The sequence below is a fragment of the Theropithecus gelada genome, chromosome 14 (genome assembly GCF_003255815.1).
Source record: "Theropithecus gelada isolate Dixy chromosome 14, Tgel_1.0, whole genome shotgun sequence".
In the NCBI taxonomy this organism is placed as follows: Eukaryota; Metazoa; Chordata; class Mammalia; order Primates; family Cercopithecidae; genus Theropithecus; species Theropithecus gelada.
In genome coordinates, this window is record NC_037682.1 from 78284272 (window position 1) to 78354629 (window position 70358).

A 70358-nucleotide genomic window follows, 5' to 3' on the forward strand; every position below is an offset into this window, starting at 1 on the left:
CTCCTTGGAGGCTGAGGGTTAGGGCTAAAATTCCAAGCTTCTAATCAAGGCTTAGATATTCTGGCTATCAGTCCCCATCCTGAAGCAGCTATCTAGGGGCCAAGAGTTGCTTCATTAGAACAAAAGATCCTCGCATCATCCTTATTACCCAGGAAATTCCAAGGATTTTAGGAGCTCTGTGCCAGGAACAGGGGCAATGACCATATATATTTCTATGGTGCCACAGGGTGGCAATAAATTTAAGACTGTACATTTAAGGGTATATACAGTTAATAAGTAGTTTGTAAGCATGATGCCAACAATGTTGTTAACCAAGGTTTTAAGGTAATGACAAATCATTAGGTTGCACTTGCATTTCATCGTAATTTGTTAATACTCACTAACTTCTTGAATAGACATTTTAATGACATCAGCATGCTTTCACTCAGTAATTACAACCCTCCCCTTCCCACTTCATCTAGCCCCAACACCATCTTACTCTGAGTCATTTATTTGATAATTAGACGTACAGACACCCATGAGAATATGTAGCTAAATAAAAATTCTGACGCTGTGTTCCTGATAGCTTTTCTAAGGAGGCAGAGGTAGATGCATTTTAACAACCATGGCCCCTTCATAAGACTTACAAATTCAGATGTCAACTTTCTTTGCTTTTCCTATTCTCCAACACTTAACATAGCAAAACATACTTTCTGGTACAAACTATAAATAAGTTGATAATTTAAAGGAATAAGTCAGACCTTATCAACCTATATACTACAACTCAAAACTGATACTGACAGAGTAATAGAAAGCAAATCATATACAATCTATAGATTGAGACATTCAGTCATTAATTCCCTCAACGAATATTTGTTGAATGCCTTCTATGTACCTGACTCTAGACATACAGGAGACCTATACAAGGTGTATAGGACATGAAGTGAATTCAACATGTAATCTGCTTTCATGAAATTCTCAATCTTGTTGAGGAGAGAAAAAAATCCATAATTAAAACTAAGATAAAAGAAGAGTTCTACTAAAGTGTAGGAAAAAGGCAACCAAATCAGGTTAGGTGGCTAGGAGAGATTTCCTGGCAAGCTACATTTGGAAGGATGAGCTAAATGAAAACAGCGAGGTAGGAATAAGAGGAGATTTTAAACAACAGGAAACATATATTATGAAGATCACAACTTAACCAGTAAGCTATGATTTATTACATGTCTCCTTAAAAATGTTCAACCTGTGAACATTCAGAAATACAAAGCTCTGCTCTGGAGCAAAGGTACATCAACTATTTCAGACATGCCAGGAGTTAGTGGTCAGGTGGGGTCATTTTAGTCCTAGCCATGTGACCACTGGGTTACTCCTTAGTCTGTGATAGGGTGGCAAACTCAAATGCCTACCATGAGTGAAGTCAGCAGAGCAAGGACTTGAAGTAAGCTGAAGGTAAGCTGGAGTGTGAGGTGTGAAATGAACCATATATGCCCCTTGCAAGGGTGAGTAGCCACAGTGCCAGCTGATGTTATGTTGTCAGAACGTGGCCTCAGTGTTGCTATGGCTTTCTTTTTCTCTCAACTTGCAAATGCTGATAACTAATACAAAATTTTAAACTGTTGTCTGCAAACATAGTCTTGGTCCAAAAGCTCCTTCAGCTGATAAACAACTTCAGAAAAGTCTCAGGATATAAAATAAATGTGCAAAACTAAGTAGCATTCCTATACACCAACAACAGTCAAGTTGAGAGCCAAATCAGGAATGTAATCCCATTCACAATTGCCACACACACACAGACACACACACACACACACACACACACTACCTAGAAATACAGCTAAGGGAGGTAAAAGATCTATACAAGGAGAATTACAAAACACTGGTCAAAGAAATCAGAGATGACACAAACAAAAAAACATTCCATGCTTACAGATAGGAAGAATCAATATCATTAAAATGGCCATACTGCCCAAAGCAATTTATAGATTCAATGCTATTCCTATTAAACTACCAATGACATTCTTCACAGAACTAGAAAAAACAATTTTAAAGTTCATATGGAACCAAAAAAGAGCCCAAATAGGCAAGGCAATCCTAAGCAAAAAAAAAAAAAAAAAAAAGCTGGAAATGTCACTCTACCCGACTTCAAATTATACTAGAGGGCTATAGTAACCAAAACAGCATGATAATGGTACAAAAACAGACACAGAGACCAATGGAACAGCATAGTGAACCCAGAAGTAAGGCCACACACCTTCAACTATCTAGTCTTTGACAAAGCTGACAAAAACGATGGGGAAAGGACTACTATTCAATAAATGGTGCTGGGATAACTGACTAGCCATATGCGGAAGATTGAAACAGGACTCCCTTCCTTATACCATGTACAAAAATCAACTGAAGATAGATTAAAGACTTAGGTTTCATGATGAAGACGCCAAAAGCAATTGCAACAGAAGCAAAAATTGACAAATGGGATCTAATTAAACTAAAGAGCTTCTGCACAGGAAAGGAAACTATCAATAGAGTAAACAGACAACCTACAGAATGTAAGAAAATTTTTGCAAACTATGCACCTCACAAAGGTCTAATAATATCCAGCATCTATAAGGAACTTAAACAAATTTACAAGAAAAAAAAAAAAACCATTAAAAAGTCGGCAAAAAACATGAACAGGTACTTTTCAAAAGAAGGCATACGTGTGGCCAACAATCATATTAAAAAACTCAACGTCACTGATCATTAGAGAAATGCAAATCAAAACCACAATGAGATAGCATCTCACACCAGTCAAAAATGGTTCTATTTTTTTTTTTTTTTAAAGACAGAGTCTTACTCTGTCGCCCAGGCTACAGTGCAGTGGTGCGATCTCAGCTCACTGCAACCTCTGCCTCCCAAGTTCAAGTGATTCTCCTGCCTCAGCTTCCCTAGTAGCTGAGATTACAGATGCATGCCACTGTGCCCAGCTAATTTTTGTATTTTTAGTAGAAACGGGATTTCTCCCTGTTGGCAGGCTAATCTTGAACTCCTGACTTAAAAGGATCCACCCGCCTTAGCCTCCCAAAGTGCTGGGATTACAGGCATGAGCCACCGCACCTGACCCAGAATGGCTATTATTAAAAAGTCAAAAAATAATAGATGCTAATGAGGTTGTGGAGGAAAAGGAATGCTTATACACTGTTGGTGGGAGGATAAATTAGTTCAGCCTTTGTGGAAGACAGTGTGGTGATTCCTCAAAGACCTATAAACAGAAATACCATTCAACCGAGCAATCCCATCACTGAGTATATACCCAAAGAAATATAAATCATTCTATCATAAAGACACATGCACATGTATGTTCACTGCAGCGCTATTGACAATAGCAAAGGCATGGAATCAACCTAAATGCCCATCAGTGGTAGACTGAATAAAGAAAATGTGGTACATATACACCATGGAATACTATGCAGCCATAAAAAAGAACAAGATCATGTCCTTTGAGGAAACATGGATGGAGCTGGAGGCCATTATCCTTAGCAAACTAATGTAGGAACAGAAAACCAAACACCACGTGCTCTCACTTATAAGTGGGAGCTAAGTGATGAGAATACATGGTTACATAGAGAGAAAAAACACACTTGGGCCTATTGGAGGGTGGAGGCTAGGAGAAGGGAGAGGATCAGGAAAAATAACTAATGGCTACTAGGCCTAATACCTGGCTGATGAAATAATCTGTACAACAAACTCCCATGAAACAAGTTTACTTGTATAACAAACCTGCACATGTACTCCTGAACTTAAAAATTACATTTAAAAAACAAAATAACCTAAATAAATAGATAAATAAAACAAAAAATGGTATGTGGGCCAAACAAAAAAACTATGCAGGCTGAAGCCTGCAGAGGACAACTTTATGGCCTTTGATTTTTGTATAATTGATGTATTTGCTCTTAATTTTCAATGTTTTACAAAAATTACACATGTTATTATTAACCCTCATGTTCAGCAAGATCAAATGCATCTAGACTATTAACAATGTTAGTAGGAAGAGACATGCAATTAGTTTCAAAACAAAAATAGATGCGGTAAAAATTGAAAATGATAAATGTATGTACTGATGGGATAAATTATTCAGGAATAATGACAATTCCGAGGAACAAAGGTCTGATCATGCAATCACTCATATATCTATGCTATCAACAATAATAAAGAAGAAGAATAAAAAAATTGTCAGAAGGAAAGGCTTTATGGGTGTACAGCTAGAGAAGGAAGATTAATGTCAGATGCCGGAATCAAGTTAATTCTGGATAAAAACATCATTTGTTTAGGAACTTGAGGACTGAACATGATAAAAATGCACCTGCTGGAACTTTTTACATAGCCACACTTAAGTTCTGTAGTTTAAGGACATCATAGCTGCCAAGGAGATTTCTACACTTGCAGCCATCACCAAGGAGGGAGATTTCCTTCCTAAACATATGTTCAATATAGTGGAAACTAGTATATGAGAAAAGATAGCTGAGAGATTATACAGAAAGTAGGAGAATAGAGCATGTGTAGTCTGTGATGTTGAAGGCAAACTAATTTTTTAAAGCAATAATTATAAATGTTTACAATTCAAATAGTATAAAAAAGACACAGTAAAAACCAAGTTTTCCTTTTTTCCTATGCCCCCAGTTTCCTGCCTAAAGGTGACCGTTATTAGGAATTTAAATATTTCCTTTCTTACACATAAGTGCACATTATATGCACTGTTCTGTAACTTTTTTCCCATTTAATATATTTTGGAGATTGTTCTATATCAATTCATATAGGTATGCCTTATTTATTTTAAAAACTACATTATAGGCCAGGCGCGGTGGCTCAAGCCTGTAATCCCAGCACTTTGGGAGGCCGAGACGGGCGGATCATGAGGTCAGGAGATCGAGACCATCCTGGCTAACACGGTAAAACCCCGTCTCTACTAAAAAATACAAAAAACTAGCCGAGCGAGGTGGCGGGCGCCTGTAGTCCCAGCTACTCGGGAGGCTGAGGCAGGAGAATGGCGCAAACCCGGGAGGCGGAGCTTGCAGTGAGCTGAGATCCGGCCACTGCACTCCAGCCCGGGCGACAGCGCGAGACTCCGTCTCAAAAAAACAACAAAAAACAAACAAAAAAAAACTACATTATAGATATACTATAACTTATATAATCAATACCCGATTGATGGATCTATATTGTAGTATTTTGCTATTATAAACAATAGGTGTGCTGGTTCTCTTCAGAGAACCTATTTGGTGGAATTCCAGCCAGTGCCTGCAAACATAAACGTCCCTTAGTTCTTTTGGTCTTGAGAACAAATAAACTTAGAAACAGCCATTTGGAAATGAACTTGTTCATTACTAGAGAAGAACTGTGTGGAAGGAGGTAAATGTGGCAGAATGCCCAGCAGGAAAACTAAATAGAAAATTAGGCCAGGATTGCTTCTCAGCCTTTTGGCTAAGATCAAGTATAAAAATTAGGCTGGGCGTGGTGGCTCATGCCTGTAATCCCAGCACTTTGGGAGGCTGAGGTGGGTGGATCACTTGAGGCCAGGAGTTCAAGGTTATAGTGAGCTATGATTGTGCCACTGCACTCCAGCTTGAATGACAGAATGGGACATTGTCTCTAATAATAATAATAACTTTAAAATAATTAGCAAGCTCATAAAGGGCTTCATCTAATAACGTAAAGAATTTGACCTTATCCTAAAAGACATGCAGAGCCAGATTGGTGTTAAGCAGAATGACAGGATTATAAGAAACGTTTACTGTAACTACGATGAGAAGAATAGATTAGAGAGGAACCAGTAAAGAGAGAGAGCAGCCAAAAGAGGGACTATTCAAGTCATCCAAGAAATAATTTATGAGGATTTTAACTGAGGTGATGGCAATGGAAATGGAGAGGAGGGGATATGGTATCAGAAAATCATGATGGGATAACATCTACAGACCTTTGGCTGATCTGACAGGGGTCTGATTGGATGGGCAGAATCTAGGATGAATACTGTGTTTCTGGATTGGCCCACTTAGTATTAGTCATCACATCAGAAAGGAACAAGTATAGGGAGAAAGATGATTAGTTGTGTTTTGGATGTTTGACCATCTGGGGCCTACAGGTGGTTATATCCAATAGGCAGTAGAATATATAGGTCCAAAACTCAATGACAGCACTACATACCAAAAGCAGACATTCATGTATGTATATGATAGGTGAAACTGAGAATGGAACAGGCCACCTGAGGATTATATAACCTTAATAGGACAAAAGGAAAAGTGGGGAGAACACTAGAAAAGGAGACCTTTAGGTGGGAGGCAAAGGAAAAGGAGTCATGGAAGGAAGACAAGGCCTTGGATGAACATTCAAAAATTAAATAAAACTTACATTGGCATAATAAAGGTTTCAAAGGCAGATATTCTTACCAGAGTCTCATGTGATTGGTGACTTAAGGTCTGAGATGACTAGCCCAGGATTGTTCAACTATTAAAATAGCCAAGCTTTTCCAAAATTCTAGAGATGATTTTTCCACCTTACTGGCTCCAAATTCCTTATTATGCATAGGAATTTGAAAAATAAGGTCACAAACGAGAAAACCAAGAATTTGAGTAATAAGGTCACAGACTATCAAAACCAGGAAAGCAGAGATGGGAAAGAGATGATACCAGTACAGTACCAACCTCATCAATAACTCCTATTCCCATGTTTTTGTGCGTTAGGAAATAACATCTCAGAAAAGTTAAAACAACAAAACCACAACAAAAAAAAAAAACCCTACCATAAAATCCTAAAAAACTGCAATTTTCCTCCTTTAGCACTCACATACAAAGAAACATTAACTCTGCATAGGGATGTGTGTGCTCGGGATTTTAATAATAAAGCCATCAGAAACTAAATAGTATCTTTTTCTGTACTATGGTCATTAGAGGGAGAACCATGAGGCTACTTAAGCCTTGTTCTACCTCACAAAATGTTCTTTGTTTTATGCAAATGTACTGGCTGTGGGAGATATTAGATGTCGTTTTCATGAGTATGACATGAGTGTTAGAGGTAAGTTGACAATCTCCTTATAAAGATATTAGCAAAACAGTGTTATTATGGCCCTGCAACACCCTAGAAATATTTTCACTATAATCCATCTTGTGATAATTATACCTGTTTTACTGGAATTTGACCTGAAAGAATAGAACTTGGTCATCAAGTTTCCAATCTTGTTGAAAGGGTACATTTTTGCAGCTGACATGAAAAAAAAATTTTTCTAAGTAATGTGTAGGTTGGGCATGGTGACTCATGCCTGTAATTCCAGCACTTTGGGAGGCCAAGGTGGGAGGATCACTTGATCCCAGGAGTTTGAGACCAGCCTGGGCAACATGGTGAAACCCCATCTCTACAAAAGATAGAAAAAAAAAATTAGCCAGGCATGGTGCTGTGTGCCTATGGTCCTAGCTACTTGGGAGCCTGAGATAGGAGGATCGCCTGAGCCTAGGAGGTCAAGGCTGCAGTGAGCCATGCTCGTGTCACTGCACTCCAGCCTGGGTGACAGAACGAGACCATGTCTCAAAAAAACAAAACGAAACAAAACAAACAAACAAAAGAAAATACACAAACAGAAGAAAAAATTTAAAAAATCATACGTGTAGTATAAAGCTGAGTTATATACTGGTGTACTGCAATTGGGTAGATTCCAAATGCAGGTTTGAACAAGATTATTTCAAGGTCTTTTTCCTTATGTGGATTAGCGAGCTTGAGGAAGAGTTCTCAACCCAGAAGCTCCAACCTGTAAAAGTGGTTTCAGCTGGAGTAACTGTGTTCTCACCATGGGAAAAAGCCTTTCAGTCCTTGCAATAGCAAATTTCAGGAGCTGACCTCTTTTAAATCCTCTAAACAAGTCCATATAAATTAGGGTAGTAGGCAGAAAGATAATACTGATTTCATTCATTCAGAAAATGTTTGTTGAGGCCAGACACAGTGGCTCACACCTGTAATCCCAGCACTTTGGGGGGCCAAGTCAGGAGAATTGCTTGAGGTCAGGAGTTCAAGACCAGCCTGGCCAACATGGCAAAACTCCGTCTCTACTAAAAATAAAAAAATCAGCCGGGCATGGTGGCACGCACCTGTGATCCTAAGTACTCGGGGGTGGGGGCAGGGCGGGGGCTAAGAGAATAGCTTGAACCCAGGAGGAGGGTGCAGTGAGCTGAGACTGTGCCACAGAGCTTCAGCCTGGGTAACACAGCGAGATTCCGTCTCAAAAAAAAAAAAAAAAGAAAGAAAGAAAAAGAAAAAGAAAAAGAAAACATTCATTGAATGAATGTGAAGTCACTACAGATATCACAATGAATGAGAAATGGATTCTGCCCACAAATAACAGTCTGGGGTGGGGACGTGGCGCAGCTAATTAGCTGGGTTAAGGCTGACATTTCTGTTAGGAACTTGAAGTACAGGTATTTTGTGTTGTTAATCCACAGTCTTAGGAGTGTAGAACAAGAAACATGGCATGTAGCAAAGTTGGCATCCTAATGTGAATGTTGAAAGGCTCAGTTGGTATTTTCTCACTGCTGCCTGGAGCCACTTGCTCTTCCTCTTCCTGGTGGAAGGGTCCTTCCCTGCAATTCCAGCAACACTTTCAGGATGTGGCCTCTGAGAGATTACATATCTTTTAGTCAAAAGGGCAACTGGCTCCACTGAGAGCGTTAACTGGACACATTTACCAGAGTACAATGTAACTTCTAACTGTGCTTTGGCTTCCTTCTCTTTTCCTTCTCCTAAGGAAATAATCAGAGCTCATATAAACATGCACATGCAAGTATGTCAATATACATGGAAACATCAGGAACCGTCTAAATGACAAACAGCAGGGGTGTGGTTAAATAAATTGTGGCTACCTTTATGGTGTAGTACTATGCAGCCATTAAAATGGTTATTATAGGAAAACAAAGGAATATATATCCATCATATGCTGTTATAAAAATTGCTTATAAAAGTATAATGTGGTATAAATTATATTTTCCAAATATGTGTGTATTCATGTTTGTATGTGGACAGAAAAAGACTAAAAAAATAGAAAACTCTGATATTAATAGTGGCTATCTCTGCAAAGAAATATATGAGTTTTCTTCTTGGTGCTTTTCTCGTGTTTTCCAAATTATCCAAAATGTACATGTGTTACTTTCACTATTTGAAAAAATTATGTTTTTAAGAAGAAAAAACAAAAAGTGGTCTAGTTCTTCCTATTTTGTAGCTCTCTTTGACAAAGAAGTTTCACCAAATTCCCCAGGGGCTGGAACAGAAAGCTATTTTAGTGATGCCAACTGTGCCAACTCAAAACATTACTCAGAGAACTTGTATCTGAAGGCAAAGAAGAGTCACTTCCTATGCTGTCTTAGGGAACACTCACCAGGAGCTGCAGGAAATCTTCAAAGATCTTTCTGTTGTTGTTGTTCAAGGGTTTTTAATTCTGTTATCTCTGGGGCCTCACAAGCAATACCAAAGTCTCTGCCATATCTCCCAGTATACCAAGTGGCCATGTGTAAGTAGGTTTATTGGTGGCCTTGAGTAATATCCCAGAGTTTCTGAGAGAGACTGGCAAAATGGGCTCTATTTGGAGTCAGAACAGCATAATTTTAGAACACAGACTCTGTAGGCAACAGATCTTAGTTAAAATCCAAACTCTGAAGTGTATTAATTATATGGTCTTGGCTATATTACTTAATCTCTTTGTGTCTCAACTTCCTCATCTGTCAATTAGAACATAATAATATATACTTATAATGTTTCTACGATGGGTAAAAGTTATAATACATGTTAAGTAAGTATTTAGCAAACCATATTGCTCATAGTAAGCAACAACGAATGAAAGCTATTATATTACTATAGTAAGTAACATAAAAGAGAGAAAAGTAAGTGTCATGGGAGATCAAGAAAACTCACAGTCCTGGTTGAAAAGATGGTAAAAGGCTTTGTGGAAGGAGAGAATTTAGATATTCTACTTTTTCTTTCTTTGTTTTAAATTTTATTAGAGATGAGGTCTCACTCTGTTTCCCAGGCTGCACTGTGTTGCCCATGCTGGATTACTCTAGCAATCCTCTCACCTCAGTCTCCTGAGTTGCTGGGACTACAGGTATGTGCCACCACGCCAAGCTCAGAACATTTAGATATAGCTGTGCTTTTAGTTTAATACCAAAAATTATACATGTGTGCTAACCAAAACCCTGGTAACTTAATGACTAAAATCTTTACTCAACTTTGTACATTGTAGCTTTTCATACCACTCAGAGTTTACATTTTAAACTTTATTTTAGGCAGTGTTATTACAAAATAGTCTGGTACAAATAATCACCCTGCTAAATCAGAAAAAGAGAGAGAGAGAGAAAGTAATAGTCTACATGGAAGACATAGTAAATTGACCTTATTAAATCTGTTTCCTCCTCCAAAACTGGGGTAAGGGGGTAGTTCTTAATGAAGAGTATTACCTCCATCCTCCCCCCGCCCACCCCAGGGTGTTTGGAAATCTGTGCATGGTTTTGTTCAGTTGTCACAATGATTGGGAGAGCTATTAGCATTTACGGGTTGGAGCCAGAGATGCTAAATGTCCTGCCATGCTCAGGACAATCCCCTACATCCAAAAGCTGTTCTGCCCTAAATGCTAATAGCACTTCTTTTGAGAAATACCATTAGAAATACTATTAGAAGGTCTCCAATGGCCTTTCCAGCTCCACAAGTTTGTTAGTGAATTCTATTCATCCCTTTGAACTAGCATTGCTTTAGTATTCTAAATGTCAAATTTAATTAACAGGAAGACAATATGAACCAACTAAACATCTGTAAGGGTTAATTTTGGCTGGGCCACTGTGTTCAGCTATTATTATTCCACATTATTCTGAACATTTCTGTGAGGGTGTTTGGATGAGCATGACATTTAAATCAGTGGACTCTGAGTAAAGCAGATCACCTTCCATAATGTGGGTGGGCTTTATTCAATCAGTTGAAGATCTGACTAGAACAAAAGACTGACCTTCTGAGCAAGAAGGAATTCTGCCAGCACATGACCTTCAGATTAGAACTGTAAATTTTGTACTTTCCAGCCTCCATAATGGCATGAGCCAGTTACTTAAAATAAATCTCTCTCTCTCTCTCTCTCTGTCTGTGTGTGTGTGTGTGTGTGTATATACAGATATATATATATACGTACATATACACTACTTGTTCTTTTCCTCTGGGGAATGCTAATACGGCATCCTTATTTCTGGGCATAAGATTTAGAAAATATAGAAGGAAAAATGAAGATAATGCAAATTATCTCTACTGTTTACTCTGGATACAGATTGCCATGGTCTCATTTTGTGCACACCTCAAATGCTGAAATGCAACATTTGAAGTATTTGGGTTTCGGGATGCCGATGCCTCTGAGCATTTTACTGAGCATGTTTTCCTCTGCACTTTTAAACTCATGTGTACTTTGAGGATTATAACCCATATTTCTGATCCATTTACACTTAACTCATCAAAATCTTGATTCACAATTATTTGACTTTCTGCACCTTATTAATGCTTGAACTCGCTCTATCAAGTCTTTGTTCTATCACCTTTTGGTCCCTCAAAGAAAGAAAATTAAGTAAGAACCCATGTTACAGTAAATTCAAGATATATAATTTTTAATTTACCCCTTTTTAAAGAAAATATATTTTTACTAATATCTTCGTTTGGAAAGACTTGTTGTTTTAACCCTATTGAAGATTTTCTCCCAGACGTGTTTTTAAATATACACATATCTTTGAATTAAAAGCAGCAAGCAATTTGTGCATAAAACATATTAAGTATGTTTATTTTCTTGCTTTGTTTATATGTACTGATGGTAGATTAATGTCAAGGTCAGTGAAATCACATGCAACCTATTTTAAAAGTTGTTTTTTTCATGTATTTTTCTTTTAGTGCTCATATTGTTTTGCAAAGTCCGTGTAATTTCATCTATGTAATTACTCTTTCAACACAAAAACTTCCCTGATGTTGGCTTATTTCAACACAAACAGTATTATATCTGATCCAACAGGCTAATTCTCCTGAGACATCATATAGTAACAAACCACTATGAACGTAAAAAAAAAAAAAAAATTACAAAGAAATTGGGAATACAGTTTTGCACTTCTAAGGGGCTAGCCTCATAATGCTAAGTTAACTTTCAGATCTCAACTTTTCTGCATAGTTCACAGAAAGAAAATAAAAGTGGCCGGGCGCGGTGGCTCATGTCTGTAATCCCAGCACTTTGGGAAGCTGAGGCGGACGGATCAGGAGATCAGGAGTTCAAGACCAGCCTGACCAAAATGGTGAAACCCTGTCTCTACTAAAAATGCAAAAAAATTAGCCGGGCGTGGTGGCGCATGCCTGTAATCACAGCTACTCAGGAGGCTGAGGCAGGAGAATCACTTGACCCCGGGAGGCAGAGGTTGCAGTGAGCCAATATCGCACCATTGCACGCCAGCCTGGGCAACAGAACAAGACTCTGTCTCAAAAACAGAATAAAACAAAACAAAAACAGAAAAGAAAAGTAAAAATAAATTTCAGATCTCAGGACTCTTTGGGCACAGACTTTAATTTATAGATAGGAGTGAATTTCTTATGGCTGATTAATAAACTTTCAGACAATGTAAAGATTTCAAATGTTGGGAGGCTGAGGCAGGAGAATCGCTTGAACCTGGGAGGTGGAGGCTGCAGTGAGCCGAGATTGTGCCACTGCACTCCAGCCTGAACGAGAGAGCAAGAATACATCTCAAAACAAAAAGTTTACAAAATGTTAAAATAACAACAAAACTCCCATTTATCTGGCTTTAATTCCCAGTTTTATTTCAAAATTAAGCATTTATCTGTAATAATCCAGACTTTAAGATAATAACAATTAATTAACCTGGTAGTAATTGTGGTCTATTTTTCAGAGAATTATGTACAATAATTATGTACATGCACCAGGCAAGCCTTTGCCTTCAAACTGCAATGTACTCAATGCTTAAAGGTAGAGAGGTGATCTTTTCAGGGAATCAATGGGAAGGGATATTTAAAATAAATTCTTTGATCTGACTGATTTTTAAATTCAAGCAAGCTTTTTTCTTAATACAAAAGTAATACATGCTTATGACCTAAATTATAAAGAGGAAGGAAGGGAGAGAGGGAAGAAAGGAAGAAAGAAAGAGAGAGAGAGAGAGCTTTCATTTGTGAATACAGATGCAAGAATGTTATGAGGATTAAATAAGATAAATTGTGCAAATGTGCCTGTATAGCGCAAGCCCCGTCAATGAATATTACCTCTCAGTACAACTTTCTGGATCCTTTTTGTCTTAGTGTTTAAACAGGGCCACTGCTGGTTTTGATTTACATTTGAAAAGAGCACTGAGAATCTCAGAAGATAGTCACTTAAAATATATTTTTCTTCAGACTTTTTCGTACTGCGTAAGAGGAAGATTGTGGATAAAATTTTATCATTCATAAAATCAAGGCTGGTAATTTAAAAGCAGGAGCAAACCTTTGTTTCAAAAATTGAAATATATTTATTGTTCAACAATTTTTCCTCCAATAATAAATGATTTAAGCTTTTCCGTATACATATTGTCTCACACACTTTTTCACACAAACATCTTTTGAAAGAACAAAATTATTTGGCTGGGCATGGTGGCTCATGCCTGTCATCACTTTGAGAGGCCAAGGTGGGAAGATTGCTTGAGCCTAGGAGTTTGAGACCAGTCTGAGCAACACAGACGCTGTTTCAAAAGAAAAAAAAAAGAAGGAAAGAAAGAGAGAGAAGGAAGGAAGAATGGAAGAAAGGAAGGAAAAGACAGAGAGAGAAACAGAAAGAAAAGGAAAGAGAAAATGTACAAGACACTGGAATTACATCCATTTTTTCAGCCAATTATTCCTTTTAATTAGTGATAGAGCATTGTTGTTGGTCTTTGCCCCTTAAGACTATATTTGGGTTTGGGAGAAGTTAAATTACATTATGCTTATCTTCTGAACACTAAAAGTTAAAAATTCCACCTACTTCTCCTCCTATTGTCTCTATCTTAATTAGAGATACCGTGATCCAGGAAGTCAGCTAAACTATAAACCTGAGTCCTCCTAAGCCCCTCATGTTCCACGAATTATTGAGTCCTGTTGATTGTATTTTTAAATATCTCTGGAACCAACCCCTTGCTTTTCATCTTCATTGGCACTGCTTTAGTTCAGATCTGCAGTACTGAAATAGCTGAAATAGCCCCTGAGCCCATCTCCCAGCTTACCCTCTGATCTTTGCCAAAGAGAAAACCCTTCTTTGGCTACCCATTACATTACAGACCAATGGCATAAGGTCTTTTATGATGTGACCCCTCCTAAACTAACAAGAAACATATTCATGAACCATTTGCCAAAATATTAAAGTTATGCTGTGGATACTTAGGAGGCTGAGGTTGGAGGATTGTTTGAGCCCGGGACTCTAGTCTGGCTACAGAGCAACACTTTGTCTTAAATAAATAAATAGAAAAGATGCTATTCCAGTGACTGGAATATGAATGTCCATTCTTTTTTCCTTCCTTCCTTCCTTCCTTCCTTCTTTCTTTCTTTTTTTTCTTTTTCTTTTTCTTTTTTTTTTTTGAGATGGAGTCTTGCTCTGCTGCCCGGGCTGGAGTGCAGTGGTGCAATCTCAGCTCTGCAACCTCTGCCTCCCAGGTTCAAGTGATTCTCCTTCCTCAGCCTCCCGAGTAACTAGGATTACAGGTGCCCACCACCATGCCTAGCTAATTTTTGTACTTTTACTAGAGATGGGGTTTCGCCATGTTGGCCAGGCTGATTTCGAACTCCTGAACTCAGGTGATCCGCCTGCCTCGGCCTCCCAAAGTGCTGAGATTACAGGCCTGAGTCACAGCACCTGGCCTGGAATGTCTATTCTTTAGGGCACTTTCTATTATTGAGGAAACCAGAAAGCTGAATTAGCACTCATAAGATAGCCTCTCTCTCTCTCTTTTTTCTTTTTCTTAGCAACAGGGTCTTGCCCTGTCTCCAAAGCTGCAACCTCGAATGCCTGGACTCAAGTGATCCTCCTGACTCAGCCTCCTGAGTAGCTGGGACTGCGGGCACACACCACCATGCCTGGCTAATTTTCTAATTGTATTTTTTAAGAGATGAGGTGCCCCCTGTGACTGAGGCTGGTCTCAAAGTTCAGGCCTCAAGCAATCCTCCCATCTCAGCCTCCCGAGTAGATGAGTCATGCATCCCTTTAACAACAAGAAATGCTTTATGCATTGCGCTACATTGCGCTACCATGTTGTTACTGCCATCACATCAATAGGCAATAGGAAATTTTCAACTCCATTATAATCTTACGGGACCGCTGTGCATGTAGTCCATCATCGTGTGAAATGTCATTAGGCAGCACATGACTGTATGTGGTAAACAAAGGCACTGCATAATTACAAGGGAGATTTCACTCAAGCTCTAAGTGATCCTAATCAACTTTTCTTTAGCCACAAGAGAGTGTTCTTTGCTAATGTTCGGAATGTAGTGTTTGCATCCAGTAGACTGTCTGTGTCTCAGACTTTTGTCAGGGTAACACTGACAAAAATTTTCTTTCCAAGCTAATTCTCACCTCTTCATGACGTCTTCTTATATTTCCACCAAGTTACTCCCCTACCTGTTCTGTCATAGTACTGTATTCTCTGTTGAATATTTCTATTATAGCACTAGGTAGCATTAAAATTATTTATGAAGGTTGTTTTCTAACAGAGAGCTGTAAGTATTAGTGTTTAAAAGGACCAGCACTTGGGTCAATGAGATCTGGGTTTGAATTCTGATTCTCCCACTTACTTGTTGAATGGCCTTTGTCTAATCCCTTAACCTCTGTGAGCTACAGTGCCTCTGTAAGACGTGGATAATATAGTACCAGATTTATAGTGATATTGAGAGCATTAAATGGCATGCTGTGTAGAAAGCATTTTGCACAGTACCAGACACACAGAAAACACTTAGTAAAGTAGGTCTTACTGATCATCTTTGCAGTTAGCTTGACAGTAAAGAATCCCATGTCTAGGACATCCATTATACAGCCTCACTTTTATTCTTAGTGGTTTATCTACATTGGTTTTGTTGTTGTTGTTGTTTGTTTTTTTATTTGGTTGGTTTTTTTGTTTGTTTGTTTTTTGCGACAAGGCCTCACTCTGTCACCCAGGCTGGAGTGCAGTGGCATGATCGCTGCAGCCTTGACCTCCCAGGTTTAGGTGATCTTCTCACCTCAGCCTCCCAAGTAGTTGGGACTACAGGTGTGTGCCACCATGCCCGGCTAATTTTTTTGTATTTTTATTTATAGACACAAGGTCTCCTTATGTTACCCAAGCTGGTCTCGAAATCCTGGGCTCAAGCGATCCTCCTGCCTCTGTTAGGATTATAGGCGTGAGCCACTGCGCCTGGCAGTTTATCTACTTTGGAAAGCAAAAGCACTCTCTCTCTTTTAAGATTTTTTTGCCATTAGTTAGTGAACAGATTTTCTAAGACAACTAGTCTTAGAAAAGACACTGGTCTTTTGTCATTTAGACCAGTGGTTGTCAAAGTGTGATCTTTGAATCAGCAGTACTGGTATCACCTGTGAGTTTGTTAGACATGCACATTGAGAGGCTGGATCCCAACCCAGTGTATCAGAGTCTCTGGAGATGGGGACCAGGCAACTGTGATTTAACAAGCTATCCAGATGATTCTGAATTCTGTTACAATTTCAGAACCATTGACTAGACAGTATTTTCCTTTAACATACAGTATTTTTCTTTAAAAGCTAATAACAGATTTTGTTTTTGTTTTTGTTTTTGAGATGGAGTCTTGCTTTGTTGCCCAGGCTGGAGTGCAGTGGTTCAATCTCTGCTCACTGCAACCTCCACATCCTGGGTTCAAGAGATTCTCCTGTATCAGCCTCCTGAGTAGCTGGGATTTCAGGCACCCACCACCATGCCCAGCTAATTTTTACATTTTTAATACAGACAGATTTCACCATGTTGGCCAGGCTGGTCTCGAACACCTGAGCTCAAATGATCTGCCCACCTCAGCCTCCCAAAGTGCTGAGATTACAGGCATGAGCCACCACGCCCGGCCATAAAAGCTAATGACAATATTTAAAAGCTAAATGTAGTATTTGAAAGCTAAAGGCAGCATTTTTCTTTAAAAGCTAATGTTGTTTTATACATCTAGAAAACATTATGCTGAGCAAAAGAAGCCAGAAACAAAAGAGAACATACTGAATTATTCTATTTATATAAAGTTCTACAATAGGCAAATTAATATGCTAATATAGGCAAAACAGAATAGTGGCTGCCTGGGGAGAAAGAGAGGAGAGGTTTGACTGGGAAGAGGCACGAGAGAACTTTCTGAAGTGTCGGAAAGCTCCATCTGTATCTTGATGGTGTGTGGATTATATGGGTGTATGCCTGTGTCAAAACACATGGAACTATATACTTGAGATCTGTACATTTCACTGTATATAAGTGAAATAAATACAAACAAAGAGTTAAAATAAAATAATGCCATTCTAATTCCTTCTGTATAAGTCTCATCAATAGGAGATATATAAGAAGGTCTATAAGATCCTCCATGATCTGGCCCCTTACCTCCTTTTCTAGCCTTATCTGTTACCACACTTTTGTCACCTTCTCTTTTCAGTCCTTCACCAACACTGACCTTTCAGTGTACCAATGGCATTTGTACCCTCCTTATATTCCTGCCCCAGGACCTTTGCACATGCTGTTATCACTCCCTAGAATGTTTCTTCTGCTCGTCTTAATGGGAGACTGGTTAACTCCCATTCTTCTTTTAGTTCCACTCTTCTGTTTCTCATTATACATGTCCATGGAAACTTTGTCCAGCTGCTGTGTATGCCTGTGCAGCTTGTTCATCTAAACAAGGGTTTCCAGCTGAGGTGACGACTAAAACTAAAATCAAGTTTGTGCTCCACTCACAAAGCCTTGCACATGGAGCAGGGTTGTAACAATCTGGAAAAGGGGGTGCCTTTTTCTAATTTACGAAAGTCATTGTTTGCTTGCCAAGCTTTACCTACTCTGGGCTCTTTCTGTTATATCCTTTCAAAAACCAGCACAAAGATACCATATGGGCTAGCAGCATCTCTGACCTTGTATTCCCCCTTCATACCACTTACCACAGTAATTTCACATTTATTTGATTAATGCTTGTTTGCCCTACTTGTGAATAAGCATGATGACAGCAGGAAATTGTCTGGTTTTGCTTATTGTCAAGTTTCCTCAGCACCTGGAACAATGTTGGGCACATAGTAGTTACCAGTAAATATATATATATTAAATCTATTTGTTATTTCTTTTTTTTTTTAGACGGAGTTTCACTCTTGTCGCCCAGGCTGGAGTGCAATGGCATGATCTTAGCTCACTGCAGCCTCCACCTCCCGGTTTCAAGCTATTCTCTCACCTCAGCCTCCCGAGTAGCAGGGATTACAGGCACCAGCCACCATGTCAGGCTAATTTTTGTATTTTTAGTAGAGATGGAGTTTCACCATGTTAGCCAGGCTAGTCTTGAACTCTTGACCTCAGGTGAGCCACCTGCCTCAGCCTCTCAAAGTGCTGGGATTATAGGCATGAGCCACCACGCCTGGCCGCCCCATTCGTTATTTCTTAATGCTGGATGAATATTCGGTTGCTTGAAGGTAGAGACTGTGTCTTATTTTCTTTTTTTATTGTCCCCTCCTCCCCATTGCCCCTGGAATTACCATACTGCTTTGCACGTAAATGGCATTCAGTAAATTCTTCCTGATTGATTTGAAAACGTTCAAAGAAGCCATATGATGTTCTGTTCATAGAAAACCAGATCTGCAAGCATATGATTACACATTGCATGAATGATGATGAACAGCTGCTATTTATGAAGCAGAAGAGACAAAAATGTTGAATGAATGAGAAATAGACTTCAGATGAAATGGGAAGGATTTAATTTAGCTTTTGAAACTCATTTCCTGATATGAAGCTTACAAGATACAAGGAGACAATGCCAAGGAAGGCTGTGAATTTTTTCTATATAACTAAATGATCTTGGAAAGTTCCAAGATGATCAACCACTTACTTGAAGGCTAAGGGGTATTTCTTACTGAATTCTCAACAGTCAAATATGAGATAGATATTTTAAAGTAAGTTTTTATTTTGGAATACTATTACAGAAAGTTTACTAAAAACAAAGATAGCATAGAGGGTTCCTGTATTGCCCTCATCCAGTTTCCCTCATTATTAACATCTTATATTACCATGGTACATTTGTCAAAATTAAGACTGAAATCTGTACATTACTATAAACTATGCTATAGATTCTTTGTTTGTTTTCCCAGTTGTATCTTCTTTCTGTCCCAAGTGAGATAGCTTTTTAAAGTTCTTTGATACCTTATAAACAAATCTGTGGTCTAAAGACCAAGCTCTGTGCATACAATTACATAAATTTAGACCTGCCTGGGTCCCTCATCTTGAGGTAAAAGTGCTTTGGCTTTCCAATCAATAGAACACAATCTCTAGTTTTGTCACTTGAACAGCTGTGTATCTTTGGGCATACTGTTTACTTATCCTAAGTCTTAGTTTTCTCATTTGTAAAATGTAGACCTATCCAACTGTGATGGTTCCTGAGATCTTTCACAGTAGGAGAATGCAGTGTTGAGAAACTTATGATTTTTTCTTTTTTAGAGAAGTAGGTCTCCCTATGCAGCCCAGCCTGGCTTTGATATCCTGGGCTCAAGCAATCTTCCTGCCTTAGTCTCTTGAGTAGCTGAAACTACAGGTACACATCAATGCACTCAGCAAAACTTATTTTTAATAGGTAATTAGACTTCTGTGGTTATTAAATTAATACCACAAAAGTAGTACTCTGCATAGAATACCTGTGACATTTTACATATCTTAAATTAGTAACAAAGACTCTCCTCTGAGCCCTCTTCTCCCTCATCCTGTCTAGCTTGCCTCGCTCAGCTATAGCAAGAATTCTGAGTCAGTTTAGAGAGAAACCCACACCCTTGATATCTGATCACCCTGGCCTTTTTTCAGCACAAATTCTGTTAAGTTGGTTTAGCAAAAATTTCCCCATCCGTGATGTCTCTTCTTAGTAATTTTCCAACCACCAACCCCTCCAACTCTGCTCCTTGACTATAAATTCCCACTCCTTGCTGTAATTTGGAGTTGAGCCTGATCTCTCTCCTATTGTGATAGTCTTGACATCTATCAAAATAGTCCTGAATTAAGTGTTCCTTACTATTTTAACAAGTGTCAGAATATTTTTTCTTTAATGTAGTAACAATAATGTAGTAATATAAACTAATTTCCATTTATCACCCAATTCATCAGAAACATTTTTAAAATGGTTTTTTAAACATTCAAGTTTTAATAAGCCTCTTTAAAATATTTTTGCTTTGTTACAGATAATATGAATGCTGTAAGGCATTTTTCTACCATATGCGTCCTTTATCCAAATGTTCAGCACTTTTCTAATCTTATGACTAGACGTTGACTCCCACTTCCCAGCTCCCACTAATCTCTCACACACGGAGTAATTTTAATTTGAAATGCTGTAGTTGATTATCCTTTACTTGTAGAACTATATTTCAGAAACATCCTTCCTTTTATTGGGAAAGATGTTCTCAACAAAGGGAAGGATGTTTCTGTCTGCTGATGAAAATGTCATACCAAAGCACATCTTACTTTCTCAGGAGCTTACTCTACTCTACTCTCATCTCTTCCTCACCAACTGAGGAGTGCTTAGTAGTGCCTGGAACATTGGAAGTGCTGAACAAATGACTGCAGTCATTGAGACCTCAACTTTAATTTTTTTCAGCTTCATTTCAAAGTCTTCACTGCAAAAACCTCTTATTCTGACCTGCCGTTGCTTTACCTCCTTTTCTCATTCTCAACCAAGAGTTGTCTCTTTATCTGCAAAAGAAAGAGTGACTTGCAATCTGCAGATAAGGAAACTGATGTCCTGGTTATAAAGTTATCATGCAGAAATAATTCATGTATACTGGAATTTTATGGATGGTGCACTCTAGGTGGGTAATGACGTCTAAAAGAGAAAAGATATACAACATCAAGTAGGTGCCCAAGAAATGGTAGGTCCCTTCCTACTTCCTCATTTTTACAGATGAGGACATTTTTACAGAAGCCCGAATAGATAAGTAGTCACAATCATGTTCTAAGAAAAAAAAAAAAGGGTGGCGGATGCCGTATTTTATTTTTCATCATTCTCCGTTTCCTGCTACTCATTCAGTTATGGTTTCATGGCCCATATAATAATTCCACAAGGCTCACCAATGTTATCTGCCACCTGCTAGAGAATAGATATAGTAACAGAGACAAATATTTTGGTGAAGTATAACAGTTGTGTTGCCTTCTAGAATTTCATTGTATCTAATGTGCAAAAACAAACAAAACATTGTCGGTTAAGTCTCACAGTCTCATAATAGTTGGAGATGAGCACTGATTCTTAGGCCTTGGCGCAGTTCAGGGCCTATCATACTTTAGCAGCTAAAAAGAGCACTTCGGCTGTAACTCATTGGAATCTAGCTTCGTAATTTTCGGATATTTCTATTTAAGTCTTAACCATTAATGGCAGCAACTGGGAAGGATAATCATTCATTACAATAAATAGTCAACAGAATAAATATCCGACAAGAATTTATGAAACGTCTAGAGTATAATCTGCAGCGCTTTGAAATCCACCCTGGGATTCGGAAACCGGGGAGAAAACTACCTGGTTCAGCAAACGAGAATTCAAACAGAGGAGGGGCTTGGAGGAGGCGGGTCTCCACGAACCCAGCGCAAGAGTACGCCACGGCGCCTGCGCATCCCCTGAAGGGTACTTTCCATTCGCCAGATGGGGGAAGTCAGGGGGAAGCAGGTTACTGTTTTTGTATTTCTATCTTCAAGGAAGAATTAGATTATGAATAGTTCTGTGAATTGTCAGGAAGCGCTATCATCCAAGTCCAAGATTAAGGAAACGTGGCATGCACAGCTAAAGCAAGAGGTGACGTCTTGTATCTTCCCCCATTTCGTGGGACATTGGTGGTGTAGCCCATTCCACAGACTTTCGCTCCCTAGCAGCGGGTCGGAGATCGAAGGAACGGGCCAATTGCGGCTGAAACGTCTTTGGAAGGAGGAAGGGGGTGAGGGAGCATCCCTTTGAGTTTCGCCTCTTCCCGAGGCGGTGGTGGGAAGGGAGACATACTTAATACTGCCCTCTTAATCCAACGGATCTTACATCGTGTAGACTGCCGGGAGGGCGGCGGGAAAAGGGCAAGACGGGAATTGGGGAAGGGAACGAGCCAGGAAGCCGCGCGGGAGGGCGCGCGCGCGCGCCCCTTTTTCAGCAGTGTGGCGGGGTCGCACGCACGCCCGCCTCGGCGGCTGGGCGCGATTTGCGACAGTGGGGGGGGCGGTGGAGGTGGCGGCGGCAGCGGCAACTTTGCGGCAAGCTCGGGCCGGGCTTGCTTGACGGCGGTGTGGCGGAGGCCCCGCCCCAGGCGGCAGGAACCTGGAGGGAGGCGGAGGAATATGTCCGAGAGGGAAGTGTCGACTGCGCCGGCGGGAACAGACATGCCTGCGGCGAAGAAGCAGAAGCTGAGCAGTGACGAGAACAGCAACCCAGACCTCTCTGGAGACGAGAATGTAAGTGCAGCTCCTGGCAGTTAAGAGACTCCGGAGTAAAAGTTTTAAATTCTTTTAAAACGGGGGGCGCGGGGACGAGCGGGCTGCTGTGGGGGGAGGGAGAGGTGTCACTCAGGAAAACGCGGGCGTGCGGGAGAAAATCGAAATTGTCTACGGGGATTTTGATGTGGGGCCGAGAGCAAACAGAAACTAGGCGAAGGAGAGTGGTTCTAGTGTTTGCCTGGGTCTGAGAGGTCTGCCCTGAAATCAGTTTGCTTGTGATGGGGAGTGTTTTGGCCTTTGGGGAGATTTAAGGGGAGAGTGCGGGTCTGAGATTCTAATAGTTTAAAAGGCAAGTTAGAGACTTTTCTAAGAAAGTTGGAAGGATGGGGCAGAGTTAGAGACCCTGTTAAAGGAGCGTTAAGGGTTGTCACTCTAAGACCCTTGTGGAATTTTCAGGTTGGAAAGAGATCTTCGATTTGCGGAGTTTGGGGGACTTTATTAAAGGGGGTTTTGTGTCCGCCTCCGTCCTGTCCGCGGAGACCGGGTGCGCCTGAAGGTCGCCTTTTCTGTAGGAGGAGCCGAATTGAGAGGATCGATTTTTGATTTGGGGGTGGGGAGTGACTACTTTTGAGGAAGGAGTAAGAGTGGGCGATTTCTTCTTTGAATGTTTTTACTTAAGATAAAGGGAGGGCGACCTGGAAGAATTTAGGCAACAGTGGTATAGGCAGATGTATTTAAGGATGGGCTCCTGGCTTCGCCAAGTGCGAGATGTTTTACAATCAGATTTTTTTTAAGTTCTGAAATGGATATTCGTAATCATTCGGTACCAACATTTAACCCAACTGAGTTTTAGTTGACTCACCAGTAAGAGCCGAATTGACATAAATAAGCTTTCAGTTTCATGTTTTAGGTTGATAACCAGTAGGGTCAACGAAATATCTTGACAATTTATTCAAAGATATTACTCCAAAAGGTGATTCTCCTTCTCATGATATATGACAACTTGTGACTATCTTAAAAATCCTTAAAATGTTTCAGAAGAGTGGCGTTAAGTTCTTCATTTTCTCAGTTTGGCTAGTTTTAGGAATAAATGTTACATCTTCCACATTTAGTTTCTAAATTCTATGTCATAATTCCTAGCTGGAACATGTAATGGTGTCATGACTAAGATGGGAAAGGATTCTTTTTGCAGAGACAAGATAGATATTCTTGGGATTGTCAGTTTGTGGGATCTTAGACTTGAAATTTCAGGAAGCTTGGGTGTTAAGTGTTACTTTTGTATTTTTCCCCCGATTGTGCGCCCCAATCTCCCTGTACATTGGGATCGAACATTTTTTACCCTCTTTTTATTATTTAGAGACCGTTCATTTTATTTCTGCATTTTCTTAAATTTCCCTAGGCAGATTAGAGTATTAAGAGCACAGATGCTGGATCCAAGTGATAGGTTAAAATTTCTGCTCTGTTATCTTGACCTTGAGCTTGACTGACATAATTGTCTTAGTTTCTTAAAAATGAGGATGGTGTTGTGTGGTATTTACCTCATAGAGTATTTGTAAGCATTAAATGAGTTAATATAGCTAAAGTACTAAGAAGAGTGTCTGCCCCATGGTAAGTACTATATACGTGTTATTTATTTATAATAATTACTACTACTTATTTATGATTACATAGAATAATATTTCTGGTCCTTCCACATACTTAATAATCAAGCAAAATATAATGAAACTGTCAAACCTGTTTAGAATGAAGAAACTTGCAGAAGACAAAATAAAGCTTATTTTCTTCTTGCAGACCCTTAAAGGAAAACATATTCTTTGTTGCCGTTTTAAAGCTGTTCAAGACCAAATGATTGGATTAGCTTTTGTTTTGGTTCCTCCATTTGGATAGACTTAATTTTGTGTCTGTGTGTGTGTGTGTGTGTGCGCGCGCGCGCGCATCCCTTGGAAGCCTTAATCTTGTAGAGTCTTTTCAAAATAACATTTTCAGATGTGTGAAATACAGGATATGAGGTTGCAAACAAATTCAGTTATAAAATTGTACACCATTTTATAAAATATTTCTAAAATTTTAGATGTAGCACTATACTATATGTAGTTTATTAGCACATTAAGTAACAAGATCTAGCAGTGGGTCAGATAGTAGTGATGGGCATAAACACTTTTTCGAAGTATAATATAAAAATATTTGATTTCCATTGGTGACAGAGTCACAACTTCAGTAACATTAAGCATGTATGTTACCTAGATAATAATAGAAGGAAGTGCTAAATTGTAAAGGTGGCAAAAATTAAGATGCAAATTTTTTTCCCCATTTGAGTTCACATGCCTTCTGAATTTCATCCATGTACTCCTGACTTAGGGGCAGTAGTAAGGTAAGGGAGTAGAGAACATTGTATAAAAATGAGTTCAGAAAAAATAAGAGCAATAGTTTTACTCTTCAGGGCGCCAGATAATGGCAAAAGGCCAAAGCAGATGGGGGAAGAATATGTTTTTGAGTTAGAGTTAAGGTAACTTGAGCAGTTACTACTGGTAATGTGAGTCGGAGAATTATAGGCACATATTTTAAATTTATTGTGTATGTTATCTGCCATTTTATTGAACTTTTTGAGATCATATGACTGCAAAATAGTTGGCTTCTGCAAGAGTACTAATGGATGCCTTGGTAGTAAGATCAGAGGACTGAATCTAGAGACTTGTCTTTTTGCTTAAGCAAAAGCAGAGATGCAGGGCATCTCTGTGGCAAGATGCAGGTACAAATTACTGCCCTGTGTCTGTTTCCTCGTTGGGCAAGTGAAGATGGTAGTACCATGTCTGTTGCACAGTATCATTCTTTACTTTGAGAAGGGAATAGGATGGAAGTCAGCCTGTGCATACATTAGACACTCAGCAAAGACTTGATTTTAGTTTAAAGATAAAATGGAAGCATGTTGGCTGTATTACATTTTCATTTGATTCCATCTTGATTTGCCTTTGGAGGAGATGGGTAAATTAAGTGGTCAGAAGTAAAATAAGCAATGTGCCCTATTAACGAGTGTTTTGTGTGGCCTCTTTACACAATGTAAAGCTCAGTGTTTAGCCAGAATGTAAAGAAACTGGTATATAAAAATGTCTTAGAGGTTTTAAAATTTCATTTCTCTAGTGTTAAAAGGTAATTTTACAGAAAAAATGGTAAGTGAACACATGTTAAACCTTTTACTCAGAGGGAACCAGGCAAATGTTAATATGGTAATGGTTAACCCGCAAAATCAAAACAGTACAAATTTATTAATATATGGAGTAAGGAATGGAGAGATGAGTTCCAAATGGAGACAGAAACTTTTTTTTCCCTTGAGTGGAAGGGAAGACATTTTGAACCTCTACTGTAGAGACAAAATTTACATGTCTATCAGTTATTCATAATGAAAAAAGAGTTGTGGCTGAGTACAGTGGCTCATACCTGTAATCCCAGCACTTTAGGTGGCTGAGGTGGGAGAATCCTTTGAGTCCAGGAGTTTGAGACCAGCCTGGGCAACATGGTGAAACTCCGTCTCTACCAAAAATTAGCTGGGTGTGGTGGCCAGCTTCTGTTGTCCCAGGTACTCAGGAGGCTAAGGTGGGGGGAGGATCACTTGAGTCTGGGAGGTGGAGGTTGCATTGAACCAAAGACACAGTGGGCTACAGAGGGAGAGCCTGTCTCAAAAAAGAGTTATAGCTCAGAGACATAGTGGAGGGCTATAGTCTGCTAACTTGGAAGGGTGTGCTATATAGATAATGCATAGTTTTCCACTGAGACACAGAATTGTTTTCTACATTTGATTTTAATTATGTGAATACAACTGAAAAGGTGAAGAGAAAAAGTGGTTAAAATACCATTTTCTATTTCTGTAAAGACTAATGACATTTACATTAAATTACAATTCAAATATTTGTTGAGTACCTACTGCTTGCTACACACCTATTTGATTTATGATATTTATTTAACCTTCTATATAAAACCAACTTTAGGAAGCAATAATTTAGAAATAGCCCCTAAAGCAGTGTTTCCTAGACTGTTTAATAGGCATTTCATGGAAAAAAAGGCTTCCTCTGGAATGTATTTTAGAACTGCTGCCCTAAGGTGATAGATTTAAATAAATCTTTTCTTTCCAAAGGAGACATTGGAATCTGTAATCAGGAGGTAGTGGAATCCTCTTCTGAGATTAGAGAGCTGAGATTAGAGGGCCACTCGTGTGTGAGAGAAGGTATGAATTAGGAGAATTTTCAAGGTTTCCTGCAGTCATTTCTTTCTTTGGAAGGATTTTACTTTAATTGTGATGGAGGGTCTCTGGAGTTCTGATAAATGAGTATTACTATCACTTTAGAACGAGACAGTTTTAACTTGTAAATAGCATAGAATATATGTAGCAGTTTTAAAAAATTCTAAATGGTTTGCGTTATAAGCAGAATTTGAATAACAGGATTTTAAAAAGTGACATCTAACGTAGAAGCCATTAACACTCCTGCTTCAAACGGCTACCCAGCTCCATGCTCCAGACTGAGCAGCAGTCAAATAAATTATGAAGACATATACATCAGTCAGATTTAAGAGTCACAGCTTTGGGGTGAAATTCCAGCAACCCTTACCAGCCAAGAGACCAGTTAGGCTTTTTCAACACTTCCAGTACCTTTTGTAAAGAGCTGTAAAGATAGTTAATCTTTACAGTGTATTAAAGTGACTGGAACAGACCAGTGCCTTATTAAAGACAGTATTACTCTTCCATTATTCTCATTAGTATTTATTTCATTTTCATTTTTGCTGAAATATAAAATATCTACAAACCTTCTAACGTGTAGCCGGATTTTGTTTATGCTTATGTGGAGGCATGAATACATTTTTTTCTTCTTGCAGAAATTATTTCTCTTAGGTCAGTCGGCATCTTCCCAATAGTTATTTACTGCTAAAAACAATATTGCTGTTTCATGTAATTTTTCCTCATTTATTGCTTACAGGATGACGCTGTCAGTATAGAAAGTGGTACAAACACTGAACGCCCTGATACACCTACAAACACGCCAAATGCACCTGGAAGGAAAAGTTGGGGAAAGGGAAAATGGAAGTCAAAGAAATGCAAATATTCTTTCAAATGTGTAAATAGTCTCAAGGTATGTGCAAAAAGACAGATCCTTTGGGCTGAATGCTAGGCTTCAGAAATTATTTCTCTGTGGCATGCATTTCGTACTGAGGATACTCTGTCAAGTTGTAAATATATTAAAGTTACAGTGTTTTGAAGGGTTTTTTTTTTGTGGTTCAGACTGCATATCTATTACAGTCCATTCCATGTTTAGTTGTTTGGTTTTGTTTTTTGTTGTTTTAATTTAAATATGTGACACTGGGTGTTGCAGGATGTTTTTGCTTTACTGTTTGTATTTGAATTAAAGATTTGGGGAACTATTACTCTTCATATTTTGGTAAAACTTAAAAAACATAAGCCACTTCTGGCATCAGTTTTTAAAAAGAACTGAATGTAACCCATTAACTTTGAGCAAGTATAAATTGAAACAGATGTTTTACTTTTGTACAGTTTCTGTCCTTTGTTTTATTTGTAACTGTTTTCAAATAAAAAGGTGTAAAAATTTTTAAACTTTTTAATATTAAATTTTTGGGGAAAAGATGGTTGGGGTTATTTAAGTTAATGTGTCCCCAATAGCATTTTTATTTATAAAAAGGGTTACTGGTGTTTAACATATTTTCTTTTATATATGTACAGTTTGTTTTTTAAATGTGAGGTTATTTTTTTCTATACTGAGGAAAAATGTGTATTATCTCGTACATATGTAAGTTAAAACCCCTGAATATCGAAATATATTTTTTTATAAGTAAAGTCTTGGGAAAGCATGAGAAACTATGACTGTAACATTTTTCTGTCTGTGTAGCAAAAATTCGATGCTCAGTGTGTCAGATTTTACTCCTGTAAAAGGAGAGAAATTAATCTCAGCCTATTTTTAAAAAGTGAATTATAGTTTCATGTGCATCCTTCTTTACATTAACGTACTACTTTTAAGTATTGTACCTGGAAGATGTTTTTAGCTGCCTTTTATACTTAAGGTAGTATTTCAGCGGCTGGGCGCGGTGGCTCACGCCTGTAATCCCAGCACTTTGGGAGGCCGAGGCGGGCGGATCACGAGGTCAGGAGATCGAGACCATCCTGGCTAACCCGGTGAAACCCCGTCTCTACTAAAAATGCAAAAAATTAGCCTGGCGAGGCGGCGGGCGCCTGTAGTCCCAGCTACTCGGGAGGCTGAGGCAGGAGAATGGCGTGAACCCGGGAGGCGGAGCTTGCAGTGAGCCGAGATCGCGCCACTGCACTCCAGCCTGGGCGACTAAGCGAGACTCTGTCTCAAAAAAAAAAAAAAAAAAAAGGTAGTATTTCAGAATCCTAAAGCTGTGGCTTTTCAAATGATGAGAAAATGAAAGTTGTACTTTAAAAGTGAAAACAATGCCTTAAACTGAACGTGAAAGTCAGTGTTAAATGCCAGAAGATGGCCAGTAAAATCCTAAAGCTGAAAAATAACTTTGTGAACAAAAGTGAATAGTTGTTCTTTGTCCATCTCCTATAGCCTCCTGGTAACTGTGAAGTTACAGTTTATTTCTTCCCCTAGTCCCCAGTGTTCAGATATTCTGGTTCTGACTAACAGAAAACAGTGTTTTGAGTGGAGTCTGCTATGCTTCACTTTACAAGGGAAAAATTTAGTCTTATAAAATTTAGTGAATGCCAGAGACGCTATTAAGGCCATTTGTTAATTTCCTATTTCAGAAAAATAAATTGTGTCCTTTTGTGTCCACCAAAATTATCTGGTTTATTGTGATTCAGCATATGATTGTCTTAAGAAAATAAAAGGCAAATATTATAAGTGTTTTCATAGGTAAGTGGTTATTACCTAACTTGTGATTTCAGCCTTTGGTTGTGATAAAACTTTATCATACACAATATTTTAAAATGTGAAAACTAGACTAGTAGATATCTTTTAATTTTAGTGTCAAAAGTTAGCTTATGTATGATACACAAAATAAGGATTGCATTTTGGAAAAAAGTTAGAAGGGGATAGGTTAGTTTACTATAATTTTCTGGTTTGTAAGTTACATTAATTTTTTTCTTATTTCATGATTATTTTATAGGAAGATCATAACCAACCATTGTTTGGAGTTCAATTTAACTGGCACAGTAAAGAAGGAGATCCGTTAGTGTTTGCAACTGTAGGAAGCAACAGAGTGAGTGTTAAGGGGTCTATTTAGTATTTGACTTGATTTCCAGATCTCGTGTTAATGTAATATTGAAATAGAATAGTTTCAAAGTACATTTTGTGAAGCTGGTTTAAATTGATTCTCTTATGTAAGTGAAGCTTTCTAGAAATTAATTAAAACTGGTATGCATGGCTGAAAATACATCTTTATTTAATATATTACCCCTAATTATTTATGAAACAGGTTTTATATTTGTATTTGTCTTCATAAATATTTGGTTGAAAGAATTGGTGTCCTTTCTAAAGTGATTTTGATATTTATCATTCAAATAGCATAAGAACTGGCTGTGATTTTTTAAAATTAAGGTAATTAATGACTCTGTAAATGAAAGCATAAATCCAGTAGATTTAAATAAGTTATTGGGATGTTTTAGTTATTTGCAGTAAACATTTGAGTTTGCTTTTTTTTTTTTTTTGAGACAGGTAATGTTTGGTGGTGGTTTTTGTTGTTGGTGGTGGTGGTGGTTGTTTTTGAGAGAGAGTCTTACTCTTTCCTCCAGGATGGAGTGCAGTGGCTAATCAAGGCTTACTGCAGCCTCAACTTCTGGGGCTCAGGTGATCCTTCCACATCAGCCTTCTTAGTAGCTACAGGCATGCCCTACCATGCACTACCATCCCTGGCTAATATTTTTGTAGAGATGGGGTTTCACCATGTTGCCCATGCTGGTTTTGAACTCTTGGGCTCAAGCAATCTACCTGCCTTGGCCTCCCAAAGAGCTGGAGTTGCAGTCATGAGCCACCATGTCCAGCCTTTTAAGGAAATTTTATAATGAGATGTAAGGCTCTAGGCCTTTTACTGTTTGACAGGGTCAATTCATTGACACTCTAAATATTTGTAAGTTACCACTGAAGTTGATAACATGAAATAATAACTTTTTATTTCTTTTTTTGGTGTTTAGTCAAATGTAGGTTTTAAGATACTATAGTCTGCTTATAGCTGTTTAGTTCCTAGATTCTTTGAAAGCAACAATTCAGAGGAAAAATTACACAGTTTTAAGAAAAGGTTGAGATTATTTTTTTCCTAGTTGGGAATGTAGCCATTAATTAAATTTGAATCAACTTTTAAGACTGTAAACCTAAGTTAATAATTAGCTTTGATAGTATTATACTTGGTATAGTTTGTGCTCCAGTATGCTGATTGCAGAGTTTAGGTTTTCTAACAAAAAGAATCCCTGTATTTATTTAAAGTGACATAAAGGGATGTCATATAGTTAATTGAATTATAAAAAGTTCTGCTGTTAGAATTTCTTTAAAAGGAAGAAAGAAAAAGAAAACAATTATCACATAAGACATAATCAACCTAGTTAGCAGCCATATAAAGAATTTTTTTTGAACATTAACATAGGAGATAATGAATTAATAGGTTGTGATGATATACAGGATCTTCAGAGGTCTTAAATACTATTATAAAATATTAATAGGTTTTTGCTAATGTGACTGACTATAAGCTATGAGAAAAATGGGACCGGGCACAGTGGCTTACGCCTGTAATCCCAGCATTTTGGGAGGCTGAGGCAGGTGGATCACCTGAGGTCAGGAATTCGAGCCCAGTCTGACCAACATGGTGAAACCCTGTCTCTACTAAAAATACAAACATTAGCCGGGCATGGTGGCGGGTGCCTGTAATCCCAGCCACGCGGGAGGCTGAAGCAGGAGAATCACTTGAACCCGGGAGGCAGAGGTTGCAGTGAGCCAAGATCACGCCATTGCACTCCAGTCTGGACAAGAGTGAAACTCCGTCTCAAAAAAAAAAAAAGAGAGAGAAAATGGAAAGGAATTTACAAAAGTTTAGTATTACAAAATTGTATATGGTGTATATATAGTTTTAATTTTAGAGTATGTGACAAATGAAAAGAGGTATCATACATGTTAAAGTTAATATTTGATTATCTGCACCCATGAGAAAATAATTCATTAGGCAAATTGTAGACTTTTAAGTATGTAACTAATATGTAAATACTCAAACTATCCAAGACTTATTTTTATTTGAATTTTTATTTTTTATTTTTGGCGACAGTCTCTCTCTCTCTTGCCGATCTTGGCTCACTGCAACCTCTGCCTCCTGGGTTCTAGCGATTCTCCTGTCTCAGCCTCCCAAGTAGCTGGGACTACAGGCGCACACCACCACACCCAGCTAATTTTTATATTTTTAGTAGAAACGAGGTTTCACCGTGTTACCCAGGATGGTCTCGATCTCCTGACCTCGTGATCTGCCTGCCTCAGCCTCCCAAAGTGCTGGGATTACAGACATGAGCCACCGTGTGTGGACTTTTTTTTTTTTTTTTTTTGAGGCAGAGTTTCGCTCTTGTTGCCAGGCTGGAGTGCAATAGCGCAATCTCGGCTCACTGCAACCTCCGCCTCTCGGGTTCAAGTGATTCTTCAGCCTCAGCCTCCTGAGTAGCTGGGATTACAGGCGCGTGCCACCATGTTTAGCTAATTTTTGTATTTTTAGGAGAGACAGGGTTTCAGCACATTGGCCAGGACGGTCTTGATCTCTTGACCTCGTGATCCGCCCGCCTTGGCCTCCCAAAGTGCTGGGATTACAGGCATGAGCCACCACGCCTGGCCTAATTTTTATTTTTTAATAGAGATGGGGTTTTGCTGTATCGCCTAGGCTGGTCTCAAACTCCTGGGCTCAAGCGATCCACCTGTCTCAGCCTCCCAAAGTGCTGGCATTAAGTGAGCCACTGTGCCTGGTCTCCAAAAACTTTTTAATTATGAATTAAGGGATGATAAACCACAACTACTTTGGGGTTTTTAACTTTATTCACTTTGAAGAGTTGGTGCAATCAAATAGATGAAATATAAGTTTAAAAGTTTGGAAATCAAAACCATTATTACTGGAGTATTTAATATACTCTGTGTATTATGTAAAGCATTCAGCTTTATAATGGCTTCTTTAAGCTCACAGGAAGTATTTTAAAGCAGTAGTTTCTATAGTATATTTAAAATATGGTTGTGATTAAAGTATGTTTAAAAGTTGGAGAGAGTATGTTTCTATACTTGAGATGAAATTTACTGTATTTTTATTTTCTTTAGGTTACCTTGTACGAATGTCATTCACAAGGAGAAATCCGGTTGTTGCAATCTTACGTGGATGCTGATGTATCCTTTCCTGGGTTTTTAATATCTTTGGTCAAAGGAATTTCTTTTCTTTTTTTTTTTTTTTCCCCCCCGAGACGGAGTCTCACTCTGTCACCCAGGCTGGAGTGCAGTGGCCAGATCTCAGCTCACTGCAAGCTCCGCCTCCCAGGTTTACACCATTCTCCTGCCTCAGCCTCCCGAGTAGCTGGGACTACAGGCACCTGCCACCTCGCCCGGCTAGTGTTTTGTATTTTTTTAGTAGAGACGGGGTTTCACCGTGTTAGCCAGGATGGTCTCGATCTCCTGACCTCGTGATCCGCCCGTCTCGGCCTCCCAAAGTGCTGGGATTACAGGCTTGAGCCACCGCGCCCGGCAGGAATTTATTTTCAATAAGTGCACCAAAACTTTTATAAATTAATCAATTCCCTAAAGTTAGTGTCCTTTCTTAACCTATTTCTTCACTATCACCCAAGAGAATCCTGGTATCTAGTTTTCCTGACCCTTAGAAATCCATTGTGGTATGTGTCAACTCAGCTAGGCAAAAAGAAAAAGAAGAAAGTCCATTGTGGGATTGATGTGCTGGTTGGGTGCAGATGTCTAGAGAGATAGGAGCGTTAGAAATCTAGTAATAGAAAATGTTAGCAAAGACTGGTTAAAACCTCCTTTTTCTTTGACCTTGTCTAGAATATATCATTTCATTGTAGTTATAATGATGAACCTGGGTTGTGACTGGTAGTCGTTCCAAGTATTTGATCAGTGAACCCTAGGAAGAAAAAAAAAGTTTAGGAAAAATAAAATATATGCATATTATATATATATAATATATAAAAAATAAAATAGGAAATAAGATATTGCAAAACAGGTTCATAAAGAAACGGAAAAATTTGAAAAGCCCAAGAGTTAGAGCAGTAAAAGCTAAATAATAGGATATTTCTTCCAGATCAATTTGAAAAACCTAGCAAACAAGGCAAGGACATTCAGTTTTCTCTGAAAGATACTAAAATGTGACCTGTTGTTGTATTGAGAATATCTCACAAAGAAAGAAGTGGAAAACTGAATTGTTCTTATTTAGATATTTATAGACGTATGGGGATAGAGCAGAGGTTAAACTACAGCTTGCAGGTTGGCCACCTGTTCTTGTAAAGTTTTGTTGGAACACAACCATGCCCATTCGTTTGTATATTGTCTGCAGTTATTTTGGTACTACAACTACAGAGTTGAGTAGTTGTACAAGCAGCTAAAGAGTAAACAAAATTGAGTGGAGAGACTAATTTTGTTTGATCATTTGTTATGGATTTTAGACCTCAAATTACCATTGTATATATTTGGTTGTATAAGGAAAATTGAAAACTTTTGTGTCAAAACCTTTAGCAGTTCTTTGTAAATTTCTATTATAATTATTGACATGTTTCTTTTTCAAAAACATTGTGTTTCTTAACTGTGGAATTTCTTAGGCTGATGAAAACTTTTACACTTGTGCATGGACCTACGATAGCAATACAAGCCATCCTCTGCTGGCTGTAGCTGGATCTAGAGGCATAATTAGGATAATTAATCCTATAACAATGCAGTGTATAAAGGTGGGTTTTTCTGGTTGAATTGTAGATCTGCTTCTTTTGAATCCACAACTGTAAAAGCTTGTAATGTTAAATTTAAAACTAATGGTATGAATGTAACATTTCTGATTTGATTTGTACTTTTCTTACTGCTCTCTTTAGATGAATCTTTTGAGACCTTTGTCACATTTGGGTAATGTAAATTGAGGAATAAGTGGAGAAATGTTAATATTTGTAGTGTTTTCTTTTTAAATAATTTACCTCCTTCACCCTTGTCTTGGTTTGCCTTGAGAGGCTCTAAATGAACAATAAGAGCGAGTCCATTTTCCAAGACACCGAAACTGGAGGGGGGTTGTCAAAGGGACTTTGTAAGGAACATAAAGATGAAGCCTAGGAAGTTGATAAGAAGAGAAGTTTTTCAAATCACTTTCATCAGCTGTTTTTAACTGTGGGGACACATCAGAATCCCCTGAGGATCTTTTAAACCCTACACATATTGAAGCTTCCGCTAATCCGATCAGAATATCTGCAGGTGGAGTTTTGAGCATCTTTTTTTTTTCTGCTTTTTTTTTTTGTTGTTGTTCTTAGACAGTGTCCCACTCCTTTGCCCGGGCTGGAATGTAGTGGCATGATTATAGCTCACTGCAGCCCGTCTCCTGGGCTCAAGTGATCCTCCTGCCTCAGCCTCTCAAGTAGCTGGGGCCAATTTTTAGTTTTTTGTGTGTGTGTGTATGAAGATAGAGTCTTGCTACATTGCCCTGGCTGGTCCTGAACTCCTGACCTCAAGCGATTCTGCCTTAGCTTTCCAAAGTGCTTGGATTAAAGACATGAGCCACCCACTGTGCCTGGCCCCCCCCCTTTTTTTTTTTTCCTTTTCACTTCAAGTTTGTTGGGTGATTTTGTATGCAGCCAAGGTTGAGAACCACTACTTTAAGTGAAACTATTTTTACGTTCTCTAAAGATTTATGAAAAAGAAAGTACTGATTTTGAGATGGGAAACTTGAAATGTTTTAAATTTATTGTAGCACTATGTTGGCCATGGAAATGCTATCAATGAGCTGAAATTTCACCCAAGAGATCCAAATCTTCTCCTGTCAGTAAGTAAAGGTAAGAGAAGCAAATGTTTCTTTAGTCTGTGCAGTTTGTCAGAATTAAGATGGAGTCACTAATGTCAAGAGAACCTTGACAAATAGGAAAAGCCATGAGAAGAGAGTTCACATGGTTGTATGTCTGATGATAATAACTCACAAAAAAACACAGCCACAACCTTGCACAAAGGCCATCACAACCTTACACAGAAAATACTGCCAGTAAGTGCCTTTCCACTCTCAGACTGGCATCACCCTTGTTACTGATTTTGTGGCCAATCTTATTTCAAAACAATTATGTAATCCTTCTCATTTTTTTTCTTTAAAAACCTCTGTCTTTCCTTTACCTCTTGGAAAACACATAATTTACTTTGGCATGTACATTCTCATTGCAGTGCTTTATTTCCATATAAACATCTTTGATTTTAGAGAGCCTGTTACTTAGGTTAACAAGTCCTGTTTTATTTCAAGTCTAGTATCTGATAGTTATTTTTCCTGATCTCTCTTCTCCCACTCTGTACCCTCCAGTAGGCCCCAGTGTGTGGACAGATAGTGTTCTAAGGGGGAAAAAGCCAAATTAAAAAAATTTTTACAACAGTAAATTTTAGTAGGAAAATCCCAGGCTATGTTAGCATATCCAAATCATTCTGTCCAATCGTATAATAATAAATACTACATATTAAAATTCATATTGCTTTTTTGTTTTTTAGAAAAGCTTTTGTTTTATAAAGGATTCCTTATAGAATTTCTTAAAAATGCTAAGTTTTCCGGGATAAGTTATTTGAAATATTGCCATAAAGGGAAAGCACTGCATTTTGGAAATCACTACCTTTAGGAAGAGTTGATTACTTTTTCTTGTCTCTTGATAAACACTAATTGGGGCTTAGATATTTCTGAGCAAGTGTATAGGCCATAATGCCTCACTTGTTCTAAATATTACAACTTTTTTTTTTCTCTTTTTTTTTTTTGTTTTTGAGACAGAGTTTCACTCTTGTTGCCCAGGCTGGAGTGCAGTGGTGCAATCTTAGCTGACCGCAGCCTCTGCCTCCCAGGTTCAAGCGATTCTCCTGCCTCAGCCTCCCGAGTAGCTGGATTATAGGCATGCACCACCGTGCCAGGCTAATTTTTGTATTTTTAGTAGAGATGGGGTCCCTGACCTCAGTTGATCCGCCTGCCTCAGCCCCCTAAAGTGCTGGGATTACAGGTGTGAGCCACTGCGTCCTGCCTCACTTTATTTATTTAGTTTTGAGACAGAGTCTCGCTTTAGCACCCAGGCTGGAGTGCAGTGGCTCTATCTCGGCTCACTGCAACCTCTGCCTCCCAGGTGCAGGTAGTTCTCCTGCCTGACCCTCCTGAGTAGCTGGGATTACAGGTACCCTCCACCATGCCTGGCTAATTTTTTGTATTTTTAGTAGAGATGGGGTTTCTCCATGTTGGCCAGGCTGGTCTCAAACTCCTGACCTCAGGTGGTCCACCCGCATCAGCCTCCCAAAGTGCTGGGATTAGAGGTGTGAGCCACTGCGCCCAGCCCAATATCACAACTTTTAACCCTAGTCATCCCCTGTTGTGTCAGTAAGAGCATTTTTGAAAATGAGATGTTTGAGCATGAATAAGAATTTTGCTGCAAATGATACTATCAAGAAAGTAAAAAAGTCTATCCAAAAGGAGAAAAAATATTTCTAAATCATTCTAATAAAGGACTTTGATTTTTAGTTTTTGTTTTTGGAGACAGGGTCTCGCCCAGTCACCCAGGCTGGAGTGATCATGGCTTACTATAGCTTCAACCTCCTCAGCCTCCCAAGTAGTTAGGACTACAGGCACGTGATGCCACACCTGGCTAATTTGTTAAAAAATGTGTTTGTAGAGATGAGGTCTTACTGTGTTACCTAGACTGGTCTCAAACTCCTGGCCTCAAGCAGTCCTCCTGCCTCAGCCTCCTAAAATGCCGGGATTACAGGCATGAGCCCCGATTCTCAGCTAATAAGGGACGTGTATCAAGAATTTTTACAACTCAACAATAAAAAGACAGCCCAATTTAAAAACGGTTGTGAATGACATTTCTTCAGAGAGCATACACAGATGGCCTCTGACCACATGAAAAGATGTTTAACATATTAATCATTAAGGAAATACAAATCAAAACCACAATGAGATACCATTTCACACCTACTTAGGGTGGCTGTAATAAAAACCTTAGATACTAACAAGTATTGACTGGCACAAGAAGAAATCAGAGCCCTCAGGCACTGCTGGTGGGAATGTAAAATGTAACTACTTTGAAAAACAATCTGGCAGTTCCTCAAAATGTTATAGTCACTAATCCTAGGTGTTTACATATGTATATATATCCTAGGGTTGTGTGGGTGGGGGTGTTCATATGTATCCCGAAGAGAAATAACATGTCCATACAAAAGCTTGTACAAAATTGAAATCAAGGAATAATTTTTTTTTTTTTTTGAGACAGTCTTGCTCTGTCGCCCAGACTGGAGTGCAGTGGCATGATCTCGGCTCACTGCAAGCTCTGCTGCCTCCCAGATTCACGCCATTCTCCTGCCTCAGCCTCCTGAGTAGCTGGGACTACAGGCACCTGCCGCTACGCCCGGCTTATTTATTTATTTATTTTTGTATTTTTAGTAGAGACAGCGTTTCACCGTGTTAGCCAGGACGGTCTCGATCTCCTGACCTTGTGATCCGCCTGCCTTGACCTCCCAAAGTGCTGGGATAACAGGCACGAGCCACTGCGCCCGGCCTAGGAATCATTTTTACAGCACTGTTAATTTTCACATGTATTACTACCTTTGGGGTATTTATGTGATGCATTTATATTCACAGACAGAATGAACATTGTTGTATTTGAAGCTTATATGTCTTTTCTTTACATTCTTTTTTTTTTTTTTTTAAATACTCTTTTAGAGACAGGATCTCACTCTGTCAACCAGGCTATAGTAGAGTGTTGTGATCACATATCACTGTAGCCTTGAACTTCTGGCCTCAAGCAATGTTCCCACCTCATCCTTCTGAGTAGCTGGGACTACATGTGCACACCACCATGCCTGGCTAATTTTTAAAAATTTTTTGTAGAGATATGGTTTCATTATGTTGTCCAACCTGGTCTCAAACTCCTGGCCTCAAAAGATCCTTACACCTTGGCCTCCCAAAGTGCTGGGATTACAGGTGTGAGCTATTGCACCTGGCCTGCTGTACATTCTTTATTAATGTTTAATATAACATTGCTCAAATTATAGCTGTATAATTTTTGAAGAAGGACTATCATTCTATAAAATTGTGCATGATATATGTAGTTATGTTTTTGGCTTACTGTAAAAATCATAAATCTCAGTCCCCTTTTAATTTTTTAATGTGAGTGTGGTGAAGGGAAAAGCTAGTATCTTGTTCTGTGGGATAAAATTGCTTATGTCAAATTTGTATTTTATCTTAAAAGTGTATTTCCATCAAATTAGGTTATTTACAGAAAGTTATTTGAGATAAATATGCTTAAAATATTTTTCAGGCCACATAAATATTTCTTAACTTACTGTCTTAGTCCATTTTAACCTGGCATTAGAGAGTAAGAACAAGAAAATGAACTTCAAGCCTTTTTTTTGTTTAATAATTGGAATTAAGTCATTCATAAGGGTGGCACTCTCATGACCTAATACTTCTCATTAGATCTCATCTCCCAACACTGCTGCATTGGGATTAAGTTTCCCAACATGCTTTTTGGGGGGCTCATTTAAGCTGTAGCGTTCTGCCCCTAGCCCCCAAAATTCAAATCCTCACATATAAAATACATTCATTACATCCAATAACCCCAAAAGTCTTAACTCCTTCTGGCATCAAGTCAGGGTTACATCTCAATCAGATATGGGTGAGACTCAAGGCAGGATTCCTCCTGAAGTAAATTCTCCATCTGTGGGTCTGTGAAATCAGGCATCTTACCTATTTCCAAAATACAGTGGTAGGATAAGCATAGGAGAGACAGTCCCTTCCAAACAGGAGAGAGGGGCAAGAATAAGGGTAACTGGTCCCAAGTAAGTCCAAAACCCAACAGAACAAACAAGATTAAATCCAGGGCACCAGAATAATCTTCCTTGACTCCATGTTTTGCCTTCTGGGCATGCTGGGTGTGGGGTTTGGGCCCCAGAGGCCTTGGGCAGCCCCATCCTTATGGGTTTGCCACATGCAGCCCACATAGCATCTTATGAGTTGGAGTCGGGTGCCTGCAGCACACCAGGGTGATGGTGTGCCCTGGTAGTTTAGCAGTTCTGGGATTTGGGGGATGGCTTTTTCCCCCATGGCTCCACCAGGTATTGCTGTAGTGGGAACTGCTTTGTGGCTCTGCCCTTCTGAAAAGTTTCTGCCTGGAGCCCCAGACTCTTTGTGATGTCTTTTGAAATCTAGAGAGGAAGCCATTCCTCCACAGTTCCTGCGTTCTCTGCATCTGCACACTTAACACCACATGGACACTGCCAAGATTTGCTGCTTATACCTTCAGAAGCTATGGCCTGAGCTATACCGGAGCCCCCTCAAGCTGTGGGGTGACCAAAGAGCACTGCCTTGGAATAGGGGGAGCAAAGTGCTGAAGTGGCCCTGGACAGTGAATGTAGAGGTCCCATGGGTACTACTCTGGAAACCTTGTCCTCAAGGTCCTAGCTATGTCTTGAAGATCTCTGAAATGCCTTTGGGGTCATTATCCCATTTCTTGGTGAATAGAACCTGCCTTCTATTCCCTATTAATCTCCTTAGCAATTAGTCACTTAGCCACATCCTTAATATTCCCTCTTAAACATGCTTTTTTATTTTATTTTTTTTTTGAAGAGGCAAGGACTATGTTGCCCAGGCTAGTCTTGAACTCCTGGGTTCAAATGATCCTCCCACCTCAGCCTTCGAAAGCGTTGGGATTACAGGTGTGAGCCACCACACCCAGCCTGCTTTTTTATTCTTTATGTGGCCAGGCTGAGAGTTTACAAATTTTTCTGTTTTGCTTTCCTTTTTAATTACAAAGTTTACCTTTAGATCATTTCTCATTTTATGATAAGCAGCCAGAAGAAGCCATGCATCACTGTGAATGCTTTGATGCTCAGATTTTTCTTCTGCCAGGTGTCGAATTCATTGCTCTTAACTTCTGCCTTCCACAAAGTCCTAGGGCATGGACACAATCCTGCCAAGTTCTTCACAACTGTATGGCAAGGATGGCATTTATTTATTTATTTATTTAATTTTTTTGAGGCAAGGTCTCATTCTTGTCACCCAGGCTGGAATGCAGTGGCACAACCTCTGCTCCCTCACCCCCTCTCCTGCCCTTTTTCTATGAGACAATTCAGCATGAAGGCCCTCATCAGATGCCAGCACCATGCCAGCGATCCTTCCACCTCAGCCTCCCAAGTAGCCGGGACTACAGGCACGTGCCACCACACCCAGCTAATTTTTGTATTTTTTGTAGAGATGGGGTTTCACCATGTTGCCCAGGCTAGTCTCGAATTCCTGAGCTCAACTGTCCACCCGCCTCAGCCTCCCATGCTGCTGGAATTACAGGCATGAGCTACTGCACCTGGCCTGGCTTTTTATTTTATTTTTTTTTAAGACAGGGTTGGTCTCTGTCACCCAGGCTGGAGTGCAGTGGCGTGATAATAGCTCACTGCAGCCCCAAACTCCTAGGCTCAAGTGATCCTCTTGCCTCAGCCCCCCAAGGAGCTAGGACTACAGGTACACACCACCACACCTGGCTAATTTATTTTTTGTAGGGATGGGGTCTCACTATGTTACCCAGGCTGGTCTTGAATTCCTGGCCTCAAGTGATCCTCCTGCCTCAGTCTCAAAGTGCTGGGATTACAGGCATGAACCATCACACCCTGCCAACAGGGATACTTTTTACTCCATTTTCCAATACCTTCTCATTTCTGTCTGTGACCTCGTTGAATGGTCTCAGACAGATCATTCAATGTTCTACCATTGTTCTACCAACATTGTTCGACCAACATTCTGATCACAACCACTTAAGTAATCGCTAAGAAGATAAAGGCTCTCCCTGCAGCTTTTGTCTTTTCAGTCCTCACTGGAATTACCCTCAATGCTCCACTCACATCAATACAGGCTTTTTCTAGCCTGCTTCTCCAGATTCTTCCAGCCTCTCCTTATTACCCAGTTCCAAAGTCATTTCCACATTTTTAGGTATTTATAGCAATAGTCCCATTTTTGAGTACCAACATTCTGTCTGAGTCCATTTTATGCTGCTATAACAGAATACCACAGACTAGGTGACTGACTGGTGGATTCATTCATTCATTTCTTTCCTATTCCTATTCCTAGTGAAGCTCAGGCTTCACTAATTTTAAAATTTTTTGTTGAGACAGGGTCTTCCTATATTGCTAGGGCTAGTCTCAAACTCCTGGACTCAAGCATTTCTCCCATCTTGGCCTTCTGAAGTGCTGGGGTTACAAGCATGAGCCACCATGCCTGGCTGACTGGGTAATTTATAATGAACACAATTTATTTGGCTCATGGTTCTGGAGACTGCCGGTATCTGGTCAGGGCATTCATGCTGAATCGTCTCAGCAAAAGGGCAGGAGAGAGTGTGAGGGAGCAAGAGATTGAATTTATAGCCTCAGGCCCTTTTATAATCAGTATTAATCCATTTGTGAGGATGGAGTCCCCATGACCTAAATACCTCCCATTAGGCCCCAGCTCACACCACTATTGCATTGGGTACTGAGTTTCTAGCACATGCTTTTGGGGGGACCTATTCAAACTGTAGCACTTACCTAGCTAATTCTACATCTGATGTAAATATTTTAAGTTGCTATGTAATATGGATTCCATTTTTAGGCTTTACTGTGCATAACTTTCATCTAGACTTTAGTAGTTTTTCTTTCACAAGATGTTGAAAGTTCACAGTAAATAAAAAATATTCACCTAATTTTTGTATGTTTATATTAGATCATGCTTTACGATTATGGAATATCCAAACGGACACTCTGGTGGCAATATTTGGAGGCGTAGAAGGGCACAGAGATGAAGTTCTAAGTGCTGTAAGTTGAAAACTGCAGGGCAATGACTTTCAGGTTTACATAGCTGTGAACAGTCTCCATGAAACTCTTTCCTTGTAAGAAAGCGTGTTTGTTTCATGTAGCCTGTCAGGCAGACATTCACTTACGTTTGACATAGAAGATTTAATCTCCAGATGAAGGAATAAAACAAGTAAAGACTATATTTATTTATTTTTTAAATTACTTGCACTTTATCTATACCAATCCCTGGATTCTCATGAGAGCACTATGATCTTGCTCCTTTCCTTTTAATCTAAAATCACTAAGTTAATGTTTGTTTTGCTGTTTTGCAGTTATTAAAGAAAAAAAATTAAACTATGTAGCCATTAAAGTACTTTTCCATCTTTTCTTTGAAGTTGAAACATAAGATTTTTGCTTTTTGGAAGTGTTTTATTGTGCTCACACTGTTTTAGGTAACTTATTTCTAACCATTCTTTTTGGTTGGCGTGGTATAATACAAGACCAATAGTTAATTTTGTTTAAAGATAAATACCACCTTTATATTGATGTATTATAATCCATTGGTCTATTATACAAGTGTTTTTAGTCAGGTTTCAGATTTTAACATTATTTTAGCTTATGTTCCATATTTAACTCATTTAATTCCTGAAATTTCACACCTCTTAGGTTGTTTTCCATTAAACTGTGTAAAGGGGCACCATATTTTATAGCATGTAACATGTTCGTTGAAGGTACTAAAATATTCCTATGTTGACGTTTGGATTCCTTTGTGAGAATCATACCTTCCTTGGAATACCTTGTCAACCTGGATTTCCTAAAAGTTGCAGTAGCATTCTACATCTGGCTTTATGTGTGTAAAAGCCAAGTGAACTGTTCTTTATTAATAACTCCAAATTAGTGGTATTGTCTCTAAGGATGTCTTGTTGCTGTTGACAGTGAGGTAATTAGAAGTAGCACATCTGTGGATTCAGTAAACATCAAGCCTAAAGTTCTTAGGCTTGTATAAAATGGTACTCATAATTAATTCAAAGGCTGGGTTAACATACAATATTTAGGTTAGTAAGGAAAATATACTCCTTCAAGAGAACTCTCTACTGTTTTTTCTTAGAATGAGAGCAGGAGACAGTATATAGCTCTTCTGTTAATACAGGAGTTCACTGATAGGTGGATAGGTGTGTGAGATTTTCATTACTCATTTTTGTGCCTTTCGCTAAATTAAATAGCATCTCTGAGCCTTAGTGTCTGCCTATGAAATGAGGTTATTACAATAGATGATCTGTTGCATGCCTGTTAAAAATTAGTAAACAGCAAATGAAAAAAGTTAAAATCTGTTTTTTATCAGACTTTTAAAAATTCACTTAAAAGTGAACTCTAAGACTAACTTAGAAGTATAAAGTAAAATGTCAGCTCTTTAAGGATTCATGTATTTGCACATGCACGTGTCAGTTTCATTGGTCGGTTGAGTTTGGATAGGAAAAGTAATACACTATTCAGCTCTTCGTGTCAGAATAGTTATTTTACTTTAGTAATCAATTTACCTTCAAATGAAGCAAAATGAATATTTTAGTGTCATTGAATAGATAAAACTAAGATTAAGTAATTTTTTCTTGATTTATACATTGTAAATGCTTATATATTCCGATGGTGACAAACTAATTAAAACTGTAAATCTTGAAAGTAGTAAACTCTGATTTATGGCCTGTGTAGATGAAACCCAAAATGTAGTTTGTATTGTGATTTGAAATACAGTTTTCACCATGTTGCATATTAGGTGAAAATTGGATAAATATAATTTGGAACTGTAATTTATATAAAACTTTTTGGTTTTACATACAGGATTATGATCTTTTGGGTGAAAAAATAATGTCCTGTGGTATGGATCACTCTCTTAAACTTTGGAGGATCAATTCAAAGAGAATGATGAATGCAATTAAGGAATCTTATGATTATAATCCAAATAAAACTAACAGGTAACAGTTGTGGTATTTAAAACAATTTTCTGTTTTGTGCTGTTGAATATATGTTTTATTTTTTCTCAAAAGTGCTACATAAGCCCCAACATTGAGTTCAGAAGATCGTCTTTTAACTTTAAGGCATAATTTACACGCCATAAAATTCACCCCTTTAAGAAGTCTTTTATTTGCAGTGTTTGTGACTTACTTTTCAAAATCCCCTTTAAATTGTGTTGTCATCTTAACTTAGTAGTACATTTTACTTATTTCTATTTTGGTATGCATATGCTTGGCCTTTTAAGTTAGAAATGTGAAAGTTTTAAGTCACTTAAGCTTATTATGGACTAGGGAGAGTAAAGGACACTTTAGAATAATGTTAACATTTTTTAAATGATACTAATTCTAATTCAGGATGGTAAACCACAGTTTTAAACAATGGAGTTCTTAGCTCTAATTCATGATAATGCTTTTCTCTAAATGATGCTCACTTCATTAAATGTAGAGAATTCAAATGCAGGAGCCTCTCTTCATGGTACTATAGGTTGGGGAATTTTGCAGTTTTCTTAGTATGTTTTTGAAATGTCTCAATTCTTAATGCAGTAACTGTCTTTAGAATCTTACCAGGCTGTCATTAACACTTTCACTGTAAACGTTGTATGTCTGCATGTTAACTTTGTTGGTACTTTTGTTTTAGCAAAGATCTAGAGTTCATTTTCTGGTTATCAAGCCAGATTGTTAATCGATTATTAAATTTGTAAGCATCAGTAAATATTTCAATGCACTAACATTCATCAGACATAAGTGCCCTCTAAGGATTATTAAAAGTTTTACCTTTCCCCTTTAAAACACCAGGAACTAGTAGTACAATGTTAAGTTTATATTTTTAGATTATTTTCTAGGTATCTGGAATAAATACAAACTATATTTCACAGTTTTCAAAAAATAACAGTTGTACTTTTTTTTTTTGAGAGAGGCCATACAATTATAATATGTACTTGGCAGAAAACCAATTAATATAATTATAGCAGAATTAAGAATTTATATAAGATCATGAATAACATTTTAATGTTTTAACAAAATATCCCAGAATTTGCATTGGAAAGATTGTTTTGAGTTGATGGAATCCAAAGTGCTTTTTTACATATCTGAGGGAAAAGGTAAAGAGAGGACATATGAATTGCCTAAGACAACTAATTCAGGGCATATTATACTTATACAGCTATTTCTGATTTAAAACTGAGTATATTAGGAATGTTAACTATACTGTTAATTAAATAACTCCAGAATTAGTAGCAGCTTGTTTTGCTTTTTTCTCACAGATATCTCTAATGAAAACAATGGTGCCATTTAGTTTCCTAAATACAGAAATTATTTGGAAAAGTCCTAGGAAATTTTATTTTGTTTTTTTTTTTTATTTTTTTGAGACGGAGTTTCGCTCTTGTTGCCCAGGCTGGAGTGCAGTGGCACAATCTTGGCTTACTGCAACCTCTGCCTCCCGGTTTCAAGAGATTCTCCTGCCTCGGCCTCCCAAGTAGCTGGATTACAGGCACCTGCCACCACGCCTGGCTAATAAAATTTTTTTTGTATTTTTAGTAGAAATGGGGTTTCACCATATTCGGTAGGGTGGTCTTGAACTCCTGACCTCAGATGATCCACCTGCCTCGGCCTCCCAAAGTGCTGGGATTACAGGCGTGAGCCACCACACTTGGCCCCACTTAAGAAATTTTAAATTAGTAAGGTATCATTTTCAGAAATTATTGCTCAAGGCAGGACTCTAGAATTATCTTTAGCAGACTTTGGAATGATGTTTAGTTGTTCCTGGAAAGATGGCTATCTTTTGAAATAGTGTAGGTATGTTGACTTTCATAGACTATTAATGCTTAATTTTAAGGACTGAGTAGGTAGCTTAGCATATTTTCTGTGAGAAACTGATCAGGCCTTTATTATTGGTTAGGGTACCCAGAATTGAAGTGATTAATTTTGGATTATTTATAGTAAAAGGCAGGAAACTACAATGTTTGTAAACGAAGTATCTATCATAAGACAAAAATAAAATTTGTTAATAATGGGGAAAAATAAACAAAAGTGGAATGAGACTTTAGCTTTCAATAAATAGATAAGGTGGTTGGTTATGTAGGAACACAGAGGAATTAATAGTCTTACATTTTGTTTTTCCAAGTTTTATAAATCCAAAAATGAAAAAGAATATGATTCTACTATAATTTTTTCTTTTAACTTTTTACATTTCCATTCTTCCTTCAGGCCATTTATTTCTCAGAAAATCCATTTTCCTGATTTTTCTACCAGAGACATACATAGGAATTATGTTGATTGTGTGCGATGGTTAGGCGATTTGATACTTTCTAAGGTATGGTAACTGCAGTTAAGCTGTACTTCCATCGTGTGTGTGTGTGCGTGTATGTGTGTGTGTTGGAACTTGGCAGGGAGCAGTTTATGTAGTTTATTAAATTGAATGGCAGATGGGAAATTGCCTTTTTTAAAGTCTCATATTTTGATATATTTAGAAACTTGTTTTAAGAATAAAACATGCCATTGAAATACAATTCTTTGTGCTCCAGTAAGATGAGTATAGTTTTATAAGGTGATAGTGTTCTGTGATACTCAGTATTATTACAAGATAACCGGTAACTAAAGCCAACAGAATGGCTTTTGTTTTTATTTTTTTGTATCTCTGTGACTATTTTAGTAAAATTTTATTTACAAAAACAGGTGCCTGGAGTTGGCTTATGGGCTGTAGTTTGCCAATCCCTGCTCCTGTTGATGGATTTATACAGATGTTCCTCGATTTATGATGGGATTACATCGTGATAAACCCATCATAAGTTGAAAATGCATTTAATACACATAACCTACTGATTATCAGCTTAGCCCAGCCTACCTTAAATGTGCTCAGAATTATTCTACAGATTGGGCAAAATTATCTAACACAAAGCCTGTTTTATAATAAAGCATTGAACATCTCACATACTGCATACTGCTAGCCCAGGAAAAGATCAAAATTCCAAATTCCAAATACTTCAAAATTGCAGCTGTTTTGTACCATTTTGGTACAGTTGAAAAATTGTAAATCAGACCATTGTAAGTCAGGGACCATCTGGGTGTGTGTCTGGGTGTGTGTGTGTGTGTTTGTGTGTGTGTCTATTTTTTTGTAGCTGATAATTTAGAGAAGCTGTTGGTGATATTACATGAGCATTTAGGATTATCAAATTTGGTGAAATTGCTGTCCAGCTTCTTTTCTTGATGTGAATTTCAGGCCACTTCACATTTTCTTGGGCAGAGCCTGATTTACTTTTTTCTTGGCTTTATGTGTAAACTGTTTTTTTTCTTTTTTCTTTAAACTTTTGACCTTCAAATAACTTGATTCATAGGATGTTTCAAAGATTGTTCAGAGAGGTCCCATATGATCTTTATCCAGAATCCAAAGTTTATATCTTATATAACTGTAATACAGTATCAAATCCAGAAAATTGACACTGGTACAATGTGTGTGTATAGTTTTATGTCATTTTATCATGTGAATTTTGTCATTTCAAGAATGGTACAGTTTGGGACCTTTTAAGATTGTTTTTTTCCACTCAGACCCTTGAGATCCATCCAAGTTGTTGCCTGTATCAGTAGTTCGCCATTTTTATTGCTGAGTAGTATCCCATGGTATGGATTATCATAGTTTATTTAACTATCTATGGTAGGAGGTTTTGGTCGTTTCCAGTTTTGGGCTATTGCAAATAAAGCTGCTAATCAACAGTTGTGTCCAGGTTTTTGTGTGGACTTAAGTTTTCATTTCTCTGGGTAAATGCCTAGGAGGGCAATTGCTGGGTCATGGTTAAGTTTGTTTAGTTTTTTAAGAAACTGCCAAACTATTTTCCAGAGTGGCCGTGCCATTTTACATTCCCACCAGCAATGTATGAGAGATCCAGTGTCTCCGAATCTTCGCCAGCATTTGGTATTGTCATTATTTTTTATTTTAGCTGTTCTGATAGGTGTGTAGTGATATCTCATCGTGGTCTTAATTTGCATTTCCCTGATGGCTAGTGATGTTGAACATCTTTTTCATGTGCTTATTTACCATTTGTATATCCTTTTTGGTGATGTCTCTTCATATCTTTTGCTCATTTTCTAATTGGATTGGTTTTTTGTTGTGTTGTTTTTGTTTTTTTTTTTTTTTACTGTTGAGTTTTGAGAATTTGAATATATTCTAATATGAATCCTGTATCAGATACATAGTTTGCAAATATTTTCTTTCAGTCTGTGGCTTGTCTTTTCATCCTCTTTAATAGGGTCTTTCACAGAGCAAATGTTTTTAATTTTTATTAAATCCAGTATATTGATTTTTTAAAATTATTTTATGGATTATGCTTTTGATGTTGTGCGTAAGAACTCCTTACCAAACCATAGACCTTAAAGATTTTCTCCCGTGTTCTCTTGTAAAAGTTTTATACTGCTAGTTTTACATTGAATATGTAATCCATTTTGAGTAGATTTCCTTATGAAGGTGTGAGGTTTAGGTTGAAGTTCCTTTTTCCCCTATAGATACTCAGTTGTTTCATCAGCATTTGTTGAAAGACTGTTCTTCCGCCATTGAATTGCTTTTGCACCTCTATCAGAAATTGTTTGGCTATACTTGCGTGGGGCTGTTTCTGATTTTCTTGTTCTGTTTCATTGATCTGTATATTTGCCCCTCCACCAGTACTACATACACAGTCCTCATTATTGTAGCTCTATAATTTTTCTTGGAATCTAATAGATTTCTCCCATCTTTATTTTTTTCATAATTGTTTTGAGCTATCCTAATTCCTTTGCCTTTCTGTGTGTACATTTTAGAAAAATGTTTTCTACATTTATAAAAATCTTGCGGGCAGTTTTTTTGAGGAGAAGTTTTTGAGTGGAATTGTATTAAACCTGTATATATAATTTTGAGGAGAACTAATACTGTGCTGAGTCTTCTAATCCATGACTGTGGTATGTCTCTTCATTTATTTACATCTTCTTTGACTTTTGTCATCAGCATTTTATAGTTTTTAGCATATGAGTCCTGTTTTTGCTCTATTAGATTTATACCTAAGTATTTTTTAAGCAATTTATAAATCATATATTATTTTCAATTTTTATGTGTTCATAACTAATATATAGAAATATAATTGATTTTTGCATATTGATCTTGAATCTTGTGCCCTAGCTAGACTACGTATTCAAGGTGTGTTTTGTGATTTTTCTCTGTAGACTATCATGTGATCTGCAAATAAGGACAGTTTTATTTCTTCCTTTGTGATCTATATGCCTTTTCTTTTTTTGCCTTATTGCACTGGTAAACTTTCAGTCCTGTGTTGAATAGCATTGTTAGGAACAGATATTCTTGACTTGTCATTCAGTCTTTCACAATTAAGCATATTAGGGTTTTTTGTTGTTGTTTTGTTTTGTAGGTATTCTCTATCAAGTTGGAAAGTTGAGAACTGTTTCCTGTTCCTAAATTTTTGAGCGCTTTTTCATGACTGGTGTTTTGTCAGATGCATTTTCTTCATCAGTTTATATGATCATGTGGTTTATCTGCTGTTGCCTGTTAATATAGTGGATTATATTGATTGGTTTTTTGAATATTGACCCAGCCTTGGAACCCTGGAATACATTCCTACTTGATCATCCTGTGTAATTTTTTGTATTGCTGAGTGCTGTTTGCTAATATTTTGTTAAGGACTTTTGTGTCTGTATTCATGAGGTGTGATACTGGTCTGAACTTTTTTTTTGGTACTGTTTTTTTCCGGTTTTGGTATTAGTAATACTGACTTTATAAAACAGATTGGCAAATGACCTGTTTCCCATTTTCCAGAAGAGATTGTGCAAAATTAGTGTGACTTTGTTTTTTTTGAAACAGAGTCTTGCTCTGTTGTGCATCCTAGAGTGCAGTGGTGCAGTCTCAGCTCACTGCAACCCCCCACCTCCTGGGTTCAAGTGATTCTCGTGCCTCAGCCTCCTGAGTAGCTTGGATTACAGGCGTGAGTCACTCACCTGCTAGTGTTACTTTTTAATGAAGTCCATTAACTTAATGGTTATAGGGCTGTTCAAATTAACTACTTCATTTCGGGTCATACTGGGTGAGCTATAGTAGTTTGTGCTGTTTGAGGAATCGGTACATTCCATCTAAGGTAAAATCTATGTATACAGAGTTGTTTGTAATATTCCCTTATTATCCTTTCAACATCTGCTAGGTCTGTAGTGATAGCCCGTTTCTTTCTCTTTTTTTGAGACAGGGTCTTACTGTGGCTGTGGTGCAACTGGCTGTGGTGCTCACTGCAGCCTCGACCTCCCAAGCAATCCACTCACCTCTGCCTCCTGAGTAGCTGGGACTATAGGCGTGGGCCACCATGCCTGGCTAATTAAAAAAAAAAATTTTTGTAGAGATGAAGTCTTGCTGTGTTGCTAGGGCTGGTCTCATTTTTGAAATTGCCAGTTTCATTTTTGAAATTGGCAGTGTAGGTCTTTTTTTGGGTCAGTCTTGCTAGAAGTTGGTGAATTTTATTGATCTTTTCAAAGAACTAGCTTTTTACTGTTTGTTTTCTGTTGTAAATGTTATTTATATCTTCCCTTTTGTTTGCTATTGGTTTATATTGCTCAACTTTTATCAGTTACTTAAGATGGTAGCTTAGGTTGTTGAGTTTTTGAGAATTTGTTTTATGGCTCTATTTTAGATATGTTTGATGGGAACTTGAAAAGAGTATGTGTTCTGTTGGGTGGAATATTGTATAAGTGTTTATTAGATACTATTGATTGATGATGTTGTTGAATTCTTCTATATCCTTGTTTGTTCTCTGTCTACTGTTTTATCAACCATTGAGAGACAGGTGTTGAAATCTTCAGTTACAATGTGGATTTTTCTCTTTCTCCTTTCAGTACTGTCATGTTTTGCAGTTCTGTTGTTGGTGCATTCTACATTTAGTATTGCTATGTCTTTGGAATTGACTCTTTTTTCATTACATCATCTTTTTTCAAACTTTTACTTTTAATCTATGTATATTATCATTGAGTAAGTTTCTTGTAGATGATATAGTTGGGTCATATATTTTTAAAATATATTCTGCCTATGTCTTTTAACTGGTGTATTTAGACCATTTATATTCAAGCCTTAATATCAGTTATTATTTTAAGTCTGCCATTTTTCTTTTTGTCTTTTTCATTTCTCTCTGAGTTTTTTCCCCTCTAACTTTCTGGGTTATGTGAATGGTTTTTAGAATTCCATTTTTATTTATTTATATTAACTCATTTGTCTACTGTATTATCAGCATTTTACAATATTTTTTTTTTCTTCAGAAATAAGATCTTGCTCAGTCACCCAGGCTGGAGTGCAGTGGCACAGTCTTAGCTCTCTGAAGCCTGAAACTCCTGGCCTCAAGCAATCCTCCTGCTTCAGCCTCCCGAGTAGCTAGGACTATGGGCGTGCACCACCACACTTAGCTAATTTCTTTAATTTTTGTAGAGGTGGGGATCTTGCTATGTTCCTCAGGCTGGTCTTAAACTCCTGGCCTGAAGTGAGTCCCCTGCGTTGGCCTCCCAAAGCGCTGGGATTACAGACACAAGCCATTTAAGTGAAATTTAGAATGCTTCCTTCCCTTTACATCACTTCATTCTTCTCCATTTATAATTGTCTTAAATATTTATTTATATTTGAGAACCATATCAGGTTTTTTGTTCTTCAATCATCAAACACAATTTAGAAAACCCAAAAGGAAAAGGAGAGTATTGTATTGACTCACTTTGCATTTTCTGTTGTTCTTCCTTACTGGTAAATTCAAATCTTCTTAATTTTTTTGTTTCGAAAAGTTTCTTTAACCATTCTTTTAGAGCAGGTCTGCTGTTAACAGATTCTCCTATTTTTTCTTTATCTGAGCATGGCCTCATTTCTTCTTTATTTCTGAGGGATATATTCACTGAATATAGGATTCTGGCTTCACAGTTACTTTCTTTCAACACTTGACAAATGTTTTTGCTCCCTCTTTGGCCTCCATAGTTTCTGATGAGAAATCTGCTGTCGCTGGAATTGTTTGTCCTTTTTAGGTAAGATGTTCTTTCTGTCTTAATGCTTTCAGGATTGTTTTCTTTGCCTTTAGTTTTCAGATTGAGCAGGAGTGTATTTAGTTTGAGGTTTGAGTGTGATATGACTTGATGTGGATTTCTCTGGGTTTGTCTTGTTTGGGGTTCACTGACATTCTTGAATCTGTAGTAGATTGATGTTTTGTCCCAGGTTTGGAAAGTTTTCAGCCATTACTCAAATTGTTTTTCAGCCCTGCTCTCTTCCCTCATTTTGGGACTCTGATTATATGAATGTTAGATCGTTTGTTTGGTCCCCAGGACTGTCTTTTTTCTTTTTTCTTTTTGTTTAGATTGGGTAATTTCTATTGTACTGTCTTTAAATTTACTAACTCTTGACCCTCTCCTCTTTTGGTATTGAACCCATCAATTGAGTTTTTTATTTGGGTTATAATAGTATATTTTAGTTATAAAACTTCCAGTTCATTCTAAGTATGTTTGTGTTCATTGAAGCATTTTTATATTCCTGCCTTAAATCTATGTCAGATTTGACATCCGTGTTATCTCAGTGTTGATATCTGTTGATTATCTTTTTAAAGCTGATTTTTGTCTTTCTAAAGTTGATTTTTATGATTCTTGGTATGAAGAGTGATTTTTGATTGAAACCTGGGTATTTTGGGTATTACGAGACTCTGGACCTTATTTAGATCTTCTCTTACAACAGGCTTTCTCTGATACCTTTTCATCTGGGGAAGGGAGGCGCATTGTCTTGTGACAGGTTGGGGTGGAAGTCCAGGTTCCCCACTCGGTTGACTTGGTGTTGGTGCTTCATTACTGCTCAGTGGGGGAGGGAGTTAAGGCTCTCCGTAGGCCTCAGCTGATACCACTCTAGCTGGGAAGGGCCAGGATGCCTAATTACTGCCCCCCTAGTGGTCTCCATTGACACTGTGGGTAGTTGGTGGCTTTACCAGTGAGTGGCTATGAATGTCCTAACTCGATTAGGCCTCCTCTGATGCCACCCTAGCCCGAGAGGAGGAGGGTCACCCCATTGCTATAAGAGGTATGGGGAGAGTCATGGGATAGGCACTTGGGGTGCTTAGTTACAACCTGAGCATGGGTTTTTCACTGGGCTTTTGCTGGTTCAAGTGGAGATGGGTCCACAGATTTTTTTAGGGTGCTTGGCTGGAGTAGAGCATTGTCATCTGAAAATTTTGTCTTGTTAGGCTGCTACATTTTTTGGTTCCTTGGCTAAAAGGGTAGGCTTTTGTTGTTGTTGTTTTTGTTGTCTTCACTCATTAGCATTTCTGAGTTGCTGCCTTCTCTCGCATCCAGTCTGGTATACATAAGGCAAAAGAAAACCCAGGAAACTCAACAGTTATCGTTATGTTCCAAGGTTTCTAACTTGTTTGCCTTTTCTCTACCTTTCCAGGTCTTATGTTTGCTTTGTGTATGATACTCAGACTTTTAAGCAGATGGATAGGAAAAAATACATCTGCTCTATTGTTCCAGCAGCAGAAGTAAAAAGCCATTAGGTTTTTAAAATTTCTGCTCTTAGAACTTAGATCTCTGGAAAGGATTTCTGAATTTTAGGTGGTAGGCTGAACTGGAATATATTGGTGGTCTCAAATCTGACTCTGCATTGGAATCACTAGGAGAATGTTAGAAAAATAGATTTCCTAGACCTCACCTTAAGAAATTCTAAATCTGGCACAAGGCCCTGGGAATTGGTAGTTCTAAAAAGCTCTTAGTACATGATTTTGAAGTGCAGCCATCCATTAGCTCTGGCAACATCTTTTTACCTCACTTTGCTTTAGTTGTTCCATCTAGGGACTCCAGTACTTAAAAATTCTTTACCAGTGCAGTTAGTAAGAAGCACTTGAAGAGCTTTTTTATAGTTCTTCTGCTTTGGCCTTTCTCTTACAGACTGAATCAGTAGGGGCTGAGATGAGTCTTTCGAGAAAACTCCATAGACTATTGATCCAATTTTGCATTTAGCCAAGAGTCATCACACTAGGTGGTTTCTAAGGTCCTTTACAGTTAAAAACTTGAATAACAGATGTCATATAGCACTAGGATTTAAAAAGTCTAAATAAAAAAGGTAGAGAAGAAAAAAGAATGTGTTGTCTCCTCCCTAATCTTCAAGTGGCCATACTATTAAATTATTTAAATGCCTGTGAACCCCACAGGGCTGCCACCTGTGACTATATTATGTAGGCTGTCCAGTAAAATTCTAGGGGCACTGTTCACTTACACGAGGATTTCTGAATCCTGGTGCTATTTAGTTTAGGCCAGATAATTCCTTTTTTGAAGGGGGTTTCCTGTGCATTATAAGATGTTTAGTAGCATCTCTGGCCTCTACTCATTAGAGCACAGACACATTGCCAAATGTCCCTTAGTGGGCAAGCTACTGACCTAGATAATAATATGAATAGTGCCCACAGTTTTGCAATTTTTTCTCGTATTCTTTACTACTTACTGCTTAGGTGTGTGCATACAAATTTGATTTTATAGGATAGGAAAAGTATAAGTTTGAAGCCTATTTCAATCCTGTCCCCATATCAGTGTCTTGATGTTAAACAACTGCTTTACTTGCCTTCAATTGCCCTATTTATAACCTGAGTTCTAAGGCCATTTATGTGAGTTCATCAAATTTCCTAAGATACCTGTTGAGTATCTACTGTGTGGCACAGATACTGGATGAAGGAATAATAGTTAATAAGGTAAAGGAAACCACCTGTGATTAGAATTGAAATGGGAAACTGCAAACTAGTGAAGTAAGCAAGAGCCAGATTAATGCCGGATTATGAAAAGCCATGTATTCTAATTCTGTATGTTTGTAATTATACCTTTGCTATAAAACACTTCAAGTCTCTGGGTGTCAGAGTATCTAGAGCTGAACTTGGTTTAACTTGGAAGAGAAATGTTGACTTCCAAAATGAATATTTCAGAAAATGTGATTCTTTTGTATTATCGAATTCTGTTGATAATCAGATTTCTTGTCCTTAAGTATGGGCATTGAGTGTAAATATAAATGAATGTACATCACTGTACTTGATAGAAGGATTAACCAGGTTCTAAGAGCTGTGAATTCCAAAACAATAGAAAAGCCTTGTTTTTACTTTGTAAGATTCAGTTCCACATTAACATTTCTTTTTCTCATTTCTCTCTCTGTTTTAGTCTTGTGAAAATGCCATTGTGTGCTGGAAACCTGGCAAGATGGAAGATGATATAGATAAAATTAAACCCAGTGAGTCTAATGTGACTATTCTTGGGCGATTTGATTACAGCCAGTGTGACATTTGGTACATGAGGTTTTCTATGGATTTCTGGCAAAAGGTATCAACGTACTTTTACATTTTGAAATGATCTGACTTATGAAAGACCATTGTAATTCTAGCTTTTTCTGTTGTGTCCATGTTCTTTTTCCTTCACAAATCTACCCTGATGTTTTGTATTGATTACTTTGCCCTTTGATGTTATTCATCAAATACTTTGGTGTTACTCATTCTGCTTTTGTGGCTCTGCATATGATCTGCAGTGCTTACTTTAAATTAAATTGGCAGTTAGGTATCAATGGTGGAAATTAGGTATTTATGTTCCATAACATAAACATTACCATAACATTACTAAGACTTAATGTTTTAGTAATTAGATTGTCAATCTACGTATATAACTGTTCCCTAGAGAAAAATCAGGATAGAAGACAGACAAAATATTAGTTACCTAAAAATTTAAAGAAATATATTGTTAGGATTTTGTGGTAACAAATTACTTGGGTATTTATTTCCGTAAGAAAACTTTGGAAGAGCTTTCCACAGCTTTTGCTGTATTTCTTGAAGGCAGAAGAAAAAGTACCATGCTAACAACGTAAATTTGTAAGGCCCTTCATAAATTTTGCAAAATGCCTTCTTACTTGCTCAAGACACTTGTGATGTATTAATTGGTCTTATTCATATTTACAAATCAGAAGTATAAGACCCAAAGAAATAGTCAAGAGCACAGAGGCTGGAACTGAGCTTTTTCTGAAACCAGAAAGCTGTCTGAGGATTCCTCCAGTGCTTTAGAACCTGGTAATTTTATTAATTTGATGTTTTTAAAAATATGTTTATACAGATGCTTGCATTGGGCAATCAAGTTGGCAAACTTTATGTTTGGGATTTAGAAGTAGAAGATCCTCATAAAGCCAAGTAAGTGTTTAGAAATTTCTGTTCAAAATTTCAGGCTTTTTCTCCACAATTGTATGCCTATGTAGAAAAGATCATTTATATTTGCAGTGCCATCCTTAAGTCATTTTTAACATTTACGGTTTTCAGAGTTGAAGTTATTTTTTATTCCAATAATTTTTTTCCTAAGTACCTTGGTGACAAGTTATTTCTCATTTTTATACAAATTATATAGTGCTTGTTGAACTTAAAATATATCCAAATTTTATAAAATTTGAGACTGACTCTTAGTGAAGTATATTCTGGTTTTAAATGCTTTTCATATGAGTTGGAACATCTGCTTATTTTCTAATCCACTGTTTTAGGGTAGACACTGACAACGTTATGTGTGGTCTTTAACCTGTTGTCATGTTTTTTTCCCTAGATGTACAACACTGACTCATCATAAATGTGGTGCTGCTATTCGACAAACCAGTTTTAGCAGGGATAGCAGCATTCTTATAGCTGTTTGTGATGATGCCAGTATTTGGCGCTGGGATCGACTTCGATAAAATACTTTTGCCTAATCAAAATTAGAGTGTGTTTGTTGTCTGTGTAAAATAGAATTAATGTATCTTGCTAGTAAGGGCACGTAGAGCATTTAGAGTTGTCTTTCAGCATTCAATCAGGCTGAGCTGAATGTAGTGATGTTTACATTGTTTACATTCTTTGTACTGTCTTCCTGCTCAGACTCTACTGCTTTTAATAAAAATTTATTTTTGTAAAGCTCTGTGTTTAGTTATTTTCATTGTGGTGAAAAAAAATTAAAAGTAATAAAATCATGCCTTATCTTTTTATAATGCTTGTTTTTTGTAGTTCTCTTAACCAGAGAAAGTTTTATAATACAGAGATTAAGTATAGGCTCTAGAACTAAACTGAATTCAAATCTTGGCTCTGCTACTACATGACCTTGGATAAACAACTTCTCAATGCTTGGTTCCTTGTGTATAAAACAGAGATAATACTACTTGCCTCAGGGTTATTGTGAGGATCAAATGATTCGTTATGTGTGAGGCAGTTAGAACAGTATTGACATATAATAAGCCCTAAATATATTTTAAGTGTTTATAATTATTGGAGATTATATTTCCTATGGTTTTATATTTTTTAATGTTTTCTTATGTAATGGTTTCATAAGTAATATTTAAAATTCTACAGAGTTAGAACCTATGATAATGTTTAACTGTAACCTTTCTTTATAGTTTAAAAAAATATTATTGCCGTTAGATTTGCAACTAGGCCATTGGTAACCTTACAGGAGATGTCATTAGAGCAAAGGAGGAGAGGATATAGAAGCTTAAATTCAGTGGGTTGGATCATGAAAGAGATGGCAAGTATGTTCATGTAGTGAGTTGTTGCCCCTTTTCTAGAAAGTTGTTACTGGCTAAGAGAGATTAAGTAGATTGAGATCATAAGGTTGGGAATAGTTGGTTATTTTGTCTCCAACATAAGGCACATTGCATTTATTTGTGGGCAAAAATTCCCTAAAGAGTGAAGACCAAGATCACATGTGGAGGGTTTAACTTGAAGCAGAGGAGTGAAGAAAGCCTGAATGATCATAAAGCTAAGGTTGGAGGTGAAATGAGGCGAGCCAGAGAAAAATACAAAATACTGAATTTTGTCGGGTTTTTAAGAAGATTCCTGAACCTTGTTTCTATAAATATGTGTATTTTTAAAGTTTGATTTTGATATCTTGTACAGTATTTGAAACACTGCCCCTTCTTGAGCTATCTCTGAAGATTTTTACTTCCCTGGTAATAGTATAATGCTTAAGTCTGAGTAAACAGGAAAACTAACTGCCTTTTACTGTCTGCGTCCAATGGACCCTTCAATTGTTTTTTAGAAATTTAAATAGGAACTTTAAGAAGTAAACCTTTATAGCAAGTAAATTCTTATGTACAAACATCAAAAGACGAGGAATACTGGCATAGCTTTTTAGCAAAATGAGATTTCCTAGGTTCTTCTTGCAAAATACTGCATGATGAAATCCTTCCTGTTGCATGATTAACTAAGTGAGAATGTCATCTTTCCTTTTGGTTCTTAGAAATGTATTATTCACTACTCCATTCTTGAGGTTAGTTTTAATTTTTTTGGAGACAATCTCACTCTTTTGCCCAGTCTGGAGTGTAGTGGTGCCGTCTCAGGTCTCGCTGCAACCTCTGCCTCCCAGGCTCAAGTGATTCTCGTGCCTCAGCCTCCCAAGTAGCTTGGATTACGGGTGTGTGCCACCATGCCCAGCTAATTTTTGTATTTTTAGTAGAGACGGAGTTTCACCATGTTGGCTAGGCTAGAATATTGAGTGTTATAAAGTTAGTGCAGATGGGCTGGGTGCGGTGGCTCAACGCCTGTAATCCCAGCACTTTGGGAGGCGTGGGTGGGTGGATCACGAGGTCAGGAAATCGAGACCATCCTGGCTAACACAGTGAAACCCAGTCTCTACTAAAAATACAAAAAAAAAAAAAAAAAAAATTAGGCGTGGTGGCGGGCGCCTGTAGTCCCAGCTGCTTGGGAGGCTGAAGCAGGAGAATGACGTGAACCCAGGAGGTGGAGCTTGCAGTGAGCCGAGATCTTGCCACTACATTCCAGCCTGGGCAACAGAGCCAGACTCTGTCTTAAAAAAAAAAAAAAAAAAAAGTGCAGATAATGAAAGGTCCAGGAGTGAACTCACAGGCCAGTTATCAGCCACATTCTTTATACTCTTATTTTTGCCCCCTCCCCTTTCCCTGAAATACTGAGGAAGTAACATCTCTTTTCCTAATGGATGCTATCCAGAGGGCCCCAGTCACCAGTTATCTCATTAGCCTACTAAAACATTCTTTTCACTCAAGTGATCTCAAGGTTCTTAGAAGTTGTATCAGGAAATGTAAATCAAGAAGAAATTATATTCTCAAGGTTCTTAGAAGTTGTACCAGGAAATGGAAATCAAGAAGAAATTGTTTTTAATTGACAATTGTATATATTTATAGGGTACAATGTGATGCTTTATACATGTATACAATGTAGAATGAGCAAATTGGGTTAATATATCCATCACTTTGTTCCTCAAAGGAAAAGCCTCCAACTTTTCACTATTGAGTATGATGTTAGTTATTGGCTTGTCACACATGGCCTTTATTGGGTTGAGGAACATTCATTCCTTCTATACCTATTTTGTTGGGGGTTATCATGAAAGGGTGTTGAATTTTGTCAAATGCTTTTTCTGCATCTATTGAGATAATGTACAGTTTTTGTCCTTCATTCTGTTCATATGGTGAATCACATTTATTGATGTGCATATGTTCAAACATCCTTGCTTCCCAGGGATAAATCTCACGTGGTCATGGCAGATGATTCTTTTAATGTATTGCTGAAGATGATGGTTTGCTAGTATTTTGTTGAGTATTTTTGTATTTATGTTCATCAGGGATATTGTTTCTGCTAGTGTCCTTGGTCTGGCTTTGGTATCAGGCTAATACTGGCCTTGTAAGATGAGTTTGGAAGTATTCCGTGCTCTTCATTTTTGGGAAGAATGTGAGCATTGGCATTAATTCTTTAAATGTTTAGTAGAAACAGAAAAGCCCAGTCTTGGGCTTTTGGGAGACTTTATTTGTTAACAGTTGTAATATTTCCTCTTCCATTTCTGATTTGAGTCCTTTTTTTCTTATTAAGTGTTATAAGGGTTTGTCAATTTTGTTTAGCTTTTTTCTTTCATTTTTTTTTGTTTTCTATTTCATTTATTTCTGCTCTGATCTTTGTTTTTTCCTTCCACTAACTTGAGGTTTAGTTTGTTCTTTTTCTAGTTCCTTGAGGTGTTTGAGGTTTGGGTTGTTGGTTTGCAATCTTTTTTAATGCTATAAACTTCTCTCTTAAAACTACTTTTACTGCATCTCATAAGTTTTGACATGTGTTTCCATTTTCCTTTGTCTCAAGGTATCTTTACATATGTTTTTAGAGTTGGGGTCTTGCTATATGTTGTTCAGGCTTAGAGTTCAGTGACTTCGCAGATGCAGTTATAGCTCTCACGGCAGCCTCGAACTCCTGGGCCCAAGTGATCCATTCCTGCCTCAGCTTCCCAAGTAGCTACGACTGTAGGCATGCATCACTTTGCCAGGCTTTCAAGAGATCTTTCAATTTCTCTTTTAGTTTCTTCTTTGACCGAATAATTGTCCAGTGTATTTCTTACACAATGTCTTAGGAAGGATAAAACCAGCTTTGATATGTTGGCTATTATGTTTCTGAAAAGACAAGACAGGGTTGTTTTTCTTAACTCTATACTTGAAAGTTTCAAACATATAGAAGAGTGAAGAAAGTAGTGAATACGATGTACCAAGTCAAGCTTCAACAATTATCAGTACATAGCCAATACTGATTTATTTATACATCCACGCCAGATTGTTTTGAAGCACATCCCAGACTTCATTTTATCTGTAAAAATTTACTCTGTATTTCCAAGAAAGACTTTAAACAAAATATCAATACCATGCTCACACTTTAAAAAGTAATTTCTAAATTATATATGCAGTTTATTTAGAAGTATAAAGAAAAAAGTAAAAACTACCGTTTACTACCCAGAAATAATTGCTTTTTGTGATGGGATATACTTTGTGTGTGTAAGTTTAAAGAATTGTGATTGTCTGAATATATTGTTTATATGCTGCATTTTCAGATTCCCAGTAATTCTTAACAGATTATTCTGTTTGCATATCTTTTAATACATTTCCATGAATGTACCATTATCTATTTAATGCCTTTGTTGGACATGTTCATTGCTTCCAGAGTTTTGCTATTATAGATAATATTTTGATTAACAGGCCAGTACACAAGTCTTTGTGTAACTCTCAGGCTCATTTTATAATTAGATAGGATATTTCTTTCTTATTAAGTTTGCACCAAATTACACTTGGACCAACAGCATATGGTAGGCCCATTTCAGTTTTGTTGTTACTTGTTTCCTGTGTATTATCTCTGTAGATCAGGGTGCTTTTTCTGTAAAGAGCTAGATAGTACTATTTTAGGCTTTGCCATACAGTCTCATTGTAACTATTCAACTCTGCTGCTGTAGGGTGAAAGCAGCCATAGACAACTGAGTATGGCTGTGTAACAATAAACTTTACTAACCAAAACAGGCAGTGGCGGGGCATGGTGGCTCATGCTTGTAATCCCAGCACTCTGAGAGGCTAAGGTGGACAGATTGTTTGAGCCCAGGAGTTCGAGACCAGCCAGGCAACGTGGTGAAACCCCGCCTCTACTGCAAATACAAAAAAAATTAGCCAGGCATGGTGGTGCATGCCTATATTCCCAGCTACTTGGGAGGCGAGGCAGAAGTTAAAAAAAGAACAACAAACAACAGGCAGTTGGCTAGATTCTGTCCACAAGCCATAGTTTGATAACTCCTTCAGTGGATACTAGTAAACAAAGCAAAACAAAGTAAGACTGAAGGAGGCCCCTAAAGTTATTGAAGATTTAAGTCAACCGAATAGTTTACAAAGATCACCAGATAGACAATGAAGCAAGTTCTATGGCTGAGAGTTGAAACAACAATAATAATAATAAAAATAAAAACTTAGACCACCAAAGACTTTAGATATTGCAATTTTCAGATAATATAAAACAGCCACCTTATTTTAAAATTGCAACTCTCCCTCTCTGTACTTTCTCCTTGTTATTCTCCATTTCAATTACCACCTACTATACTGCATAATTTGCTTATTTGGTTTATTGTATTTCTTCTGCTACTGTGATGTAGTCTATATATATAAACAGCAGGGTTTTTATTTCACTGGTATAACCCCAGCACCTAGAGCAGTGTCTTTCATGTAACAGGGGTCCAATAACTATTGGTTGAATAAATGAAACAGAATTAGACAGTCATAAAAATAAGGAAACAGAGGCTATAATGACTGACAAGGTGAATATGAGAGGGAAACAAATAGAACTTTTTGATATGAAAAATACATTTGTTGAAGTAAAAAATTCAACTGATGGGTTAGACAGGTTAGTCACAGCTGAATAGAGATTAGTGAATTGGAGGTGATCTTTAGAAATTACCTAGAATGTGGCACAGAGAATCAAGAAAATGTAGAATATGAGAGGTTAAGAAATAAAGAGGATAAACTGAAAAGATCTAACATTTAATTGGAGATTAATATTTAACTGGAGATCCAGAAAAACAAAAAAAGAATGAAGTGACGGCAATATTTGAAGAGGTAATTATCTTACTTGCTACCAGGATACTTGAGTGCCATGTGGGCATGTATGATAGAGCTAGGAGAAATGGCAGGTGGTTCTGGCATCTTCCTTACCATCATGTCTCCCACTTTGCAGTCTTGGCTGCTGATGCGCCAGTCTGCTTCAGTCTCTACCAAGCCCAAAACTTCACCCTCTATCAGGTCTTGAGGAAAAGCAGCTTCCACAGTTTATTTCAAGCTGGATGAGGATCCAATTGATGCCATATCCCTGTTGTAGCCTTTTGTGGTGAGACAAGGCTCTCATCAGGACAGCAGGTTTTTCAAAGCCTTCTACACTGATGTGAAGGACAGTACGATGTGGAAGTTCCTGGGTTTTGCTTTTGGACAATGGGAACCAAGGGTGGCATCCCCACACTCCATAGTGTAGGGCCTGACACGATCTAAACTCCCTCCTCCAGTAATCATTCATCAAGAGTTTCAGTGTTGTGATAACCCATGAGTTCTCCACATAGTGGCACATCATGGAGCTCATTTCCTTCCTGGATTACAACTGTACCTTAGACAGTGAGGGCTCTTTTGGAAGTGCACACCTAGCTGACCTGCCCTCCAACTCAAAAGTGTACAAGACCTGTTCAGCAGAGGTGTTAAGCACCCCCACACTCAATGTCCATTCAGGCCAAAAGTATGCTCTTTGCCCCAAGGGAACCAAAGTCATGATAACTATGCCAGAGCGTGGGTAAAGGATACAGTGCGGATTCTTGGATTTCAGAACAAAGTCTTCCTGGAGCCCCCTGTACTTCATGAAACCTGTCTCCAGCTGGTTGTCAAAGAAACGTAGATTAATTCAAGAGGAACACAGGATGCTATTGGTCCTGTTTCTAGTCCTGAAGACAAGGTCAGCTATGTAATTTCCAGGGCCCAGTGCAAAATGAAAAGGCAAACTCCTTGGGCCAGGTGTGGTGGTTCATGCCTGTAATCCCAGCACTTTGGGAGGCCGAGGTGGGTGGATCATCTGAGGTCAGGAGTTTGAGACCAGCTTGGCCAACATGGTGAAACTTCGTCTCCACCAAAAATACAAAACTTAGCTAGGCATGATGGCATGTACCTATAATCACAGCTACTCAGGAGGCTGAAACATGAGAATCACTTGAGCCCGTGAGGCAGAGGTTGTGGTGAGCTGAGATTGCGCCACTGCACTCCAGCCTGGGCAACAGAATGAGACTCCGTCTCAAAAACAAAAACAGAAAAGGCTGGGAGAGGTGGTTCATGCCTGTAATCACAGCACTTTGGGAGGCCAAGGCAGGAGGACTGCTTGAGCTCAGGAGTTTGCAACCAGCCTACGCAACATAGCAAGACCCTGTCTCTACAAAATATTTTAAAATTAGCTGGGTGTGGTAGTGTGCACCTGTTGTCCCAGCTACTGGGGAGGCTAAGGTGGGAATATCACTGGAGCCCAGGAGGCTGAGGCTGCAGTGAGTTGTGATCACACCACTGCAATCCAGCCAGGGTGACAGAGCAAGACCCTATCTCAAAAGAAAAGAAAAAAAAAGGGAAAAATTAGGTTAAAGGTACTAATTATAAAGCTTTTTCCATTCTTTAACAATTTCTCAACTGGTCATGGTTTTAAATTTTGCTATTTAATGCCATTCTAAGTAAAGTTAAATTGTTAGCATGAATTTTAGTATTCATTATCATATTGTGTAATGATCATTTTATTTTTTTGAGACAGTTTCGCTCTTGTTGCCCAGGCTGGAATGCAATGGTGTGATTTCAGCTCACTGCAACTTGTGCCTTCCAGTTTCAAGCGATTCTCCTGCCTCAGCCTCCCGAGTAGTTGGGATTACAGCTGTGTGCCACCACGCCCAGCTAATTTTTGTATTTTTAGTAGAGATGGGGTTTCACCATGTTGGCCAGGCTGGTCTTGAACTCTTGACCTCAAGTGATCCACCCACCTCGGCCTCCCAAAGTGCTGGGATTACAGGTGTGAGCCACCATGCCTGGTGTAATGATCATTTTAAATACAAACATAAGAGCCTTTACCTCTTACATGAAATACTAGAAATTACAAAATTGGTATTTGTCTTATACACACAAATATTTTGTTCTTGCCAGGGGAGGGGAAACACTGCACAAAAGTAACTCAACTTTTATTTGAGACAAAGTCTCACTCTGTCGCCCGGACTGGAATGCAGTGGTGAAATCTCGGCTCACTGCAACCTCCACCTCTCAGGTTCAAGCGATTCTCCTGTCTCAGCTTCCCGAGTAGCTGGGATTACAAGTGTGTGCCACCACAGCCAGCTAATTTTTTTTTTTTCATATCATTAGTACAGATGGGGTTTCACCATGTTGGCCAGGCTGTCTGGAACTCCTGGCCTCAAGTGATCCTCCTGCCTCAGCCTCCCAAAGTGCTGTGATTACAGGTGTGAACCACTGTGCCTGGCTGAGATGACAAATAGGATGAAGTTTGGAGTGTTTAGAAGAAAAAAATGGGGTGAGAAAGGAATAAGATGTGGCTTTGAGTATATCATCTACTACAAAATACTGGAAAAAGGCTGGTAGAAACTCACTGACTTTAAGGAATGCAGCTCCTCGCCAGCAACAGAACAAAGCTGGATGGAGAATGACTGACGAGTTGAGAGAAGGCTTCAGATGATGAAACTTCTCCAAGCTAAAGGAGGAAGTTCGAACCCATTGCAAAGAAGCTGAAAACCTTGAAAAAAGATTTGACGCATGGCTAACTAGAATAACCAGTGTAGAGAATTCCTTAAATGACCTGATGGAGCTGAAAACCATGGCACGAGAACTACATGACGAATGCACACGCTTCAGTAGATGATTCGATCAAGTGGAAGAAAGGGTATCAGTGATTAAAGATCAAAATGAATGAAATGAAGCAAGAAGAGAGGTTTAGAGAAAACAGTAAAAAGAAACAAAGCCTCCAAGAAATATGAGACTATGTGAAAAGACTAAATCTACATCTGATTGATGTACCTGAAAATGATGGGGAGAATGGAACCAAGTTGGAAAACACTCTGCAGGATATTATCCAGGAGAACTTCCCCAACCTACCAAAGCAGGCCAACATTCAAATTCAGGAAATACAAATAATGCCACAAAGATGCTCCTTGAGAAGAGCAACTCCAAGACACATAATTGTCAGATTCACCAAAGTTGAAATGAAGGAAAAAATGTTAAGGGCAGCCAGAGAGAGAGGTTGGCTTACCCACAAAGGGAAGCCCATCAGATTAACAGTGGATCTCTTGGCAGAAACTATAAGCCAGAAGAGTGGGGGCCAATATTCAACATTCTTTTTTTTTTTTTTTTTTTTTGAGACGGAGTCTCACGCTGTGTCACCCAGGCTGGAGTGCAGTGGCGCGATCTCGGCTCACTGCAAGCTCCGCCTCCCAGGTTCAGGCCATTCTCCTGCCTCAGCCTCCGAGTAGCTGGGACTACAGGCGCCCGCCACCACGCCCGGCTAGTTTTTTGTATTTTTAGTAGAGACGGGGTTTCACCATGTTAGCCAGGATGGTCTCGATCTCCTGACCTCGTGATCCGCCCGCCTCGGCCTCCCAAAGTGCTGGGATTACAGGCTTGAGCCACCGCGCCCGGCCTCAACATTCTTAAAGAAAATAATTTTCAACCCAGAATTTCATATCCAGCCAAACTAAGTTTCATAAGTGAAGGAGAAATAAAATCCTTTACAGACAAGCAAATGCTGAGAGATTTCGTCACCCCCAGACCTGCTCTACAAGAGATCCTGAAGGAAGCACTAAACATGGAAAGGAACAACTGGTACCAGCCACTGCAAAAACATGCCAAATGGTAAAGATCATCGATGCCACGAAGAAACTGCATCAACTAACAAGCAAAATAACCAGTTAACATCATAATGACATGATCAAATTCACACATAACAATATTAACCTTAAATGTAAATAGGCTAAATGCTCCAATTAAAAGACACAGACTGGCAAATTGGATAAAGAGTCAAGACCTATGAGTGTGCTGTATTCAGGAGACGCATCTCATGTGCAGAGACGCACATAGGCTCAAAATAAAGAGATAGAGGAAGACCTACCAAGCAAATGGAAAACAAAAAAAAGGCAGGGGTGGCAATCCTAGTCTCTTATGATAAAACAAACTTTAAAGCAACAAAGATCAAAAGAGACAAGGCCATTACATAATGGTAAAGGGATCAATTCGACAACAAGACCTAACTATCCTAAAGATATATGCACCCAATACAGGAACACCCAGATTCATAAAGCAAGTCCTTAGAGACCTACAAAGAGACTTAGACTCCCACACAATAATAATGGAAGACTTTAACACCTCACTGTCAACATTAGATCAACGAGACAGAAAGTTAACAAGGATATCCAGGACTTGAACTGAGCTCTGGACCAAGTGGACCTAATAGACATCTACAGAACTCTCCACCCCAAATCAACAGAATATACATTCTTCTCAGCACCACATCGCACTTATTCCAAAACTGACCACATAATTGGAAGTAAAGCACTCAGCAAATGTAAAAGAACAGAAATTATAACAAACTGTCTCTCAGACCACAGTGCAACCAAACTAGAACTCAGGATTATGAAACTCACTCAAAACCGCTCAACTACATAGAAACTGAACAACCTGCTCCTGAATGACTACTGGGTACATAACAAAATGAAGGCAGAAATAAAGATGTTCTTTGAAACCAATGAGAACAAAGATACAACATACCAGAATCTCTGGGACACATTTAAAGCAGTGTGTAGAGGGAAATTTATAGCACTAAATATCCACAAGAGAAAGCAGGAAAGATCTAAAATCGACACTGTAACATCACAATTAAAAGAACTAGAGAAGCAAGAGAAAACACATTCAAAAGCTAGCAGAAGGCAAGAAATAACTAAGATCAGAGCAGAACTGAAGGAGATAGAGACACAAAAAACCCTTCAAAAAATCAATGAATGCAGGAGCTGGTTTTTTTGAAAACATCAACAAAATTGATAGACTGCTAGCAAGACTAATAAGAAAAGAGAGAAGAATCAAATAGATGCAATAAAAAATGATAAAGGGGATATCACCACCAATCCCACAGAAATACAAACTACCATCAGAGAATACTATAAACACCTCTACACAAGTAAACTAGAAAATCCAGAAAAAATGGATAAATTCCTGGACACATACACTCTCCCAAGACTAAACCAGGAAGAAGTTGAATCCCTGAATAGACAAATAGCAGGCTCTGAAATTGAGACAATAATTTATAGCCTACCAACCAAAAAAAAGTCCAGGACCAGATGGATTCACAGCCGAATTCTAGCAGAGGTACAAAGAGGAGCTGGTACCATTCCTTCTGAAACTATTCCAGTCAATAGAAAAAGAGGGAATCCTTCCTAATTTATTTTATGATGCCAACATCATCCTGATACCAAAGCCTGGCAGAGATACAACAAAAAAAGAGAATTTTAGATCAATATTCCCGATGAACATCGATGCAAAAATCCCCAATAAAATACTGGCAAACCGAATCCAGCAGCACATCAAAAAGTGTATCCACCACGATCAGGTTGGCTTCATCCCTGGGATGCAAGGCTGGTTCAACATATGCAAATCAATAAACGTAATCCAGTATATAAACAGAACCAAAGACAAAAACCACATGATTATCTCAATATATGCAGAAAAGGCCTTTGACAAAATTCAACAGCCCTTCATGCTAAAAATTCTCAATAAATTAGGTATTGAAGGGACATACCTCAAAATAATAAGAGCTATTTATGACAAACCCATAGCCAATATCATACTGAATGGGCAAAAACTGGAAGCATTCCCTTTGAAAACTGGCACAAGACAGGGATGCCCTCTCTCACCACTCCTATTCAACATAGTGTTGGAAGTTCTGGCCAGGGCAATCAGGCAAGAGAAAGAAATAAAGGGAATTCAATTAGGAAAAGAGGAAGTTCAATTGTCCCTGTTTGAAAGTGACGTGATTGTATGCTTAGAAAACCCCATCATCTCAGCCCAAAATTTCCTTAAGCTGATAAGCAACTTCAGCAAAGTCTCAGGATATAAAATCAATGTCCAAAAATCACAAACATTCTTATACACCAATAACAGAGAAACAGCCAAATCATGAGTGAACTCCCATTCACAATTGCTTCAAAGAGAATAAAATACCTAGGAATCCAACTTACAAGGGATGTGAAGGACCTCTTCAAGGAGAACTACAAAGCACTGCTCAACGAAATAAAAGGACACAAACAAATGGAAGAACATTCCGTGCTCATGGATAGGAAGAATCAATATTGTGAAAATGGCCATACTGCCCAAGGTAATTTATAGATTCAATGCCATCCCCATTAAGCTACCAATGACTTTCTTCACAGAATTGGAAAAAACTACTTTAAAGCTCATATGGAACCAGATAAGAGCCAGCATTGCCAAAACAATCCTAAGCAAAAAGAACAAAGCTGGAGGCATCATGCTACCTGACTTCAAACTATACCACAAGGCTACAGTAACCAAAACAGCATGGTACTGGTACCAAAGCAGAGATATAGGCTAATGGAACAGAATAGAGCCCTCAGAAATAATACCACACATCTACAACCACTTTGACAAACCTGACAAAACTTTGACAAACCTGACAAAAACAAGAAATGGGGAAAGGATTCCCTATTTAATAAATGGTGCTGGGAAAACTGGCTAGTCATATGTAGAAAGCTGAAACTGGATCCCTTTCTTACACCTTATACAAAAATTAATTCAAGATGGATTAAAGACTTAAATGTTAGACCTAAAACCATAAAATCCCTAGAAGAAAACCTAGGTGAAATCTAGGCAATACCATTCAGGACATAGGCACGGGCAAGGAATTCATGTCTAAAACACCAAAAGCAATGGCAACAAAAGCCAGAATTGACAAATGGGATCTAATTAAACCAAAGAGCTTCTGCACAGCAAAAGACACTACCATCAGAGTGAACAGGTAACCTACAGAATGGGAGAAAATTTTTACCATCTACCCATCTGACAAAGGGCTGATATCCAGAATCTACAAAGAACTCAAAGAAATTTACAAGAAAAAAACAACCCCATCAAAAAGTGGGCAAAGGATATGAACAGACACCTTTCAAAAGAAGACATTTATGCAACCAACAGACACATGAAAAAATGCTCATCATCACTGGCCATCAGAGAAATGCAAATCAAAACCACAATGAGATACCATCTCACGCCAGTCAGAATAGCGATCATTAAAAAGTCAGGAAACAACAGGTGCTGGAAAGGATGTGGAGAAATAGGAACACTTTTACACTGCTGGTGGGACTGTAAACTAGTTGAACCATTGTGGAAGCCAGTGTGGCAATTCCTCAAGGATCTAGGACTA

The 70358-nt window shown here is 38.2% G+C and overlaps 1 protein-coding gene across 3 annotated transcripts; it reads left to right on the forward strand.

Annotated features, from left to right (window-relative positions):
* Positions 1-21668: 21668 nt before the first annotated feature.
* EED (embryonic ectoderm development) lies at positions 21669-57527 on the forward strand. 3 transcript variants are annotated; one of them, XM_025358273.1, is made up of 13 exons: positions 21669-22628; positions 27578-27730; positions 29745-29837; positions 32909-32974; positions 34408-34533; positions 35535-35616; positions 42534-42625; positions 44441-44574; positions 46819-46924; positions 48446-48520; positions 55774-55932; positions 56710-56783; positions 57184-57527. In XM_025358273.1, exons 1-13 carry the CDS (start codon positions 22515-22517, stop codon positions 57308-57310), a joined length of 1401 nt encoding a protein of 466 aa, XP_025214058.1. In that variant the 5' UTR covers positions 21669-22514; the 3' UTR covers positions 57311-57527. The 3 variants fall into 3 exon arrangements, with proteins under 3 accessions (XP_025214058.1, XP_025214059.1, XP_025214060.1); XM_025358274.1 differs by lacking the exon at positions 48446-48520; XM_025358275.1 differs by lacking the exons at positions 44441-44574; positions 46819-46924; positions 48446-48520.
* Positions 57528-70358: the final 12831 nt, after the last annotated feature.

Excerpts from the sequence above, each read along its gene's own strand:
- EED (XM_025358273.1), top strand. The coding sequence starts at position 22,515 with ATGTCCGAGAGGGAAGTGTCGACTGCGCCGGCGGGAACAGACATGCCT. Across the intron at positions 29,838-32,908 it reads CAACTGTAGGAAGCAACAGA|GTTACCTTGTACGAATGTCA; the intron begins GTGAGTGTTAAG and ends TATTTTCTTTAG. Across the intron at positions 56,784-57,183 it reads GAAGATCCTCATAAAGCCAA|ATGTACAACACTGACTCATC; the intron begins GTAAGTGTTTAG and ends TTTTTTCCCTAG.